At 42.1% G+C, this 70,599-nt stretch overlaps 4 protein-coding genes and 1 pseudogene across 6 annotated transcripts in view; 1 reads left to right on the top strand and 4 right to left on the bottom strand.

Moving 5' to 3' along the window:
• The window catches only part of LOC107975988 (BET1 homolog), a 7,318-nt gene extending 472 nt beyond the window's left edge, over positions 1–6,846 (bottom strand). Inside the window, exon 1 of the mRNA XM_054655306.2 lies at positions 1–6,846. This exon is cut by the window's left edge and continues 472 nt beyond it. Coding sequence (XP_054511281.1) covers positions 4,195–4,539 — 345 coding nt within the window. The 5' untranslated portion in view covers positions 4,540–6,846 and the 3' untranslated portion in view covers positions 1–4,194.
• Positions 5,135–7,865, top strand: LOC107975662 (GTPase IMAP family member 5-like; annotated as a pseudogene).
• Positions 7,866–10,747: 2,882 nt separating this feature from the next.
• Positions 10,748–17,209, bottom strand: GIMAP5 (GTPase, IMAP family member 5). Of its 3 annotated transcripts, XM_054655305.2 has the most exons (4): positions 16,622–16,988; positions 13,696–13,776; positions 13,407–13,455; positions 10,748–12,147 (listed from the first exon to the last, which is right to left on the bottom strand). In XM_054655305.2, the coding sequence occupies exons 3-4, from the start codon at positions 13,447–13,449 to the stop codon at positions 11,267–11,269; spliced, it is 924 nt and encodes a 307-aa protein (XP_054511280.1). In that variant the 5' UTR covers positions 13,450–13,455; positions 13,696–13,776; positions 16,622–16,988; the 3' UTR covers positions 10,748–11,266. The 3 variants fall into 3 exon arrangements, with proteins under 3 accessions (XP_054511280.1, XP_009452825.2, XP_016801447.2); XM_009454550.4 differs by lacking the exon at positions 13,696–13,776 and having other exon boundaries at positions 16,622–17,209; XM_016945958.3 differs by lacking the exons at positions 13,696–13,776; positions 16,622–16,988 and adding an exon at positions 13,831–16,615.
• A 15,906-nt stretch (positions 17,210–33,115) lies between these two features.
• Positions 33,116–39,031, bottom strand: GIMAP1 (GTPase, IMAP family member 1). Its single transcript, XM_009454548.5, has 3 exons — positions 37,579–39,031; positions 35,195–35,243; positions 33,116–34,237 (listed from the first exon to the last, which is right to left on the bottom strand). The coding sequence occupies exons 2-3, from the start codon at positions 35,235–35,237 to the stop codon at positions 33,360–33,362; spliced, it is 921 nt and encodes a 306-aa protein (XP_009452823.1). The 5' UTR covers positions 35,238–35,243; positions 37,579–39,031; the 3' UTR covers positions 33,116–33,359.
• A 22,646-nt stretch (positions 39,032–61,677) lies between these two features.
• Positions 61,678–69,802, bottom strand: GIMAP2 (GTPase, IMAP family member 2). Its single transcript, XM_016958418.4, has 3 exons — positions 69,497–69,802; positions 68,201–68,236; positions 61,678–63,004 (listed from the first exon to the last, which is right to left on the bottom strand). The coding sequence occupies exons 2-3, from the start codon at positions 68,226–68,228 to the stop codon at positions 62,019–62,021; spliced, it is 1,014 nt and encodes a 337-aa protein (XP_016813907.1). The 5' UTR covers positions 68,229–68,236; positions 69,497–69,802; the 3' UTR covers positions 61,678–62,018.
• Between the last annotated feature and the right edge of the window lie 797 nt (positions 69,803–70,599).

Genomic DNA, 70,599 nt, shown 5'->3' with positions numbered 1-70,599 from the left:
AGAGATGATGCTCTCCCAGTTTGAGGCATGAGCTGCTCCCGTTCCTTCCCTCCTTCCTTCCTTCCTTCCTTCCTTCCTTCCTTCCTTCCTTCCTTCCTTCCTTCCTTCCCTCCTTCTTCCTTCCTTCCTTTCTTTTTCTTTCTTTCTTTTTGAGACAGGGTCTCACTCTGTCACACAGGCTGGAGTGCAGTGACACAATCATGACTCACTGCAACTTTGGCCTCCTGGGTTCAAGTGATCCTCCTACATCAGCCTCCTTAGTCGCTGAGACTATAGGCATGAACCACTGTGCCAGGCTAATTTTTTTTTTTTTTTTTTTGGTAGAGATGGGGTTTTACCATGTGGCCAGGGCTGGTCTTGAACTCCTGGGCTCAGGTGATCCTCCAGTCTCGGCCTCCCTCCTAAAGTGCTGGGAGTACAGGCATTAGCCACTGTGCCTGGACAGGTTAAACTGGTCCAACCATATTCCATGTGTGAGGCATTTAATACCATTTTAAAATGAATTAATGGAAGGATTGATGGATATAAGATGAGTGAGGTGAGTTGATGGCCAGCCCAGAATAGGCATTTTTTTTTTTTTTTTTTTTTTGGAGGGGAGCAATGATAGTGCTGTCCAGAGGGCTGGTGTGGCACTTGGGTGGGGTTCTCTGTAGTGGTGGTTTGGGCTAGAGGGACAGCACTGTGACTGGAGAGGAAAAACTCCTCAATAAAATAATTGAGGCAAATGAGAATAATCCTGATGTTTCTGAGAAGCACCCTTTTCACTTTTCTTTCTGTTCAGGCTGGATTCCGAGACAGCAGCAATTTCAGGTTCTCCTTCTCGGAGGAAATGGCCCGCCACCAATCTCTTGGCCAAACACAGCACGTGAATAGCTTTGCTGCACATATTCCCGGAGGGCTGATCCCTCTCAGCACAGGGGCAGCCACAGATTCAGGCCCTACAGGCACTCAGTTTGCCCTGAAACACCTGAAAAAGCTGCCTTCTCCCTTTAATATCCTTTCACCCCCTCAATCTTGGGTGCAGACTTGGCCTCATGTCACTGCTGCTTTAGGAAACCCTGGAAATCTTAGTTTCCCGGTAGTTAAAAGGGGTAGATGGTATTACAAGACCGCCAAGTTCGCCAGGTCCCTGGCCTCCCCCAGTGTAGGAATATCCGCTTCCAAGTCCACCTACCCCTCTGCAGCTCTTTCAGCATCGCCTTATCTTCCCCTCACACACCTCTCCAGGCACCTACCAGTGCCACCTGTTTTCCTCTGATGCTCAGGAGCACCCCCTTACCGGCTCCTGTGGAGACCACCGTTCAAGACAATCCAGGGGCAGCACATGAGAAAACAGAGTGTCTTGAGTTCCAAACCATCAGCATTGCAGCAAGATGGAGTGAAAAAATGGTTGGTTTTCCCATTTGCCTTCCCCCTCATGCAATCACATCTTTAAAAAATGTCCACCCCAATATCATTCTTGAAAAGAAAAGAATCATCCTTGGAAAGATGAGTTTTTTTTTTTTTTTTTTTGAGACAGAGTCTCACTGTGTCACCCAGGCTGGAGTGCAGTGGTGCAATCTCGGCTCACTGCAAACTCCGCCTTCTGGGTTCAAGCGATTCTCCCACCTCAGCCTCCTGAGTAGCTGGGATTACAGGCATGCGCCACCATACCTGGGTAATTTTTGTATTTTTAGTAGAGAAAGGGTTTCACCATGTTGGCCAGGCTGGTCTCGATCTCCTGTCTTCAGGTGATCCACCCACCTCGGCCTCCCAAAATGCTGGGATTACAGGCATGAGCCACTGCGCCCGGCCAAAAAGATGAGATTTATGTTCAGGTTTGCTCTTTCTCTGAGTATCAGTAGCAATAATCAGTTTTGACTATTGGCCAGGTTTCTCCAGGGAAACAGAATATATCTATTAAGAGATATATATCTATTAAGAGATTTATATCTAGAAATTGGCTCATGTGATTTCGGGGTCTGGTATGTCCAAAATCTGTAGTACAGGTGGGCAGGCTGGACACTCAGCCAGGAGTAGACACTGCAGTCTTGAGGTGGAATTCCTTTTCTGGGAAATCGGTTATTGTCTTCAGACTTTCAACTGCCTAGATGATTTCCCTCTATGTTATGGAAGGTAATTGTTACTTCACATTAACCACATCTGCAAAATACCCTCACAGCAACACCTGGATTAGTGTTTGGTTAGATCATTGGGTACTATGGCCTTGCTAAGTGACACATAAGAATGACCATCACACTCAGTTTGAAGGGCCCTCTCACGGATTGCAGGATGACAGAAAGTGCTTTGGTTTCTATCCAAAACGTCAGCACTTGCTTGGGTGTAAAAGCAAGGCTTGAGTTGTGTCATCAGAGCTGTGGGTGGATAACTCTTATTTGAATTGTGCGTACTGTGGGACAGACTTTGCAACCAGATTAGATTAGCTTCCATGGGACCTGGCTAAAGAACAGAGAGATTCCAGGAGGCAGTACTGGTGCTAAAAATACCCTCGGAGCCACTTACAAAGAAATTACTAAATAGTTACCTCATAGAAAGTGAGTTTTGACATTTAGTACTTACATGAAAATGATTCCAAAATTATTTATTTATTAATTTATTTTCCCTGCTAAAGTAATCACTGGCCAATTTAACTGTGTCTCCGTTGGGGGGCAGGGAGCTAGATACCATCTTATGTAGCATGATCCCAAGGAACATTAGAAAATCCATTTATTCCAAAAACTTTTTTCTTTATAAAAATATTTTATTTGAAAATTTATTTTTGGATCCTATAAACGGGTAAATTCCAAAATAGTAGTAATACAGAGTTTTTAACAATATTTTAATGTTCCTTTTTACTCGAGTCTGCCTTTGTGTTTTTCTTTCCATAAACAAATACACTGGATTAAAGCAACAATACTCTTATATTCAAGTTCAGTGCTTGAGTTTCTTGAATACTATTTCCATTTAGAGTTTAGTAATTACTTAACTTCACATTATTCTGTCACAAATGATAATATATATATAGTCCTACCGATATAGTAAAAATCATAAAACTATTATAAGCCAAGTCAACAGAATTTATAAAGTTAATATAAAACAATAACTATACGGATACACATGTGCATTGGTCCCTATTAGAACTATGCCAACATAACAAGCATTACTTAAAGAATGAGTTCTTTGGGCAGAGAGAAGTGATGGGTCACTATCATCAAAAATTATTAGGAAGATTATAGGTAAAAAGAAATCAGTCTATGATTTTAACTAAATAAAGGAGGAAACAGGAGTACATCATCACAGTTGATGCAGTTAGGAAAATTCAGTTACCATTCTATCACAGACTGGTTGACTACTTCTAGAACTACAGTCAGGCTCTTCAGGCATTCTGTTATTCTCTCACTGGAAGTTTCCTTACATGGGACATAAACCTACATTTATGATAACAACAGAACATGACAATGCTATTTAATCTGACAGTTAGCAAACAATAGAAAAACAACTTGGAAATTGGTGGAGCCACACAATCTCATTGCCCCTGAAGATAGGGGGCAAAATGAGTCATCAAGAAACCGTATTCAATCAACCCAAAAGCTGATCAATGATAGACTGGATAAAGAAAACGTGGTACATATACCCCATGGAATACTATGCAGTCATAACAAGCAATTAGATCGTGTCCTTTGCAGGTATATGGATGAAGCTGGAAGCCATTATCTTCAGCAAACTAATGCAGGAACAGAAAACCAAACACCACATGTTCTCACTTGTAAGTGGGAGCTGAACAATGAGAACACACAGACACAGGGAGGGGACTAACACACACTGGGGCCTGTCAGGGGAGGGTGGGGTGGGGGGAGGGAGAGCATCAAGAAGAATAGCTAATTCATGCCGGGCTATTAAGTGGCATGGTGATGGGTTGATAGGCTCAGCAAACCACCACGGCACACATTTACTCATGTAACTAACCTGCACATCCTGCACATGTACCTCAGAACTTAAAATAAAAAGAAAAATAAAAAACAGACAATATTCAAAGAGCACTGTATTATCTAATGTGATTTATAAAACAAGCAACATGCAGCAATTTTCAATGGAAAATGCCATAGTGTTTGAAAACTAGGAATGTTTTGGTGCCGATTTTTACCAAAGTTGTACGCCAAGCCATTAAGTTGGAACAAATTCCAAATTCACAATTACTTGCATCACCTCAGTTTACTAATCCAATAAATAACAAAAAAAGACAAATAAATGAAACAGCATTGTAGAGCACAGCAGCTTTGTTTGGCTCCTTATGGATAAAATCTCCAGTTTGCCCACAGTTTTACCTAGAAATCCAGTTGTAGAATCAAATTGTGAATCCATTGCAGCTAATAATTTATTTTGGGTTTTAACTTCATGGCCTATTTCAATGGAAAAAGATTTTATAGCAGTTACTTTGCTTCTCAGACTTTCAGTGAGTGTCTCATTTTCTTCTTCACAGGCACTATACCCATTATTAGCATAGCCATCATTCCCGGAGTTGTCAGGAGGTATTCCTTCACCCAGGCCTGCATGCTTCATTGTGCTAGAGGAGAGAGGGAAAAGGTGGGCGCGGGAGGGTTGGGTGGGTAGGAAAGAGCTAGGGGTGACCCGGACCACATCTTCAGTACCAACGCCCCGTGGAACACCAACTTCTTCCCCTAAAGCACCATGACATCAGTCCAAAAAGTATTTTTTCAATTGACCTGGCATAGGCTCTGCAATTCTGCAATTAGAGACTCACTTTTTAGCATTAATGCCTTGAGCCTGTTACAAGGCAACTCACTGAAACTTTGCACACAGCAAGGTCCTCATGTTGCTCTGGAATGGGTTGTATGGGTTTTTCATAGTAGCGAAGCCTGAGAAGTTATTCTTCTGTGGGGCCTGGGTGGATTTTCTACCCGAGCACTGGACGTAGGAGGTAGAAGGAAAGGTATGGAGGGAACAATGCAAGGAGGTGAGGGGGCTTGATAAGAAGTGCCCCTGGGGTAGTGAGGTCCGAGTCTGTTTGAGGTAGGAATAGGGAAGCACCAATCCTCCTCTGTAGCATAAGGCATTGATCTGAGCCCAACAAATCAGTTCTTCTCTCCAATTACTGGATGTACACTCCCCTACTCCCCACCCCTAACCTGGACCCATGACAATCTCCTACTCTTGGGGTAAACAACCCATCCTGGTGTGTCTGGGACTTTCCCAGTTCAGCACTGAAAGACCTTCAATCAGGGAATCCTCTCAGACCTGGGCCAACCAGGATGGTTGGTCACCCTTTGTACCACCATCACCATGGAAACGTAGGGGAGAATTTCTTTTGTGAGTTTATTGAAGGTGGATGCTTTGCCGGGCACACTGTAGTTTGGGTACCAGCCCTGAGACCCTAAAAGTGGACAAGAACCCATGACAGCCAGATGTTCAGTTGGAAATAACTGCTGACTTTCTTGATCTGGGTGGACAGCATCCATCAGCCTTCCCTGCCTTCCATTCACTGCCTCCCATTAGCTAAATACAGGTGCTGGGAAACGTAGGCATGTGGCGCATTTTGGAGCTGTCTGTATGTTAAATACAGGTGCTGGGAAACGCAGGCATGTGGTGCACTTTTGGGCTGCCTGTATGTTAAATACAGGTGCTGGGAAACGCAGGCATGTGGTGCACTTTTGGGCTGCCTGTATGTTAAATACAGGTGCTGGGAAATGCAAGCATGTGGTGCATTTTGGGGCTGTCTGTATGTTCTTCAGCAGGAAATCCAGGCTACTGCTGAGAATATCTGAAGTCAGCAGACCTGGTGTTAGTCTCAGCTCATCCCTTAAGTAATGTGTGACCTCAGCAGGGTTTTCTTTTCTTGCCCCAATTTCCTCATCTGTAAAATGTGATGCTTTGTGTTGGATATCACATCCGCCTCCAGTGTGAACAATCCATGTATGGTTTCCCCTCTAGGACAAAATAGAACGGCTTCGAATGGGTGGAGAAGGTGCCTTCTGCACAGGCAAGGGAACTGCACTTGGTGAAGTTCTTATAAAGATCAAGGGTTGTAGACTCAGAACTGGGGGGCAAACTTCCCACCTGGCAGTGAAAGGCACAAGACTATATTCACCCACAACAAGGAAAACACATTTCCCCCCCAGAAATACAGCATATTAAGCTGTTAGCTGCCATCTACTTTTCAGTGAGGACAAGATTTTCCAAATAAAACTGTGATCGTGAAAAATCAAGATCAGCCAGGGATGGGAGAGGAAGAAAACATGAGATGGACCTTGCAGTGGCCGAGGAAACGGCCTCCTGCCGGCCCCAGCCCAGGCCCTCAGGGTGGGAAGTGCATCGAGGGAAGGCCAGAAAGGGGCAGAGCTCAGCAGTCCCAAAGGGAAAGAGCCCTGGAGCTCTGGCCAGCTGGGTAATCCCACAAACACTGTGTGAGTCCCTCTATTCTCTGTACTTGGGGTCAGGTGATGGGAGCGGGGCTATGGGGTCCTCACTGACCCAGGGTGCCAGTGCCTCTGGATGCCTTTGCCTTCTGTCTTTTGGCACCTCCTCCTCAGAATGCAGTTTTTATACCCTCACTCTTCACCCGCTCTCACAGGCTGAGAAGAAGGCAGGTTGGCTCCAGGATCACTGCTGCTGCTGATCCTCCTGGTGGGCAAAACAGGCTGTGGGAAAAGCACCACAGGGAACAGCATCCTTGGCCAGCCTGTGTTTGAGTGCAAGCTGGGGGCCCAGTCAGTAGCCAGGACATGCCAGGTGGAGACAGGAACATGGAATGGGAGGAAAGTCCTGGTGGTCGACATGCTCTCCATCTTTGAGTCCAAGGTCCAGACTCAAGAGCTGTACAAGAACATCGGGGACTGCTACCTGCTCTCTGCCCTCGGGCCCCATGTGCTGCTTCTGGTGATCCAGCTGGGCGTTTCACTGCTCAGGACACAGTGGCCATCAGGAAGGTGAAGGAGGTTTTTGGGGCAGGGTCATGAGACATGTGGTCATCCTCTTCACCCACAAAGGGGACTTAGGGAGCCAGGCCCTGGATGACTATGTAGCAAACATGGACAACCTCAGCCTGAAGGACCTGCAGGAATGTGAGAGAAGGTACTGTGCCTTCAACAACCCGGCTGCCGGGGAGGAGCAGAGGCAGCAGCAGGCAGAGCTCCTGGCTGTGATCGAGAGGCTGGGGAGGGAGCGAGAGGGCTCCTTCTACAGCAATGACCTCTTCCTGGATGCCCAGCTGCTCCAGAGAGGCAGGGCTGGGGCCTGCCAAGAAGACTACAGGCAGTACCTGGCCAAGGTGGAACAGTAGGTGGAGAAGCAGAGGTGAGAGCTGAGGGAGGACGAGAGTAACTGGCCATGCAAGGTGCTCCTCAGCGTCAAACACCAGATGCTTTCTTAGGTTGTCATGTCTGCCTTTTTATTACGTGTGGTTTGATTGTTCTTACCATTTTAATGAACTTTTGTATCACTTGTGGACACTGAGCATTTTAGGTGATTTCTACAGGCTGCCTTTTTTCTTTCCCAGAGTTGCCATCTCTGTTGATGTGTGTACAGCACTTTGCTTGCTTTTTACAGAATTTCACTCCCAATTTATCTTCCTTGCATCAGACATATCATCAATTTTCCATCCAGTGCTTTTAGATAAATAAAATATTGGCTGGGTGTGGTGGCTCACTCCTGTAATCCTAGCACTTTGGGAGGCCAAAGTGGGTGGATCACTTGAGGTCAGGAGTTCAAGACCAACCTGGCCAACATGGTGAAACCCTGTCTCTACTAAAAATACAAAAATTAGCTGGAAAATCAGTTGAACCATGAGGTGGAGTTTGTAGTGAGCCGAGATCGAGCCACTGCACTCCAGCCTGGGCAACAGAGATTCTGTTTCAAAAAAAGAAAAAAAAAAAAAAAAGAAAAAAAAAAGAAAAAAAGAAAGAAAAACGAGTTCTTTTTTATTTTTTTTTTTAAATTGTGAGTGTAAATCATAAACTGGCTGGGTACAGCTATGGAATATTTGGGGGCTTGCAGGAAGAAAGGTGCTTGGCTACGATGCTCTGAGAATGTCTCACCCTGGGCCCTGCTTTCTGCATTCCTGATGTCCAGGGGAGAAATGTGCTATGTGAAAAGCTGCTGGCAGAATTCCTTACTTTATTCATAGATATGCTCAGATTTATTTGCAGGCTGAAAAGGTGATGCCCTGCCCCCACCTCAGAGAGCAAGGATGGTGAGATCCATCTGCTGAACCAAGCAGGGGACCCTGCAGGTATGGAGAAGGCTGGAGGAGAAGGGGCTGGACTTGAAGGAAAGAGAGCAAGGGGTTGCCGTGGCCGGCTGGGGCCTGCCTTGGGGAAAGCAAGGAGAGCAGCTGGGAAATGCAGGACCTGGGATGTCCTGGAGTAGGAGTTTTAAGGGCCAGAGAGCAGAAAACCTGGGCTCAGCAGACTATATGGTAGATGTCCCAGCTACTTATCTCACCTTTGCCGCATAGACAAAGGCCACTATGGATAAGATTGTAAGTGGTGTGCAAGGCTGTGTCCCCTAGAACTTCGTGAGCACTGAATTCTGAATTTCATGCAGTTTTCATGTGTGAAGATGAAATGTTATTTTTCTTCTGATTTCTTCAACCATTTGGAAATGTAAACACCCTTCTTAGCTCACAGCTGTACAAAACAGGTGGTGAGCCAGATTTGGGCCAAGGGCTGTCATTTGTTTCACTGATTTCCCATTGTTGACTGGGCTGAACTGCAATGAGATATCTCTAACCCGAAACTCAGTACCATCCAGGACAGTGACGTGTGATGTCCATGGGAATTTGAGGAAAGGGTGATATTCCCCATCTCAAGCAGCAAAGAGAAGAAGGCAGACATGGGGCTCAAGTATGGGCAGATCGGGAATTCAGTGGAAACAGGTAATCAGATGAAGAGGAAGTCCCTGGGTCCCTCCACCACACCTTCTTCTTTGTGTTCGGTAAGGGAGACTGCAGCCATCCCGGACAGCCCATGGCTGGATGGGCAAGTGACTACTCTGGGGTGAGTCTGAGGTGCTCAGCTGTGATGCCCCTTAGCAGCATCCTCCAGCACTGCTGCTGGCAATGAAGCTCTATGTCTGGCTCCATGGCACTGACTCCTGCATCGTCTGGCACAGAACTGATTCCAAACATGTGCAGGGAGTATGTTGTGTGCCAGCTCCCCAAACCCTGGGAACCCTGAGTTCTCAGACTGAGGACCACCTCCTCAATTCAGTGTTCCCAAACTGCTCCAACTGAGCTTGACTTACTTAATTCAGTCCAGCTTCACAGACATTTATGATGTGAGTACTGAGGGTCAGGGTCAATGCCTGGCACCAGGAGTGTAAGATAAAAAATAACAGGCTTCTACTCCCCAGGAGGGGTAGTGGGGTCGAGGGATGAAAGCACATAAAAGTGGGGCTGTAGGAGAAGGTTTCTTTTGGAAGCAATGTCAGCAAGAAGGAGACCACGGCAGGCTCTGCAGCAGCTTCCTAGACGGGGTGATGCTAAGCTGACTGGGAACATCCTTGCCTCTTGGGGAAGTCACTGGAGGCTGAGGGACACGTGATTAAGGAAGGGGATGGGAGTCAGCACACGGGAGGAGGGGTGCACGGGGGGCTGGGGCTGGGTGGGGATGGGGGGTCTGGGCCTCATTCTTAGGATTCAAGGGTGCCTTCTGGAATCCTCCCTGGAGGCTTCTGAGCAGGTTGGTGTGTCTTGGGAAAATCAGGTGGCAGCTGGGTTGTATAAGTATAAGCCTGGGGACAGGGATAACATTCGGAGGAAATCAGCACCTGCACTCCAGCAGTAGCAGTGGGGATGGACAGGACAGATTCAGGAGAGGTGAGGAGGTGTCCTGCGGTGTGGTCTCTGATGGCAACATTGGGAGGGAACTCACCTCTGTCCTGGATGGCTCTTTGAAATGTGGTTCCCTTCACTGCAGCAGCCCTGCAGAGGAGGAGTGGGCCGAGCCAAGGGAGACAAAGACTGCATATAAGTGTGGTGACCTTGAAGCCTCTGGAAACTGGTCCAGTACATGTTGTCTGGGCTCTCCCTCCCTCCAGGGAGGCACTCTTGATTGACATAGCCATGATCTTAAGAAAGCATTACAGAGCGGCGCTGCCAGAGTAGCTTCCTTCCAGTGTGGGGATGGTCCATTCCTGGGTCGCCCAGTCCACACTCCCTCTACTAACAAGGAATCGCTTTCATGGTGAGCACGATTGCCTGGTACCCAGTCAACAACCTGTCCCCCACCCCAACCGTGTGGACATTGACTTCCAAAGAAATAGAGCTGGAGAGTTGATCCAAGGACATTTTACAGTGGAGAAGGAGAAAGAGTTTGGTTAACCTTTCTCATGTGTGAACATTTGCCAAAGTGATTCCTTGCAGAGCATTGAAATGTGAGCTGTGTTTCTTTTGGGCCCCTGGCCAAACTGAGAAGAAAGCACAGAGAAAACCCTGCGTACAGGGCACCCCATTTCCTTGACCCTCTCCCACTGCCATTCGTCAATGCAATCCATCCATCTGAAAGTGTTTTGCTTTACTCAGAGTTCAGGGAATGTCCACTATGTGGCAGGCACTTCAGTAGGAGCAGGAGGTTCTTCCTAATTTTAAGAACAAGAAAAGCCAACCCTGTTCCTTTATTCTAGATGCCACTTGCTCAAAGGAAGCATGTGGACTGGGAAGTTCCAACAGATTTAAAGGATAAAAAGGAATGTGGAGAAATTTTTATTACTTTGAATGTTTTAGAATGCAGGTAGAAGAGACCCGGAGCTCAAATAGCTTAAATAAGTAGGAAATTTATTGGCTAATACAACTGGAAATGCGGAGATAGGGCAGGCTGCAGGGCTGGTGGCTCAGGGCTCAGGTGGCCCCAACTCTCTGTGCTGCTCTGAGGCACTGCCTTCAATCTCAGGTTGGCAGCACAAAGCTGCTGAGAGTCCCAGTGTCACGCCCAGACCCCACAATGCCAGGGAGGAAGACAGGTTCTATCTAAGGAGAGATCTTCCATCCCCACCTCTGCGGACTTTTACTCACTTCTCAGGGACCTGCATGGGATCTCAGGCCCGTTCCTGAAGCAGTCGTTGGCAGACAGAGTGGAATAGTGTTTACAGCAGGCAGGCAGCCTTGGAGTGGAGGCACACAGCTCCAAGTCTATCAGGAAGAAGGGGAAATGGGAGCTGCACAGACAGCAAGCAGCATGCTCCACAGACCACGAGGATCTGAGTCTGAATTGGTGATTATTAGAACAATGACTCCATGGGGTGATACATTAGAAGTGCTCCAGGGTCCAGAGATTTAAATGTAATGAAAGATGAACAGAAAAATAATGAAAAAAAGTATGCTGCACAACAATAGAAAAACAAAAATCTCATAATGCAAAAGCATCAAGTGTTTGACTCTGAGGAGCGCCTTGTATGCCCAGTTACTCTCGTTCTCCCTCAGCTCTTGCTTGTGCTTCTCCACCTGCCATTCCACTTTGGCCTGGTACTGCCTGTAGTCTTCCCGGCAGGCCCCAGCTCCAGTTCTTTGGAGCAGCTGGGCATCCAAGAAGAGGTCATTGCTGTGGAAGGAGCCCTCTCGCTCCCTCCCCAGCCTCTCAATCACAGCCAGGAGCTCTGCCTGCTGCTGCCTCTGCTCCTCCACAGAGCCCCAGTTGTTGAAGGCACAGTACCTTCTCTCACACTCCCGCACCAGGTCTTTCAGGCTGCAGTTGTCCGTGTTTGCTACATAGTCATCCAGGGCCTGGCCCCCTAAGTCCTCTTTGTGGGTGAAGAGGATGACCACATGTCTCATGGCCCCTGCCCCAAAGACCTCTTTCACCTTCCTGATGGCCACTTTGTCCTGAGCAGTGAAACGCCCCAGCTGGATCACCAGAAGCAGGACGTGGGGCCCCGGGGCAGAGAGCAGGTAGCAGTCCCCGATGTTCTTGTACAGCTCTTGGGTATCAGCCTGTGACTCAAAGATGGAGGGCGTGTCAACCACCAGGACTTTCCTCCCGTTCCATGTTCCTGTTTTCACCTGGCACGTCCTGGTCACTGACTGGGCCCTCAGCTTGGACTCAAACACGGGCTGGCCAAGGATGCTGTTCCCTGTGGCACTTTTCCCGCAGCCTGTTTTGCCCACTAGGATAATCCTCAATGCCGGTGGTGTTGCAGACAAGTTATCTTCTGATCTACCTGTAGAAAACGAAGTTTTGTATCTTACTAAGTTAATGATTCTTAAGACTGTTAGGTCATTGTTCATGGTTATCTCATGAAAGCTATGAACGTCCTCCCCAGAATGACAGACATATTTATGTGTACATAAAAGTGTGCATACAACTATAGGTGAATCTTGCATGTAGAAAGCCCCATTGGAAGCCCATGCTTGGATCCACAGCCAGGAGTTAGAACTGTTGCATTAAGGGAATGCTTTAAGCACTTCATCTGGATTGTGGCAAATAGAGCTTTCCTGAAAGAAAATGGTCCTTGTGTTTTCCCCTGCGTGGTGTTTAGGCCAGCTCCATGGAGAATTATTAGAAGGAGGCAGGGGATAAGTAGTTACAAGTGAGAAAATCCAATTACTTCTCTTTCACCCACACATTTCCAGGCACACTTGTATAGACACACTCCACACATTCATCCCAGTCTTGAGGGTCAAGGAGGTCTCCACTGGCAGATCTATAGTGACCCACTGCCGGGGGTCAGCTGCCTGTCCCTGGGTCTGTGCCCTCTGGATAGGGAGTGAAATGTTTGAAATTAAGATGACATAGGTTGTAGTTAATGTTAGGGCAGCGTCTGGGAGATGACCCTAGGGTGGATGGCTCAAAAAGGTGGAAGATAAGCTCAATAGAAGCATGTGTGTTGAAAAGCTCATCTATGTGGCTGATTGAAGCACACAAAATTATAGCAGAAGTGGTGTTGGAGAGGGTGACACTGGGGCAGGAGCGAAAATCTTCAAGGCACGAAGAGGGGAGAACCTGTGGATTTCTAGAGCCCAAATGAATTCGAAGTGCATTTTAGGCTCTTAAAAATCTATTATTTTATTTCTCCCACTCTGGGTTAGTTCTTCCTTTTCTTAAGTTATTTTGTGGTGTTTTGTAGCAAGCACAATGACTAAATCCCTATGGGGACCTTTTTTTTTTTGAGCTGGCAGCAGACAAAGAAAGATAAAACATATTCACCATTTGCTTCCAGACCCTTCAACCTATGACTTGGTTTCCTTTCCACATTTCCCACATACCTGATGCAGGGAGAGCATCACACTATGGTGTGTGTGTGTGTGTCTGTGTGTGTGTGTGATGGTTTGATCACACACACACGATGATAGTTGCCTTTATCTTCTTCATTTAAAATGAATGGGTTTCTGCCACTGTGTTTTAGGTGGGGGTAGATGGGGAGAGAATTGTGATTCTCCCAAGTGTCTGGGGCTCTTGAGAACTTCAAGACTTTCTTACCTTCAGCCATAGTTCCATATTTGCCCTTCTGGAATCCTCCCATTCTCTCCTGGAATAAAAACAGGAAAAGGATAAAAAGCAGATGTACATTTGGGAGCTGGTAGAGCCTGAGGGCACCTCAATTCAGACATCTAAGAATAATCATTCTCAAATGAGCCACTTCCATCCCTAATTTTCTAACTCATACTTTACTTTGAAACATCTGTAAATAACTTTAAACAAAGCAGGTGATGTTAGATGTTAGGTTATGCTGAAATAGTGCATGATTGCTTCCCTCCCCTCAACTTACAGAAAATCAGGAAATATTTTGAAGCAAATCAGTTGATTATCTCCCCCAACCAGAAAGGCATGAAATGGAGAAAGCATTCTTCTATGGAACAAAGAGTAGGCATTAAAAAAAATGAAATTAAAGTAACAAACTTACCAGAATAGAGAAAACAAAAATTGCCTTGCTGTAAATAAGATTGGTTTATTTGAAGTAGTGGAAACTTCCAGTCCCAGAAAGTCTTTGTGTCAAATGGACATTCCAGCGGCGGAGAGGAAATTACAAGGTACTGTCCAGTGGGAGGATGGAAGTGGGGATCAGGGACACGAAGAACTGACATGAGAGGAAATGGTATAGGGGGACCGGTATGACCGCCTTCCCACCCTGACGGTTGGTGGAGAGGAGGTAGTGAGGTGACTGAAGAGAAAGAATCAACTTCAGGCCGAATTCAAGAACAACTCATTTCCTGCTCCGGGTTTCCAGCATTGTGCAACAGTATTGGGGATGTACATTTTCCAGGTGACTGGTTATTGCCAAATATGACTCCCAGGGAGTCGAGTTAACTCCTATTTGCACCACCCATTTATAAGAAGTCCCCAAATCTTCACAGGCACTTGGTAATATTACACTTTTAATTTCCTGTCATCCTTATGGGCATAAATAAGGATGTCTTAATTGGCTTAAACTTACATTTTACTGATTATCATTAAATTAAAAACAGTTTTCATGTTTTATTTGCTATTTCGGTTATTTATAAACTTCAATTTTTAATAACTTCTGTGATTTCTGTCTTTTCCACATTTTTCTGTTCATTCAGTGGATTTTCTTGGCCTTCTTTAGGTCGAGAAATCTATTTTTATATTATCAGAATGTATTAAGACAGCTTCCTGCCTCCCTCCCTTTCCCTTCTTTCTTTTCTTCCTCCTTTCCTCTTTACCCTCCCCTCCCTCCTTTCTTTCTTTTTCTTAAGCCCAGAGAAGAACATTTTCCTCTCTCCCACACCCTGTTCTCGTCTCTGGTAAATTATGCTTCTGGCTTTTGCTAAAATAGCACCAGTTCCCTGACATCCTCTCTACTTTAGATGACGTTTTCTGAGGTTTGGAATCAACATAATGATGTGGTAAGGGTCAAGATGACAGTGGTAATGATATTGATTATGAACATCATAATTGCAATAAGCCTCTGTGAATATATTTATAATTTTCAAAGTTATTTCATCCTTCTTATTTTAATTGCTCTCTCAAATTCCCTGTGATGTGATCAAAACTGATCTTAAAATTTCTATTAAAATGCAAGGAAACTGAGCATTAAATGACCTGCCAAAGGTCACATATTTACAATGGAGCTAGCATCAGGAAATGGCTCCTTTTGCTGTGTATTGTCCTTGATTCCACAGGCGGAAAAAGAGACTTTTCCAAAAAAGTCAACAAACCTCTTGGAACGTGTACAATGCTGCCACTCCCTGGTCAGGAGACAAATTAATTGGACAGCTAGAAGCCTACCCTAAAACCAACACACAGAATTTTATTGCAAAATCTTGAGTGCATTTCTTATAAAAGGTTATTCAAAAATAAAATTGCTGGTGGCAGGAGTTTCTCTGAATTGAGGTCTTTTCTTTTAAAACAGCCAATTGCCTGTCACAAAAGCCAGTCAAACTATGTTATGTTAGCCAATGAGCAGCAACAATAGCTCTCCCAATCCAAGCTTTCTGAGTGGATCAGGCTGCATTGAGGAATATCTTTTTTGGCAGATATTCACAAATAACAAAGTGTTCACAGGTGAGTCAGAAAGGATACTGATGGCAATGCTAAAATGAGTCATGGAGATTATAAAAGAACTGAATAGAGCGTGGTGGACACACCGTAGGCTTGAAGGAATGTGATACGTGTTGGTCTACAGGGCAGACAAAAGTGGAGGAATTGAGAATGAAGACAGGCGTCTTCTCCAAAGGAAAAATTTTACTAATCGTCCCACAAAAGAGACCAAAGTTCATGAGAGATTGGAAGGCAGTGCGCAAGCAAGACAGTAGCAGCCTCTGGCAAGCTGGTGGGAGGGTCTGGCTCAGGGAAAAGGGTGAAGCAAATTAACAAAATGCACATTCCGATTTGAAAATTGCATGAACCTGATTTTACCATGAGAAGAGCTTATTTTAGCAAATTACAAGAAAGCAGCCTCTTCCATACTATTTTAGAAAAGATCAAACCACTTCTTGTCTTCCTTGTTCATAAGTATTTCCTTCACCCATCTGCCCCAGCCCATGTATTTCCAGGTACTGGAATCATGTGTTTTGCGGTTTGGTGTGCATCCGGCAGGGTGTCATAGGAAAAATGTGGGGCATCTGGGGGAGCATGGGGTAGTTTTCAGAAGTTGAAAGTCACAAGACAAGGTCCACTCAGGGGTCTTGTTTGGAACATGAGGCTCCTGGGGTGGGAAAATATCCCACATTTGCCCTGGGGAGCCCTAAGAATCCATCCTCAGCTCCCAGGCTTGTCTGAGACATGGTACGTGTCTGGCTGGTCTGGGACAGGAGAAATTAGGAGGGTAAAATTGAGAAGAATGCCCCGGCATGCTAGGGGAGATGGGGGAAAGCCTATCACCCTCTGGGAGCTTCAGTTCTCCCATCTGTCCCACTGATGAGAGGATCAGTTCAGCCTTACAACCTGAGAGTTTCATGGAGATCGACTTGGCTAAGTAATGGGCAATGGGGCAGCAAAGCCCGCTGTCCTGGGACTGGGCTGTGAGTGCAGGCACAGATTCTTCAGGCTGTGCTCCACCAGCTGTGCACCTGCTGATGCCCGCAACACTCATCACCATTGCCCCGTTTTACTGACCAGCGAACCCAGAAGTGAGGGGATCTGTGTAAGGTCATGTCAGAAATGAACAGCTGTGACCAAACTGTGATCCTTTCAATTCCCAAAGTCTCTGTGAGCATAAACCCAGTTCTCCTTACCAGAAACGGCTGTTGTGCCCTGTCCTCCAGGGTGGCAGTCACTGAGGCTCTGGCCGGCTGGTCCTCTCTCAGGAAGGTGAAGTGGCAGCAGAGAGAGCCCTGCTCTGCGTCTGTGTGCGGGGATGCTGTTCACAGGGCTGAGGGAGGTTGAGCAGACGCAGTTAAGGAGGAGCCATGTGCTGGGGCTGAAAGCTCCGTGACTCAGCTGCACAAAAAGAAAAGTAGAGATTATGGAATGTGTCCCCCACACCTCTGCGGACTAGGACACCCTGGTGTTGGCTGGAAACTGATTGGGAACAAGACCCTGAAAACCAGCCGAATGCAGCGATGTGCTGCTTCCTTAACGGGTCACTTCCTGTCATGAGCCTGCCCTGGGACAGTGTGCCCCATCCCATTTCCTTTTTTTTTTTTGTTTTTTTTGACTGTTTCAAGCAAGCAGTATTTGGAAGAAGGAGATATGAAGGGAATTACAGACTCTCCCACTTCCAAGTTCAGAAAAGGCCCCTAGTGACTGGAAAGTTCTGGGCAGCAGCTGCTGCCCTCAGCACCCATCACCGGGGCACCTGCTCCTCCCAGCACTCTTGGGCCCCTTCTCACAGGCTCTGCTTCTGGAAAGTTTCTGCTAACCAGGATCAGAAAGGCACTCTGGTCCACAGAGGACCAGAACAAGCCCTTGCAGGGTTTGACTCTGGGCTCGTGACTGACCCTGGTAAGCTGTCTGGCACGTGATGGAGCCCACCCTGTGGGGACATTGTGGAGTCTACGTGTCAGTTTATCTGGTAAGGGTTGAAAGCAGGGTGATAGAACCTCTATTTTTGAATTGATTGCCATTTAAGGCTAGAGCAGTGGACATAAACCTGATTGCCATTTAAGGTTAGGGTAGTGGACATAAACCTGATTGCCATTTAAGGTTAGGGCAGTGGACATAAAGCAATTATGCGATGGAGAACACAGTGGGACTTAGGCGGAGGGCCGTCATGGCCCAGAGAATCCCCATATCCTTCTCTGTTGACATTTGAAGTGGGGCTTACAGTCATATGGTAACAATTGTCTAAGACTTGATGGGAAAACAATTTTAAACAATCTCCTGCCACCCCAGAAAACCTCTCCACAGAGGCAGAAGAGAAAGAAAACAATTTTATTATTGAATGTCCATTGAACCAGAATGTGATCTGGATCCCAGACAATTCAGGAAGAGATTGCAAAGACGGAGAGGGATGCCACCTGGTTATACAGCCAGGCAGGTGCCACCCATTACACACGTGTTTTCAAGTTAAACCATAACTAGTCCTCAAGTAAGAGGACTTGACAGCACCCTTTGTCATGCATAGTTCATCCTAAATTCACTCAGTAATAATCTGTGTTAGCTAATTGTCTTTCCAGAGGAAAAGTAAACTTCTCACATCCTCTATGGCAAGAGGAAGATTTGCAACTCAGAAAGGTGCTGGCAGATGTCAGGCTCCTACCTAAGTTAGGCTCCTAAATTAGGCCCCTATTTTCACACAGAGACTGGGAGGTGGGGACGCTACCTTCCTTGATGTTTGCATTTCAAAGGGATGGCTTCCAGATGCTCTACAGACAGCCCTGGGCTGTCAAACAGCGTTTAAAAAGATTTGCATTACAAAGGGTAGAGAAAGATTTCACACTTACAAGGTTTCTAAAGAAAATGCTCTAAGAAGGGAGGGGTAATTCTTTTCCACTTTATTTTTTCCCCAGAAAAGAGAATTAATGTTTTCTCCTTATTTTTGATTTTTATTCGCCCTTACACTTTTAAATTCTTCAAGGACTTTCAACCTAGTCAGCACTCATAATTTATGTGAATTGAGCAGAGCAGGGCAGAAAGTGGGCTGTAATCTGACCAGGATTTCACCCTTGCTAGATAGGGACCAGGTACTCCCCCAGCACCTGGCTGGAATCTCTCAAAAACTTGACCAACAGAGTTCACATCAAAATCTTATAAACAGTGAGGGGCACCGAAGCTAACCATTCCCATCAATGTAGCAAATTCACTGAATTCTGGCGACATCTTCAAACTCCTTCTCTTCTTTCCTTTTGGTTTGAACTATTTGCAAACATTATTTTTATCCACTGAACTGAGTGCTCTGGCACCCCAGCTAAGGACTGATTTTCTGCTTTGAGTTCTGTTCTCTAAGTCTTATCTCTTCTCTAGCAGTTCCCAGGCTCCTCTTATGGCTCAAAGAGACCCCAGGGAGTCAATGATGAAATGTGTTAACTGGTCTCTATCAGTTTTCTGGGTGAGATCGTGGGCTTTTTAGAGGCCAGGGACTGTCTTTAGGTCAGTATCTTGCTAGAAATTAGCCCTAGAAAGTGCTCAAAAATACTTACTGAGTAAATGAGTAAAACATACAACTTAAATGCTCTAACTCTTCCCTCATGTCCCCTTTTGTAGTTACATTTAGTGCTAGAAGAATAATCTTAGGTAGCTACTTTCAGAAAGTAGGGTTGTAGAAATTCGTATATATCCAGATATGAAAGGATTTCCAAAACTAGACTCTTTGTGCCTTTTTCCACACCCTCTCTATTCCTCTGTTCAGATTTGCAAAACAAACAAACCCCCAGGAAACCTGGGATACCGAGGAAGTGGCCATTTTCCCTACCCTTCTGTTTGACACCAAATTCAATCCCTTTTCAGCCTGGACAGAGACAGTTCTCTACCAAACCTGACATAGTACAAAATATGATGAATCATTACTGAAAGCATGTCTCTATCCATCCCCAGCCACCTCTGCTATCCCTGCTTTCTCTCTGTGATGCTCCCTGGTGCACAGAACTGAGCACGCTGAGTTGCAACTCATGTGCTCTAGTTATGCGATGAAGTTTCTGGAGTTCTGAGCGCAGTAGCCATCTCAGAGTAGATACCTGTAGGCTGCCCTGAGAATCAGCTTTATTAAGCTGAGGAGATGCTAAAGCTCCATCTCGGAGACATTTTGGGAAGCCACCTTCCCTACCAACTTGGAGTGATTCAAGGACCCCTGGGTTCATGCCTTGGACCTTCTGTTTGAAATGGGAGACAGACAATTATTGCCTTCTGATGAAGGAGGAAAGGAGAAACAGGGAAAGAGGAGGCATGGCATTTACCACTTTCTCCTGAGCCACTGGGCTGAGGTCCTAGGTGACCAACTGCCTAACTTGCCCTGAATTTGACTGGATTTAGTACTACAAGGCCCACGTCCTGGGAAACCCCTTAGTTCCAGTCAAACTGAGCCTGTTGGTCACCACAAGGTCTCCTAACACTTAGTCATGTTTGCTGTCTTTCACCGTCTGGCCTCTGTCTCTTCATCCATCATCTCACCCTATTCCATGAAGGTCTCCTATGAACATGACTAGTGGGAAATGTGGAAATGAAACCCCAAGTCAGGGTTGGGGGGCGCTGAAGCCAAATGCTGAAGTGTGATTTCTCTTCCTTGTCGGTAGTCACTCTAAAAAAAGTTCTTTCTTGGAACTTTTTTTTAGAACATTGTGTTCTTATGAAAATCAAAGAGCAGGTAAAAGATGCTGAAAAAAAGTATTAAAATGCAGGCATTTCTATATTATCAACATTATTATTTCCTTTGTGTCTGGACAAGGTCATGGCTACTCTTTTCAGGGCTGAGAGGGGCCAGGTCAGGGGTGCCTCTAATTGAGGGTGAGGAAAGGAGCCTCCTGGATAAGGGTGCTCTACAAAGACCACAACTGCTGAAGAGGCTTCACGGTGGGGGCGGAGATCATCTAGGGGTGAATCCAGGAGGTAGAGTTGAGGATTCAGAAACATCCAGGTCAATTAAAGGGGCCACTATTTGAGCCCACAGTTGACATAAAACATGGAGGAAGGATTAACGATGCCATGAAGTACACTCTAAGTATCTAAATATTGCATCTTTTGAAGCAAATTTACCCTATTCTCCTGAGCCTTTGCACCACACCAGCCCTAATGGGTGGTAAGTCCAGACAGCACCTATGGGAAGCAGACAAAAAGCCATCCTTGTAAGGAATCTGAAATCTTATTAGAGAGACAAGGCTTATGCAAATGAAAGACAATGAGTAAGGGTCCCAAATGAATGTTTTGGACAAGTGTATTTCATACACCCCATTATAGAGCATTAAAACATGAAATAGAGTAGAATAGAAACTGTAGAAATTAATCACACAAAATATGAGTGTATGTAAGCTCTGGGAAGCAGTATAAAACTGAGGGTCATGGTAAAAAATACATGAAAGCACAGTTTTAGACAATGTATCAAGCAGGATTTTGGGAAGAAAAGGGGTCAAAACGGACCAACCCCAAGGAGAAAGCCCTGAGGTGTGGAGTAGAACTTGGACATGTGATCAAGGTTGACTGGAGGTGGAGAAGGGGCCCTTTGAAGCGGTTATTTTAAAGGAAGCAGAGAGTATGTAGGTGTCAGGGCAGGACAGTGCCTAGAGCAGGTTTAAGAGCTTGTTGTCATGACCTCTGGAGTTGTCTGGGTAGCTGATGTCTAGTTGTCTAATTCCATAGCATTGCATCTAGAGTAGAACCTTCACCCATTTAGTTAGCCCAAAAGGCCAAGAGGGAGGAGCAGGACTGAATGCATGCCTTGACGCTCTCCTCTAGTTGTTTATTAGATGGGTTAGATGAGGTCCAGATGGGATGACAAGGTCCCTGAAGATTTCCTGGCTGGCATCATGGAGGACAGCTCCTGTTGCATCTGGAGTGGGGTGGACCCTCCTGAAAGCCTAATGAGACCCTCCCCTACCCTGACATTATCACCTGCAACTAACTGAATGTCTCCGGGTGAGCGTCTTGGGATCCACAAGCTGATATCTTCCTGTCACGAATAATGTTTCTGAGCTTGCTGAGGTGTACCCTCACCAGGCTGATTTCCTTTTGAGTCATTACATTGGAAATTCTCGGCCCTTGAGCTGTCAATCAATTATAGGTTTGTTGAGATATTTTCCCCCTCACCCCTCCGAGGGGAGACAAAGAGCCCCCCAAAACCCCAAGGTGGCTCAAGGCCTGAGATCAGTTGCATCTGAGGTTGAGAGCAGCCTCTTCTGTTTACACACTATGCTGTGACAAATGTTACCATGTGGACATCGACATGAAAAAGTTGGGAAGCTCTACTTTTGATGAAAAAAGTATAATATACAAAGTTCTGCTGTCTGGGTCTTGCTTTCCTTCTGTCTGAAATTACTGTTGACATTTGACATCATGGGGTATCAGAGTTACCAACAGGCACATCTGTAGGACTGGCCCAGGCTTCTTGGGGTGCACATTGTCTTTTAACATATCCCACCCCAAGATCTCTGGTTCCTCCTCTCCTGAAGCTATCAGACCTTACACACAGTCAGGAGATTCCGTCAGATTCTGCCCCAGGCAGTGCTCCCAAGCTGCCCCACGGTCTCTGTCAAGGCCAGGTTTTCCCAGACCCAGGACATGGGGTTCCTGGCCTGGGGATGCTTCTGTATCCTGGGAGCCTAAGCAAGGACCACAGTGGCTGCCTATTTGCTTTTTCAGAGAAGGGAAAACACAGCAAGAGCAATGATAAAAAGTGGAGGCAAAGCTGAACGTGTGAAGGCAGTTGATTTGCACAAGAAGCGTTAGAAACAGTTCAGTGACAACATTAGAAGTCATACCTCCTGTGGCTTTTCTATGAAAACTACAGCCTGTGCTGCCATAAGCCTCATGGAGACTTGCATGCACACGTCTGCCATTTGAGTTTAACCCAGTGAATAACTGAGTTGTGTGGAAGGGAAAGGAAAAAGGCACAGGCACAGAAGGTGAGAGCTAGAAGAATCTTGGGGATCATGTAAACTAGTCCTTTCCTCCCCCATATTACAGATAAGGAGACTGCAGTCTAGAGAAACGGTTTTCAGAAGACCACATTAGTTAATTTTAGTATATGGCGTGAGATATAAATCAAGTTTTTTTTGCAAATATATGTCCAGTTTTTCATTCCATCAACTTATCTTGCAGGGAATATCCTTTTTTATTAAATTACTTTGGTACCCTTTCAAAAATTAATTGATCATATATATATGTCTATTTCTGAACTGTATTCTGTTCCATTGATCTTTATGTCTGATTTTCACCAGTACCTCACTGTTATGATGATGGCAGCTATATATAAATCTTGTGATCAGGAAGTGGAAATTCTCTTTTTCTTAAAATGGTTTTGGTTTTTAAATACAAATTTTAGAATCAGCTTGAAAAATATATAAGAAAATCCTTCCAGATTTTGATTGTGATTGCATGACTCTACAGATTCATTTGGAAATAATTGATATCTGAATAATATTGAATCTTCTGATTCATGGACATGGCATAATATTGTTCCAGTTATTTAGGTCTTGTTTGATTTTCCTCATCAATGTTTTGTAGTTTTCAGTGTAAAAACCTTAGATTAATCCCAATATTTTATAATTTTAATGGTACTATAAAAGGTATTGATGATTTAATTTCAGTTTCCAGTCATTCATTACAAGTATGCAAGAATATAATTGATTTTTGTTTGTTGACCTTATATTTTCTGACCTTGTTAGTTTATTAATTCTAGAATTTTTTCTTGATTGAGATTTTCATCATAGAAAATTATGTCATCTGCAAATAAAAACAGTTTTTATTCTGTTCTTTCCAATCTGTGTGCTTTTAATTTCTTTTCTTCACCTCCTTTCACTGGCAGGGTCTCTATCAAAACATTAAATTGGAGTGGCAATGAAGGACATTCTGGCCTTTTCCTGAACTTAAGGGAATGTATCCAGTCTTGTACCTTCCATATTCTTACGGATTTTCTGTCTACATGTTTTATTGATTACTGAGAAAGAAGGTTTAAAGTATCCAAGTATAATTTTGGATTTGTCTATGTATCTTTTTGGTTTCTTTAGTTTTGCTTCATGTATTTTGAAGCTCTGTTTTTAGGTGCAAATATTCTAAGGATTCTTATATTTTTCTGATACATTAACACATTTATCATCATGTAATGTCCATCTTTATCCTTGACAATATTCCTTGCTCTGTGGACTACGGATCTATATTATATTAATGTAGATTCTCCAGCTTTCTTTTGATGAGTGTTTTCATGATGTTTATTTCCTCATTCTTTTACTTTTAAGCCATCTCTATGACTGTGATAGGCAGAATTCTAAGGTGGGCTCCAAGATTCCCATAAACTAGTATACATGCCCTGGATAATCTCTTCCTCTTTAGTGTGGGAAGACCTGTGAATAGAATGAATGACATTCCTATGATTGGTTTACATGGTAGAAGTGAAGGGATTTTGCAAATTTAATTAAAGTCTCTAATCAGCTAGTTTTGCATTAGTTAAAGGGGAGATTATTCTGGGTAGGTCTCACCTAATTAAAAGAAGCCTTAAAAGCAAGAGATACTTCCAGCTTTTAAGAAAGCAAACATTCATGCTTTAAACTGCCTGTGAATATATGGAGAGGGGCAGCCTCTAGGATCTACCCACAACAACAGTCTTTCAACCACAAACAACTGAATTCTGCCAACAACCCGAATGAAGTTGGAAAAGGACCCTGAGCTCCAAATGGCAGCATGGGTAAGACTTCCATTTCAGCTTCACAAAACCCTGAGTAGAGGATCCATCTAAGCCATGTCTGGATTCCTGTGCTAGGCTGTTTTTGCATTGCTATAGAGAAATACTGAGACTGAGTAATTTATAAAGAAAATACATTTATTTTGGCTCACAGTTTGCAGGCTGTGCAGGAAGCACAGTGCTGGCATCTGCTTCTGGTGAGGGCCTCAGGAGGCTTCCAATCATTGTGGAAGACAAAGGGGAGCCTGCACGTCACACGATGAGAGTAACAGCAAAGTGTGGGGGAGGTGCTACACACTTCCAAATAACCAGGTCTCACTCACTGCAGTGAGGACAGCACCAATCCTTCTATGAAGGATCCACTCCCATGACCCAAACACTTCCCACCAGGTCCTGCCTCTAACATTAGAGATTACATTTCAACATGAGAAATGAGGGGCCAAACATTCCAAAAATATCAACTCTTGATCCACAGAAACTGTGAGATAATAATTGTGTGTTGTTGTAAGTTGTCACATTTGTGGTAATTTGTTATGCAGCAATAGATAACCAATTCAGTCATTATATTTAAAGTGCATTTTTTTGTAGATAGCATATGGTTGAATCTTATGGTTTTCTTGTGGTTTTAACCAATCTAAATGGATTTTAGATCATTTATCACAATCTACCTATAAAAATTTCAGGCCACTTCACATATATTTTAAGAAAGTTACAATAGTGTATTTGCAATTCGTCCTTCCCATTTTTATATTATTGTTGTAAACTTTTACATATTTTATAACTTCCCTAATACACTATTACTATTTTTGTTAGAGCTATAAAATGTAAAAGAAATTTCTTTTATATTTGTATTTATTTTTTCCATTTCTAGGGCTTTTCATTTCTTTGTGTAGATTCAAATTTCTATCTGGTGTCATATTCATTCCTTCTGCCTGAAAAACTTCTTTTAACATTTCTTATAGTGAAGATAAGTTGATAATTAATTGTTCCAGCTTTTGTTAGATTCTTTATTTCACCATCATATTAGAAAGATTTTTGCTGGCTATAACATTCTGGGTAGTTTTTTGTATTTCAGTATTATAAAGATGCTATTCAATTGTGTTCTGAATTGTAGTTTCTGACAAAAAAATCAGCTGTAATTCTAATATTTATTCTTCTCATATAATGTCCTTTCCCCCTAGTTATATTTAAGACTTCCTCTTTATCATTGGTTCTCAACAGTTTAAGTATAAAATGTCTAGATTTTCTGTTTTGCTTTGTTATATGTTTACCCTGCTTGGAGCTCTCTGTTTCTTGGATTTGTAGTTTGGTGTCCTTCAATACTTTTAGAAAAGTCTTAACCATTTCCTTTTCAAATATTTCTTCTATCCATTCTCCCTTTTTGACAGGTATGTTAAACTGCTTGATATAATTTCATAACTCCTAGATATTGTTTTCCCCTCATTTGTTTTTCTCCTTTTGCTCAGTTTGAACAATTTCTATTAACTTATTTTCAATTTCACTGATTCCTTCCTCAACTGTGTCAAGTCTACTGATGTAACCCTTAAGGAATACTTCATTTCTCATAGAATGTTTTTAATTTCTAACATTTACATTTGACTCTTATAGTTTCCATCTCTCTGTTGAAATGCCTAAAATTTTATTACATGTTGTCTACATTTTTCACTTCGTCCTTTAGCATAGTAATCATAATTATTTTAAAGTCCCTGTCCCACTTCTGGATTATTTCTGAGTCTGGTTCTGTGGATTGTTTTGTCCTTTTATTATGGATTATTATACTTTTGCTTTTCTGAATACATTATAACTTTATTAAATTGTAAATATGCACAGTAGGAAAGTAGATTGGGATAAATAGTATTTATACCTAGAATGGTTATGCCTCTTCTTCTGTCAGGCTGCTAGTGTTCAGTTGAGTCAATCTAATTAAGAGTTGAACTGGGTTGGGGTTGTTGCTATGGTTACCTTCAGTGCATCTTAGGTTTTTAATTTGTTTAGTGTTGCCTTGTGCTTAGGTGGGGACTGAAATGCCACAGGGCTTTACCTGGTGTTCCTGTTCCATTCACCCTCAGATTTCAGTTATCTCTGCATAACTCCACTTCATAGAGGGTGGTTCCAGGCTTTGACACTTCCCTGTAGTAGACTGGATTGCTTGTTAATCACCCAGTATTTTTTTAGATATATGGCAAGGGCAGGGAAGTGTTCTTTGTTGTTCTTACATAGCTTCAGTCTTAGGCATGCCCTATGTGCCTGGGCTTTGGGCACTGGGCTTTCTCAGTGATCCTGACCTTCTTCCTAATGGCAGCTGTATTCGTGAGGGTTCTCCAAAAATAGAGAACCCATTGTGTGTGCGTGCGTGCGTGTGTGTGTGTGTAGTTGGTCTGCATGATTATGGAGGCTGAGAGCCCCATAATATGCTGTCTGTGGGCTGGAGAACTAGGAAAGCTGATGGTGTAATCCAATCTAAGTTTGAAGGCCTGAGAACCAGGGAAGCTGATGATGTAACTCTCCCAGTTTGAGGCCAAAGGTCCAAGAACCAGGTGTGTGTGTGGGAGGTTGTTGGTGTAAGTCCAAGAGTTCAAAGGCTTGAGAACCAGGAGCTCCATTGTTTGAAGGCAGGAGAAGATGGATGTCCCAGCTCGAGAGGAGAGAATGAATTGCCCTTTGCTGCCTTTTTGTTCTATTTGGAACTTCAACAGACTAGACGATGTCTGCCCATATTGGTGATGGCAGAACTTCTTTACTCGTTTGAATCTACGGATTCAAATGCTAATCTCTTCTGGAAACACCTTCACAAACACACACAGAAATAATATCTTACTAGCTATCTAGGCATCCTTTAGTTCAATCAAGCTGACACATAAAATTAACTATCACAGAATCCAGGGTGTTCTTTGTATATGTGTAATAGAAGTCTTGTGCAGAACAGGTTTTTTTTTTTTTGCCTCTTTTTAGAAGTCAGTTGTCAGTCCAATTTTCACTCTTTTATAATATGTCTTTTTTCTGCTTTAAGTTTATTGGTTTAATTGAATTAGTGGATTGATATATTTTATCTGTTCTGGAAAATTATGTTTTCAGATATTGTCTTAACTCCTGTTTTTCTATTCCTTTTTTCTTTTTGCCTTATCTCTGTGAACCTATGTTTTTCTATTCTTTCAGAATGATGATTAATATGTTAAATCTTCTCACTCTTTTCTCTATATTTCTTACCCTCTCTCCACGTTGCCTATCTATTTGGTATCTCTGGGCTGCATTCCGTATTTTCTTCTATCCTGATTCTCTCTTCAGCACTGTTTAATCCATTAAATCTGTCCACTGAGTTGTTAATTTCAGTTATATAAGTTCAGGTTTGTGAAGGAGGAAACACCAAAATTGGATTGGATGTACAAAAAATTTAATGGAGGCAGAAGCATGTAGAGGGAAGGATAGATTTCAGACCATAATGGTTTGACACCTGTGAAGGGAGAGTGGAAAGAAAGAAGGTTTGGTTAGGAAGAGTCGTGGGCAGTGCAGTTCCAGGAAAGATTCAGAGAGCCAAGAGAGAGTCTTTGAGCCAAGCCACCAGTTAGAGGAAGCTCATGTCTTTCCAGGAGGAGCCTGAGTACCCTCACCATGCCAATGTGCTAGCTCACTGGCTGGGAGCAGTCTGCAGGTGGCATGCCTTTGGCACAAACATGGTGGTGGGTCCAGAGGGACAGAAGCAGAGCCATTTACCAATCATACTCTCCAGAGCTGGTGACATGGGTGGCATGTTTTATGGCTGCCACATTCCGTTTGTCAATTCTAATAGTTTTATTTGGTATGTTTGCAAATGTATCATGTCAGTTTTATATTTTCCTATTTTCTGAAGACATTTTAAAGATTGCTTAAAAATTGTCTTAGATATTGTAAGTATACTTATTTTACACCCATATCTGATCATTATAGTATCTCAAGTTTTTGCTTATTTGTTTCTGTTACTTTTTGTTTGGTTTTCTCATTGCATCATGTTTCTTTTGGTGTTTGGTTTTCTCTGAGTGCTAGACATTACATTTAAAAAGAAGTGTTCAAGGGAAAATTTAAGGCCCAAAATATTAGTATCATCCTCCAGGTAGAATTCCTTTTTAATGCCAAATCTTGAGACACTATTGGAGAAAGACCGCTTTAATCAAGTCTAAGGACACTCACACTACCAGTCTACAGGAAGGATGATTTACATCTGAGAATTTATCACTTTAGGATCCTTTTTTTCTTTTTTCTTTTTTTTGAGATGGAGTCTCACTCTGTCACCCAGGCTGGAGTGCAATGGCACGATCTCGGCTCACTGCAACCTCTGCCTCCCATGTTCAAGCAATTCTTCTGCCACAGCCTCCCAAGTAGCTGGGATTACAGACATGCACCACCATGCCTGGCTAATTTTTTGTATTTTTAGTAGAGACGTGGTCTTACCAGGTTGGCCAGCCTGGTCTCAAACTCCTGACTTCAGGTGATCCGCCTGCCTCAGCCTCCCAAAGTTCTGGGATTACAGGCGGGCTCCTTTCTAAAAGTAAGGCGAGGATGACATTCTTCACTTTGGATGGATTGTGGATTTTACTTTTATCCTGATTATCCTATAAAATTACCAAATCCCAAATTGTGGCTCCATCTTTAAGCTGTTTCTACTTGACCTGAAAATACCCTAAGGGCAAAAGTGGCTGCTTATCAGGCTTAGGTTTCTGGGTTTTCAATTTTCTTAGGTTTGTTCTAGAAATTCCTCACTCTTTTGTTAGGTCTTTGAAGCTTACTATTTAATTTATTTTATCCAGAGTGTTAACACTATTCTCTATGGGAGTATTGTACTAATTATCTAGCCACCTTTACCATAAGATCTATGTTCCATTGATTTTTTTTTTTTTTTGAGATGGAGTCTTGTCCTGTCACCCAGACTGGAGTGCAGCAGCACGATCTTGGCTCACTGCAACCTCCGCCTCCCGGGCTCAAGTGATTCTCCTGCCTCAGCCTCCTGAGTAGCTGGGACTACAGGCTTGCACCACCACACCCGGCTCATTTTTTTTTTCTTTTTTGGTATTTTTAGTAGAGATGGGGTTTCACCATGTTGGCCAGGATGGTCTCGATCTCCTGACCTCATTATCCACCCACCTTGGCCTCCCAAAGTGCTGGGATTACAGGCGTGAGCCAATGCACCCGGCCTCCATTGATCTTATTGATTCTGAGTAACCCTAACTGAGCATCAGAGACAATCTTGATCTAGGTCTTCATGTGCAAGCTGTTATAGAGGGACCTACAGAGAATATTAGTTATCTCCTTTAACACAAGAAAGAATCAGTGGCTTTCCAAGAAGAAGGCCTTCTCTGCCTACTGGAGACAAATTCTGGTAATTCAGGCTTAAAACTTGGAGTTGATCCTTCTGCAGAACTGGAAGTCAGAAAGTCTTTCTTTCCTTTTTATTTCTTGAGATTGAGATGTCTATCCTTGGTGTGTGTGTGTGTGTGTGTGTGTGTGTGTGTGCGTTTGCATGCATGCAAGTGTGTGTGTTTAATTTTTGAGTGGTGGTATGCAATTCTCTTCAGTGTTCATCATGATACATTCTGCTAGCATGTAGTAGAAAAGATAGTCTAGGAGTCTTCAGACGTATGAAGTCAAGAGGATATGCACAATATAACACCATTTTGAAAGTAAAAAAAAGTCCAAGTGCCTAAACTTAGTGGTATGTAAAGAGAATTATGAGGAGGGAAAGAAAATATAAAAATATGAGAAGAATTAGGCAAAGAATGTGATTGAAAGTATAAAAATAAGACTCAAACCAATAATTATAACTAAACATCCAGTATATGGAGTGATAACTTCTTAAAGAAATAAAGAGGAGGGGACAAATTTGTAAGCATCTCAATAAAGTATTTTATTGGTAGAATAAGCAAGAACCGAATCTAGTTGCCTAAGAAGAGGCCAACATTGCCACTGTTAGATTAAGAATCATGGGGGAAAAATGAGTGTTGAGCCATAGTCTAGCTATAGCTTCCCCAAGAATTTACAGAAATTCTCTTCTGGGGTACTGAATCCATAGGTGAATCTCTGGAAGGAGCACTGGTATTTGTTAGGGCTACTGTGCGGGCTGGAACTGAATATTGATTGTGTAAGAATATGTAAGAATGTACTCTGCCTGAAATCTTTTGCTCTAAAAGTTCATCATGGCCAACACTAGCTTTCAGAAATAAGCCAGATACAAGTCTTTTTGTGTAGAACAAAAGCTGATCCAGGTACCAGGGCATAGAAATATGAACAGAAACATTATCAGCACAGGACTCATACATTTTTATCTTCCAAGAGATAAAAGGAGAGGAGAGGAAGGGGGACAATTGAAATGGATATATATTCATACAGTTTTTGAGGTATTGGACAGTATTTTTACTGTGTCTGGTTAAAATTAGCAAGCAAGTTTTTCCAACAGGAGGCAGTGCTGTTTTATGCTGTAATTTAAGTATAAAATTGATTTGTGCTATCAAATCACTCAAATTACATAAGTGAGGTCACAAGGCCTAACCTTGAGCTATGGGGGAAAAAGCAACCTTTAAGCCACAGCCTAAAAAAAGACTTTACCGAAGGGAATGGTGAATGCCAACTGTTCTGTAGTAGGAGAAAAGGATAAAATAAGCTGAAAGGGGTGGAAATACAGTAATTTGGGGGACCCTGTGCTTGAAGGGAAGTAAATTTCCTTAGGGCAGGAGAATATCATTAATACAATGGCATGCTTGCACGAAAGAATTTTCTGTTATCTATGGTAGAAAATTTAGAAAATGGTCAAAAGTCTGGTAGCTAGAAATCTAATATTAAAAAGGTACAGGAAAGTCAACTTTACAATTCATTTTCCAAACATTTGTTGATCCCACTTTCTATGCCAGGCACTGGGTTGTATAACGGGGATACAAAGATGAAAAAAAAAAAGGATCATAATCAAAGTATCTGAAAAAGAAAACCACTAAAGAAATGTTATTGAATGTAAAGGAAAACTGTAACTTCTTTAATAATACATTATTCAAATTCAAAGATGATAGCACATTTTGAGATTCAGATTGGTAATATATCTTTGATTACACTTTGCAAATGTATTTGACAATTAACCATATACTACTACTTTTTATTACTGAGGTAGGAGGCAGGACTAGACTCTGGAGGTGGGGATTGGGCTCCAGACCACACTGAAGACAAGCTGAAAGGGAAGAGGTGAAAGAGTCTCTCCATAAAACACACTCACCAGTGCCACGTCAGGTTACCATTGCTAAGGCAACAGCTGGAAGTTTTGGCTCCTTTCCATAGCAACAATCCCACGACCTGGAAGTTACGACCTTTTTTCTAGAAATTTTGGCATAATCCACCCCTAAATTTGCATATAGTTGAAAGTGGGTATAAATATGATTGCAGTACTGCTTCCGAGCTGCTACTCTGGGCACACTGCCTATGGGGAGCCCTGCTCCACAAAGCAGCTTTGTTGCTGCTGTACATTAAACCACTTTGATAAAAGTTGTTGTCTAACACCAGCAGCAGCACTGGCTCGTGCGCAAGTGGCCGTGGACGACCACGCTGTGCCCTCCCTGCTGTCCCCTCTGGTCATCAAAGGATCCTTCCCTGGCTCGAGGCCCCTGCATGGGCCCAGAAAGGCTGCTGAGGAAGCGAAAGGCAGGAATTAAACATGGGTTTTTCTTGAGCCACGCTTCAAAAAGTCCAACTCCCTGCAGCGGTCACCAAGGCCCTCAGGACCCCTCACCACAGCCTGCCCGAAGCCCGCAACCCACCTGGAACCTCCTGCAGTCCTTAGCCTGACCTAGCAATTGTGCGCATGCTTGCAGACCCCTTCTTCCCAACGTGTGCTGGGGAAGACCCTAGGGCGCCTGCGCACACTCCCTCCTCCTCTTCCTCTTGAATAGAGCTAATGTGAATACCTGCTTCCCATGTCTCCATGACCTCACTAGAGGCTGGCTGATTTAAAGACAATGAGTTCCCTTAAAGGGTTCTCATTATGCTCAGAAATAGAAATAAGGAAATCCTATTGTTTGATTCGCACAACCAGTCAGCGGCACATTTTCTAATCACGTGGCATTCGAGAACCTTCCTGGACAGGCCCACCCCGAAAAAACCGGATGCTTTCGCCTCACAGCATAGGATGCTCAGGTGTCTGCAGTCTCAGCCTATGCACCTGGCGCTCTGTCTCTTCTCCATAACCAGAGAGGAGCTCGAGATACAGACTGTGTGTGTGTGTGTGTGTGTGTGTGTGTGTGATAAAAATATGAATAACCATATAGAAGATATTATATGTTATTTTCCCAATATCCTACTCTTTTTCTTTTTCTTTTTCTTTTTTTTGAGACAGATTCTTGCTTTGTTACCCAGCCTGGAGTGCAGTGGCACGATCTCGGCTCACTGCATCAAGTGATTCTCCCGCCTCAGCCTCCTGAATGGCTGGGATTACAGGCGAGTGCTATCATGCCTGGCTAATTTTTGTATTTTTAGTAGAGATGGGGTTTCGCCATGTTGGTCAGGCTGGTCTCGAACTCCTGACCTCAGGTGATCCACCTGCCTCGACCTCCCAAAGTGTTGGGATTACAGGCGTGAGCCACCTCGCCCGGCCCTTACTTCATTTTGGAATGCCATGAACCATAATATGTTCTAGAAAAGTGGAAACTGTTATTTTCCACTTTGTAACAGTACAGTTACATTCATCTTTTTGGTAGTAAATCATTGTACTATAAACTGATGTCTCAGAAGTAACATTCACGTGTGTAACCCCCACATTTCTTTTACTGATGCTAAAAGTCTACAAGGATCACAAAGGAACCTATCTACCCATGTATAAGAACTAGAAAATTATCAAGGAGGGGCAGTCTACATTTTTTTAAAAGCTCGAAAATAATGGCACTTGTTTTCCCTGTGCCATGCGTTTGTCCCCACTACAAGCTACTTGACATTAGACTACCAAAACTACCAAAGGAAGTTATTGTTAGACGAATTTATTTTAAAACTCTGCATACACATCATTTAAAATGAGTTAAAAACTTAAAAAGTGAACTCTGAGCCTTGGCAAAGTTGCAAAGATGATGCAGCATTCAAAGTTTTCTGTGTCATTAAAACTATGCCTGAAACTACAGGATTCCTTCCGTTGGAATGAAGTTTTCCCTTCAGCTCCAAGAATTCAGCCTCTCTTAACCAAGTTGCCTTCAGTTTTAGGACCTGCGCTGTTAGTCAGGCCCGACCTCCGCAGCGGCCTCCGACCACCGCCTGTGGAGCAGCACCCAGAACAGGAGCGCGCCCCCCAGCAGCAGGGCCAGGCCCAGCCTCCAGCTCCTGGGGGACTTCAGCCACTTCCACAGCCGGGCCGACAGCCAGGCGCCCCATGGCCTCCTCCGCACCCTGGCTGCCACGCGCTCCGCCACCCGCCGGAGCCGCTCCTCAGGGCCTGCCCAGCGCAGCACCTGCGCCAGCTCATACACCTCGTTGGAGTAATGGGCGCCCTTGTGCTCCCGCACCAGGCCCTCCACCATCTCCAGCAGCTGCTCCACCTGGGCTTCCTGCTCCCGGCCGGTGGCCCGGTTATCAAAGGCACAGACCCGGCCCCCGCACTCGGCCACCAGCTCGCGCAAGGCCCGGTTCTCTGTGTTGCTCACGTAATCGTGCAGGGAGCCCCCGGCCAGGTCCTCCTTCCTGGTGAAGACGATGACCATCCACTTTAGGACGTCCTCCCCAAACATGTCCCTCACCTGCCTCACCGCCTGCTGGTCCTGGGCGGTGAACCGACCCAACTGGGTCACCAGGAGCAGCGCGTGGGGTCCGGGGGCCGAGAGCAGGTAGCAGTGACCTCTCTCCTCACAGCCAGGATCTGTCTTGGACACTTGGGAGCTGAAAATGTCCGCAGTGTCCACGACTTCCACGTGGCACTTGTCCCACCTGCGGCTGCCCGTGGTGCAAGCCCTGGTCACAGACGTGGCCCCCAGCCTGGAGAAGAACCGTCTCTGGCCCAGGATGCTGTTCCCAGTGGCGCTCTTCCCGGCCCCTGTTCTCCCAACAAGAATGAGCCTCCGCGTGGACTCCTGCCGGGACTGAGTGTTCTCTTCTAAACCTGTGAGACCAAGTGTTATAATCTTACTTAAGTTTAACCAACTTCCCCTTGGGAACTGGAATCTTCTTGCCTTTAGCATAAGTGGTTAAGAATAGAGATTTGAACGCCTGGGCGTTCATTTCCACCTTTTCCTTTTGTATTTGGGTTGTCTGCCTGCACCAGTAGATGCTCCAACTACAGTTGATTATCATAGAAATGCTTCTTTATCAGTCCAGCCCAATAGTTCATCTGACATTTCTGGTCATCCACACACATGCAGACATATTTATTTCATATTTGAAAATTTCGATGGACTCTGAAATATTCTCCCAGAGACCATCCCCAGAGACAGGCAGTGGGGGCAATACTGCCTGGTAGTGAAGAGCTGTGTGGAGTCCCAGATACCCTGGTTTGAATCACAGCCCCACCACGTGCTGGTTGTGTAACCTTGGGGAAGTTGCATAATCTAAGTATTAAGCCTCTTTGGCAAAAGTGGGAGCGATAATAGAGGCCTGTTTCTCAGAGGCTTGTTGAGGGGGTGAGATAAGCCCTCTTTCCTTCTTCTCTCCTTCTCTCCCTCTTTCTCTCCTTCCTCTCTTATCTCTCTCTTAAACTGGCTGCCTAAAAAGAATATATGTTTTAACCCTCTATCCTTGTTCTCTAAACATTCTACCTCACAAATCATGTTCACTGTAGTGCATGATTTAATCCCCTCTGCACTTCTTCTGTGGTGATCGGAGTAGGTTTATTATCCTTATTTTATACCGTGGAACCAAGGGAGCAGGCTAGTCACAGAACTTAACTTCTCACAGCAGAGATCCAGCTAAAATGCAAATCTCAGGGCTGGTGCTGTTTCATCCCAGAGTTGAGACACCTCTGGAACTTATCTCTGTTCAGTCTTGAGGAAGCCCCATTCTCCTTATTACCCTAAGTTCAAGCCTAGGGGGGCAAGTATGAGGTGTAGAGATTTGGTCTTACCATAGACATTTTCTTCATCTGTCGCCATCTTCCTTCCTCCCATGCTTACCTGGAAGAGTCCCAAACACAATTTGTTAATTCATTTATTTATTCCTCAAATAGGCATAACCACCTACAGGGTGTCAGGCAAAGTCCAAAGAGCTGGTGACAGCACAGTGAAAAGACATGGTTTTTGCTTGCAAGGATCTAAAAATCTAGGTGTATGTCCTGGCAGAAGGGCACGTGGCTAGAGAGAAGACAGGTAAATTTCGTCAAATATAATACATTGTGCTAATCCTTCTTTAAGTAAGGATTATATCGGAACTTGAGAGAATGGCCTTGGAAGGGCCAACACCCTGCCCTTGAGTTGGTAGGATGCTGTGAGAACATTGCGTGAGGCTGGATTTGTCTTTTCAGGAACTCCAAAAGCAAAAAGCAGAGGGTTGGTTATAACATTTACTCAATGCCAATGGGCTTTAGGTATTACTTTTCCCCGGGTGATTCTATATCACTGACATAAGCTAGAGATATCAGGGGATTCAGCAGCTGGGGGAAGATTAGGTAAACCCTCAGAACCAGAAAATGTGCCCAGTGACTTAGGCACCCACCTTCAAGTGGCTGACCTGGGAAGAAAGAAGAAAATTGGGATTTTTCTTTTGGAAATTGAACAGATCTCCCAAGTAGATCTGGAGGTCCCCTAACTCTGTTTTCTTAAAATCAAATAATTTGGTTTGTCTAGAGATGTCTAAATACGATATCTGTGCTGGAGAGACTTGAACACTTCCCTTCAACTCCTGAAGTTGCTTCCCCTCCAAATCTGATTATGCTGAAATCTAACATTGTGTAATACAGCTAAACCCTCTGTGATCCAGTTTGCCTAATCACACAAGCTCCTGAACACAAATTCACTTCTCCCTGCATCTATGTCTCCAGCCTCATTCCCAGACAATACCCCACTCGGTCAGCTACTTCACAATCAGCAGATTTCAGGGCCTTTCCAACCCACTTGGCTTCCCCTCCTAGGACTATTGATCCTCCCCAACCATCTGTCTGTGCCTCACCATCCATGTCAAACTTGTTGTGTCTTGCACCCTGGTCACTTGGATACCTGTGTTCTCTCCCATTGGCACCACACATGAAGGAAGGGCAGAGAGAGAGGCTGGCTGAGTAACTTGTCTTTGATTGAAGGACTTGGAGAACAGATTTGCCTCATATTAAATCTAGAGCTGTTTCTGTTTCTGCAGGAACTCTACTGGCCCTCCCCAAAGCCTTCAATAAAATTCACTCCATGGGCCTTATGTGATTAATTATTTTGCGTGTAGGAATGAACAGATGATCATAAATGACATCAAAGCAGAAATGAAGAAACAGTTGCAAGATTCAGAGAAAAGAATTTAGATGAAGCAAAATGTCCTTGTCAACCAAGAAAATGAGAATTTCTTTTTCCAGTGCTGCAGAATTCTGGATAGGCCTTTGGAATTTTCCATAGTTTGGAAGAGGGGTTGAAATGATTTTAAATAGTTTTTTTTTAAAGGAAAGTAAGACCCAGCTGAACTCTGAGGTGACAAATGGCCCTTAATCATTGAGGAATGTACACTTATAGAATCCTATATTCCTAACACTTTAAGAGACCGCAAAGTTTATTGAGTTCTTCACCGCTCAAATGTGCTGCTTCTCAGAATTACTTGAATGTTCTTTAAAAATGTACATCTCTTGGATCCATCCTCAGAGATTCTGATTCATGAATTAAATGTTTCTGATGTCCACAGCTCAGAACTTGGACATCAGTCATTTTTGCAACCCCCTTTATTGTACAGATGGGAATTTGAGGTGTCCCCGTGGCTGGAGCAGGAGAAGCTTGAATTAAGGGGGCAGATGTTTAAGGGGCCATGCAGGGAAAGGGGTTGAAGACCAAGATATTAATCTCAGATATCTCCTCAGGGGCCCCTTCTGTGGACAGTGAGGAGGAGAGTTCAAATGTACCCAGTCTTGTCATGTCGTAACTCACTCCGAGGTTAGATGGCTTATGGGGCCATAGAAATATCTTTTGCCTTTGCTCAATAGGGAGCTTGAGGAATGTTTAATGCCTTTCAAACTGTATTTTATTCCTGGAGGTGGTTCCAGCACACTCTTTTCTTACTTTGTTAAGGGAATGTGGGAGGAGACAGGTTTCACTCCCCACCAAGAACGTGTGTGCTCCAGAGCTGGAGAAGATGATCCTAAAATTTCCTCTGAACTTTGCCTACTTAAAAACCTGGAAGTATGTCCTTGACTGTTCCAGATCTTGCTCGCCTGCATGATGCCTTGTAGAATGCAAGTGTTCAGGCAGAAAACACTCTAGGAATCATGTTCTTTCTGGTTCTCAGAGCACCCCCAGCCCCCGCCACTCCCAGGCTCAGGCTCACCTTTCCTGGTGACAGGCTCTGAAGTTGGCCACAAGAAGCCCCAACCTGCTGCTTTCCCTTCGGCTGTGAGTGCAGAAGGCTGTTTCCTCTCGGCACACGGAGGAAATCACTCAGACTTCAGAAATCAGGAAGCTCAGGGTGGGCCCCATGGTTATGGTTTAAAGAGACAGAAACATTTCCCATTGAGCTGTGGGTTGGCAATACTTCTCCTACCGACTCTACTTTCTGCTGTGACTGAGGTTATGTGTCTCCAGCAGGGCCTCATGATGTCAAATATCTTGCCATGCTCTAAGAAGGGAGGGATGTTGTAGTCCCTGAGGCCTGACTGTACTTCTAAAATTGATTACTGAGCTAATCTTCACTTGCCTTTGCCCTATAGGGACGTTTCCCCATATAAAATAGGCCCAGAGAGTCTCCTGCCCCGGAACAAATAACATAATAGCTGTTCTCATCATCTGTCCATTAATTAGACATTCATGTGGCCAGTGCCAGCCCCAGATCCAGTCTGCCAGAAAAACCTGAAGGCAAAGTCTTATCATTCTCTGAGAGAGGAGGGCTTTCCCAGCTATTGAAGGACTTGAGGGTGAACTGGTATGTTGAGGATGAACACCTTCGCACTATCTTCAATTTAGCCTTATTAGGAGGCTTTAGTCTAGTCGTCTATGTTGGTATCACCAGTTCTAGTTATTCTATCTTCTCTCAAGAGCATCATGAGGTCAGCAAAAAAGCGAATCACTGGGTGGTGAGAAGGCTTCAGAGGAGCAGGCTGCATATCTGGTTAGGTCATTAACCAGCTATAGGACCTCACCTAACTCATTTAAACTTTCTGGAGTTGGCTTTCTGGAGTATATGGGGAAGACAATAACCCGAGTCTTACCCTACTGGATAGGATCTGCTTTTTAACCTCTTTCATGCCAGACCACTTTTTTTCTGGTAGGGAAGAGACCCAGCTTTTACTGTTTCCCATCTTTTTGGGGGCACAGAGTCTCCTGGATATCTGACATGTCCACTGTTTCCATTCATCATTGCTGAAACAGGGAGCCTGTCATTCTCCCAGTAGACCAGCAGGGCTGGGGCTATTGTGAGGCAGGTGGGGCATCTAGAGCACACAGCTTAAGGAGGCACTCACTCTCAGGTCACCCAAGTGCAGATCTTGTAGGTGGGTGACCCTGGGAGTGAGTGTTTTCTTAAGAGTGAGGTGCCTAGGGCTTCTCACTAGCCTCATCCTAGCCCAAGCCACATAGATCAGCTTTGAATAAGTCTTTGATACTTGACGTGTACCTTTCATAAAGACGCTTTCAGAGCCTCTTCAACAGCTCCGGGCCATTTATTGTTTCCATGCATGTGTATGATGTCTTACTTCAGCCACTCATAACTCTCTGTCAGAGGGTTTATCTGACTACAAAAGTATGTGTAGGTAATGCATGCAGCAGCCTGAAGTTGTCAGAGCTGATATCCTAGGAGCAGATTTCAATCAATGTCAGTTAGGACTTATGGATAAACACCACAACTTATCAAGTTGTCCACCACGTGAGACAACTCTGTGATGTACTGCATACAAATTGCTGAGTCCCCAGCAGGACTGAGACCCAGTTGTCTGCAGTGGGAACATCCTCATCACCATATACAGTGGTAATGTGCTCATTAATGAACTTGCATTGGCTACTATCCCTTCCCGTCCCACATTTCCACTTTCCTACTGGTGCTTTCTAGGATCTTCTTCCTATTGAAAAGTAACCGTTTCTGTCTTTATTTTCCTCTACATTTCTATTAGCTCTTGATTATGTCTCACTGTCTCTGGGCTTTGTTGCCTATTATTATTCATAGATACTTACTATCAGTTGTGGAAACCCAGGTGAAGCTCAGACCCTGACTACACTTGAGTCTCAGAATTATATCTAGAACTCCGGCTTCCTTTTGTACCCTGTATTAATGCTTCCTTCCTCTCTTTCCAGTCTTTGCATGTTCATTGTTTTCTTCCGTATCCTTATAAATGCAGTGAAGAAAATGTATTAGTCCGTCCTCACGCTGCTTTAAAGAAATACCTGAGATTGGGTAATTTATAAAGAAAAGAGATTTAATTGGCTCACGGTTCCACAGGCTGTACAGGGAGCATGATGCTGGCATCTCCTTGGCTTCTGGGGAGGCCTCAGGAAACTTACAATCATGGCAGAAGCCAGAGGGGAAGCACACACATCTCATGGCTGGAGTAGGAGCAAGAGAGAATGGGAAGGAGCTGCATACTTAAAAATTTTTATTTAATGTACTTTACGTTCTGGGATACATGTGCAGAACATGCAGGTTTGTTACATAGGCATACATTTGCCATGGTGGTCTGCTGCACCCATCAACCTGTCATCTAGGTTTTAAGGTATTTGTCCTAATGCTCTCCCTCCACTTGCCTCCCCACCCCCCGACAGGCCCCCATGTGTGATGTTCCCCTCCCTGTGTCCATGTGTTCTCATTGTTCAACTCCCACTTATGAGTGAGAACATGCAGTGTTCGGTTTTCTGTTCCTGTGTTAGTTTCCTGAGAATGATGGTTTCCAGCTTCATCCATGTCCCTACAAAGGACATGAACTCATCCTTTTTATGGCTGCATAGTATTCCATGGTGTATATGGGCCACACTTTCTTTATCCAGTCTATCACCGATGGGCATTTGGGTTGGTTCCAAGTCTTTGCTATTGTGAACAGTGCTGTAATAAACATATATGTGCATGTGTCTTTATAGCAGAATAATTTATAATCCTTTGGGTATATACCCAGTAATGGGATTGCTGGGTCAAATGGTATTTCTGGTTGTAGATCCTTGAGGAATTGCCACACTGTCTTCCACAATGGTTGAACTACTTTACACTCCCACCAACAGTGTAAAAGCATTCCTATTTCTCCACATCCTCTCCAGCATCTGTTTCCTGACTTTTTAATGATCGCCACTCTAACTGGTGTGAGACGGTATCTCATTGTGGTTTTGATTTGCATTTCTCTAATGACCAGTGATGATGAGGTTTTTTTTATATGTTTGTCACATAAATGTCTTCTTTTGAGAAGTGTCTGTTCATATCCTTCACCCAATTTTTGATAGGGTTGTTTGTTTTTTTTTCTTGTAAATTTGTTTAAGTTCTTTGTAGATTCTGGATATTAGACTTTGTCACATGGATAGATTGCAAAAATTTTCTCCCATTCTGTAGGGTGTCTGTTCACTCTGATAATAGTTTCTTTTGCTGTGCAGAAGCTCTTTAGTTTAATTAGATCCCATTTGCCAGTTTTGGCTTTTCTTGCAATTGCTTTTGGTGTTTTAGTCATGAAGTCTTTACCATGCCTATGTCTTGAAGGGTATTGCCTAGGTTTTCTTCTACGGTTTTTATGGCTTTAGGTTCAACATTTAAGTCTTTAATCCATCTTGAGTTATTTTTTGTATAAGGTGTAAGGTGTGAGGAAGGGGTCCAGTTTCAGTTTTCTGCATATGGCTAGCCAGTTTTCCCAGTGCCACTTGTTAAATAGGGAATCCTTTCCCCATTGCTTGTTTTGGTCAGATTTGTTGGAGATCAGATGGTTGTATATGTGTAGTGTTATTTCTGAGGCCTCTGTTTTGTTCCATTGGTCTATATATCTGTTTTGGTACCAGTACCATGCTGTTTTGGTTACTGTAGCCTTGTAGTATAGTTTGAAGTCAGGTAGCGTGATGCCACCTGCTTTGATCTTGATCTTTTTGCTTAGGATTGTCTTGGCTATACAGTCTCTTTTTTGGTTCTATATGAAATTTAAAGTAGTTTTTTCTTGTTCTGTGAAGAAAGTCAATGGTAGCTTGATGGGAATAGCATTGAATCTATGAATTACTTTGGGCAGTATGGCCATTTTCACGATGTTGATTCTTCCTATCCATGAGCATGGAATGTTTTTCCATTTGTTTATGTCCTCTCTTATTTCCTTGAGCAGTGGTTTATAGTTCTCCTTGAAGAGGTTGTTCACATCCCTTGTAAGTTGTATTCCTAGGTATTTAATATACTTTGTAGCAATTGTGAATGGGAATTCACTCATGATTTGGCTGTTTGTCTGTTATTGGTGTATAGGAATGCTTGTGATTTTTGCACATTGATTTTGTATCCTGAGACTTTGCTGAAGTTACTCATGAGCTTAAGGAGTTTTAGGGCTGAGACAATGGGGTTTTCTAAATATACAATCATGTCACCTGCAAACAGAGACAATTTGACTTCCTCGCTTCCTATTTGTATATCCTTTGTTTCTTTCTCTTGCCTGATTGCCTTGGCCAGAGCTTCCAATACTATGTTGAGTAGGAGTGGTGAGAGAGGGCATCTTTGTCTTGTGCCAGTTTTCAAAGGGAGTGCTTCCAGCTTTTGCACAGTCAGTATGATATTGGCTATAGGTTTGTCATAAATAGCTCATTATTATTATTATTTTGTTTATTATTATTATACTTTAAGTTTTAGGGTGCATGTGCACAATGTGCAGGTTAGTTACATATGTATACATGTGCCATGCTGGTGCGCTGCACCCACTAACTCGTCATCTAGCATTAGGTATATCTCCCAATGCTATCTCTCCCCACTCCCCCCACCCCACAACAGTCCCCAGAGTGTGATGTTCCCCTTCCTGTGTCCATGTGTTCTCATTGTTCAATTCCCACCTATGAGTGAGAATATGCGGTGTTTGGTTTTTTGTTCTTGCGATAGTTTACTGAAAATGATGATTTCCAATTTCATCCATGTCCCTACAAAGGACATGAACTCATCATTTTTTATGGCTGCATAGTATTCCATGGTGTATATGTGCCACATTTTCTTAATCCAGTCTATTGTTGTTGGACATTTGGGTTGGTTACAAGTCTTTGCTATTGTGAATAATGCCGCAATAAACATACGTGTACATGTGTCTTTATAGCAGAATGATTTATAGTCCTTTGGGTATATACCCAGTAATGGGATGGCTGGGTCAAATGGTATTTCTAGTTCTAGATCCCTGAGGAATCGCCACACTGACTTCCACAATGGTTGAACTAGTTTACAGTCCCACCAACAGTGTAAAAGTGTTCCTATTTCTCCACATCCTCTCCAGCACCTGTTGTTTCCTGACTTTTTAATGATCGCCATTCTAACTGGTGTGAGATGGTATCTCATTGTGGTTTTGATTTGCATTTGTCTGATGGCCAGTGATGGTGAGCGTTTTTTCATGTGTTTTTTGGCTGCATAAATGTCTTCTTTTGAGAAGTGTCTGTTCATGTCCTTTGCCCACTTTTTGATGAGGTTGTTTTTTTTTCTTGTAAATTTGTTTGAGTTCATTGTAGATTCTGAATATTAGCCCTTTGTCAGATAAGTAGGTTGCGAAAATTTTCTCCCATTTTGTAGGTTGCCTGTTCACTCTGATGGTAGTTTCTTTTGCTGTGCAGAAGCTCTTTAGTTTAAGTAGATCCCATTTGTCAATTTTGGCTTTTGTTGCCATTGCTTTTGGTGTTTTAGACATGAAGTCCTTGCCCATGCCTATTTCCTGAATGGTATTGCCTATGTTTTCTTTTAGGGTTTTTATGGTTTTAGGTCTAACATTTAAGTCTTTAATCCATCTTGAATTGATTTTTGTATAAGGTGTAAGGAAGGGATCCAGTTTCAGCTTTCTACATATGGCTAGCCAGTTTTCCCAGCACCATTTATTAAATAGGGAATCCTTTCCCCATTGCTTGTTTTTCTCAGATTTGTCAAAGATCAGATGGTTGTAGATATGCGGCGTTATTTCTGAGGGCTCTGTTCTGTTCCATTGATCTATATCTCTGTTTTGGTACCGGTACCATGCTGTTTTGGTTACTGTAGCCTTGTAGTATAGTTTGAAGTCAGGTAGTGTGATGCCTCCAGCTTTGTTCTTTTGGCTTAGGATTGACTTGGCAATGTGGGCTGTTTTTCGGTTCCATATGACCTTTGAAGTAGTTTTTTCCAATTCTGTGAAGAGAGTCATTGGTAGCTTGATGGGGATGGCATTGAATCTGTAAATTACCTTGGGCAGTATGGCCATTTTCACGATATTGAGTCTTCCCATCCATGAGCATGGAATGTTCTTCCATTTCTTTGTATCCTCTTTTATTTCATTGAGCAGTGGTTTGTAGTTCTCCTTGAAGAGGTCCTTCACATCCCTTGTAAGTTGGGTCCTAGGTATTTTATTCTCTTGGAAGCAATTGTGAATGGGAGTTCACTCATGATTTGGCAATCTGTTTGTCTGTTGTTGGTGTATAAGAATGCTTGTGATTTTTGTACATTGATTTTGTATCCTGAGACTTTGCTGAAGTTGCTTATCAGCTTAAGGAGATTTTGGGCTGAGACAATGGGGATTTCTAGATATACAATCATGTCGTCTGCAAACAGGGACAATTTGACTTCCTCTTTTCCTAATTGAGTACCCTTTATTTCCTTCTCCTGCCTAATTGCCCTGGCCAGAACTTCCAACACTATGTTGAATAGGAGTGGTGAGAGAGGGCATCCCTGTCTTGTGCCAGTTTTCAAAGGGAATGCTTCCAGTTTTTGTCCATTCAGTATGATATTGGCTGTGGGTTTGTCATAGATAGCTCTTATTATTTTGAAATACGTCCCATCAATACGTAATTTATTGAGAGTTTTTTAGCATGAAGGTTGTTGAATTTTGTCAAAGGCCTTTTCTGCATCTATTGAGATAACCATGTGGTTTTTGTCTTTGGTTCTGTTTATATGCTGGATTACATTTATTGATTTGCATATATTGAACCAGCCTTGCATCCCAGGGATGAAGCCCACTTGATCATGGTGGATAAGCTTTTTGATGTGCTGCTGGATTTGGTTTGCCAGTATTTTATTGAGGATTTTTGCATCAATGTTCACCAAGGATATTGGTCTAAAATTCTCTTTTTTGGTTGTGTCTCTGCCAGGCTTTGGTATCAGGATGATGCTGGCCTCATAAAATGAGTTAGGGAGGATTCCCTCTTTTTCTGTTGATTGGAATAGTTTCAGAAGGAATGGTACCAGTTCCTCCTTGTACCTCTGGTAGAATTCGGCTGTGAATCCATCTGGTCCTGGACTCTTTTTGGTTGGTAAGCTATTGATTATTGCCACAATTTCAGAGCCTGTTATTGGTCTATTCAGAGATTCAACTTCTTCCTGGTTTAGTCTTGGGAGAGTGTATGTGTTGAGGAATTTATCCATTTCTTCTAGATTTTCTAGTTTATTTGCGTAGAGATGTTTGTAGTATTCTCTGATGGTAGTTTGTGTTTCTGCGGGATCGGTGGTGATATCCCCTTTATCATTTTTTATTGCGTCTATTTGATTCTTCTCTCTTTTTTTATTAGTCTTGATAGCGGTTTATCAATTTTGTTGATCCTTTCAAAAAACCAGCTCCTGGATTCACTAATTTTTTGAAGGGTTTTTTGTGTCTCTATTTCCTTCAGTTCCACTCTGATTTTAGTTATTTCTTGCCTTCTGCTAGCTTTTGAATGTGTTTGCTCTTGCTTTTATAGTTCTTTTAATTGTGATGTTAGGGTGTCAATTTTGGATCTTTCCTGCTTTCTCTTGTGGGCATTTAGTGCTATAAATTTCCCTCTACACATTGCTTTGAATGCGTCCTAGAGATTCTGGTATGTTGTGTCTTTGTTCTCGTTGGTTTCAAAGAATATCTTTATTTCTGCCTTCATTTCGTTATGTACCCAGTAGTCATTCAGGATCAGGTTGTTCAGTTTCCATGTAGTTGAGCAGTTTTGAATGAGATTCTTAATCCTGAGTTCTAGTTTGATTGCACTGTGGTCTGAGAGATAGTTTGTTATAATTTCTGTTCTTTTACATTTGCTGAGGAGGGCTTTACTTCCAACTATGTGGTCAATTTTGGAATAGGTGTGGTGTGGTGCTGAAAAAAATGTATATTTTGTTGATTTGGGGTGGAGTGTTCTGTAGATGTCTATTAGGTCCGCTTGGTGCAGAGCTGAGTTCAATTCCTGGGTATCCTTGTTGACTTTCTGTCTCATTGAATTGTCTAATGTTGACAGTGGGGTGTTAAAGTCTCCCACTATTAATGTGTGGGAGTCTAAGTCTCTTTGTAGGTCACTCAGGAGTTGCTTTATGAATCTGGGTGCTCCTGTATTTGGTGCATATATATTTAGGATAGTTAGCTCTTCTTGTTGAATTGATCCCTTTACCATTATGTAATGGCCTTCTTTGTCTCTTTTGATCTTTGTTGGTTTAAAGTCTGTTTTATCAGAGACTAGGATTGCAACCCCTGCCTTTTTTTGTTTTCCATTTGCTTGGTAGATCTTCCTCCATCCTTTTATTTTGAGCCTATGTGTGTCTCTGCACGTGAGATGGGTTTCCTGAATACAGCACACTGATGGGTCTTGACTCTTTATCCAATTTGCCAGTCTGTGTCTTTTAATTGGAGAATTTAGTCCATTTTCATTTATAGTTAATATTGTTATGTGTGAATTTGATCCTGTCATTATGATGTTAGCTGGTTATTTTGCTCCTTAGTTCATGCAGTTTCTTCCTAGTCTTGATGGTCTTTACATTTTGGCATGAGTTTGCAGTGGCTGGTACCAGTTGTTCCTTTCCATGTCTAGTGCTTCCTTCAGGAGCTCTTTTAGGGCAGGCCTGGTGGTGACAAAATTCATCAGCATTTGCTTGTCTGTAAAGTATTTTATTTCTCCTTCACTTATGAAGCTTATTTTGGCTGGATATGAAATTCTGGGTTGAAAATTCTTTTCTTTAAGAATGTTGAATATTGGCCCCCACTCTCTTCTGGCTTATAGAGTTTTGGTGAGAGATCTGCTGTTAGTCTGATGGGCTTCCCTTTGAGGGTAACCTGACCGTTCTCTCTGGCTGACCTTAACATTTTTTCCTTCCTTTCAACTTTGGTGAATCTGACAATTATGTGTCTTGGAGTTGCTCTTCTCGAGGAGTATCTTTGTGGCATTCTCTGTATTTCCTGAATCTGAATGTTGGCCTGCCTTGCTAGATTGGGGAAGTTCTCCTGGATAATATCCTGCAGAGTGTTTTCCAACTTGGTTCCGTTCTCCCCATCACTTTCAGGTACACCAGTCAGATGTAGATTTGGTCTTTTCACATAGTCCTATATTTCTTGGAGGCTTTGCACATTTCTTTTTATTCTTTTTTCTCTAAACTTCCCTTCTCGCTTCATTTCATTCATTTCATCTTCCATTGCTGACACCCTTTCTTCCAGTTGATCGCATTGGCTCCTGAGGCTTCTGCATTCTTCACGTAGTTCTCGAGCCTTGGTTTTCAGCTCCATCAGCTCCTTTAAGCACTTCTCTGTGTGGGTTATTCTAGTTATACATTCTTCTAAACTTTTTTCAAAGTTTTCAACTTCTCTGCCTTCGGTTTGAATGTCCTCCCGTAGCTCAGAGTAATGTGATCGTCTGAAGCCTTCTTCTCTCAGCTCGTCAAAGTCATTCTCCGTCCAGCTTTGTTCCATTGCTGGTGAGGAACTGCATTCCTTTGGAGGAGGAGAGGTGCTCTGCTTTTTAGAGTTTCCAGTTTTTCTGCTCTGTTTTTTCCCCATCTTTGTGGTTTTATCTACTTTTGGTCTTTGATGATGGTGATGTACAGATGGGTTTTTGGTGTGGATGTCCTTTCTGTTTGTTAGTTTTCCTTCTAACAGACAGGACCCTTAGCTGCAGGTCTGTTGGAGTACCCGGCCATGTGAGGTGTCAGTCTGCCCCTGCTGGGGGGTGCCTCCCAGTTAGGCTGCTCGGGGGTCAGGGGTCAGGGACCCACTTGAGGAGGCAGTCTGCCAGTTCTCAGATCTCCAGCTGCATGCTGGGAGAACCACTGCTCTCTTCAAAGCTGTCAGACAGGGACATTTAAGTCTGCAGAGGTTACTGCTGTCTTTTTGTTTGTCTGTGCCCTGCCCCCAGAGGTAGAGCCTACAGAGGCAGGCAGGCCTCCTAGAGCTGTGGTGGGCTCCACCCAGTTGGAGCTTCCGGGCTGCTTTGTTTACCTAAGCAAGCCTGGGCAATGGTGGGCGCCCCTTCCCCAGCCTTGCTGCCGCCTTGCAGTTTGATCTCAGTCTGCTGTGCTAGCAATCAGCGAGACTCCGTGGGCGTAGGACCCTCCGAGCCATGCGCGGGATATAATCTCCTGGTGTGCTGTTTTTTAAGCCTGTTGGAAAAGCACAGTATTTGGGTGGGAGTGACCTGATTTTCCAGGTGCCATCTGTCACCCCTTTCTTTGACTAGGAAAGGGAACTCCCTGACCCCTTGCACTTCCTGAGTGAGGCAATGCCTCGCCCTGCTTTGGCTCACGCACGGTGCACGCGCCCACTGACCTGCACCCACTGTCTGGCACTCCCTAGTGAGATGAACCCGGTACCTCAGATGGAAATGCAGAAATCACCCATCTTCTGCGTCGCTCATACTGGGAGCTGTAGACCAGAGCTGTTCCTATTCAGCCATCTTAGCTCCTCCCCACCTTTCCTGACTTTTTAATGTTTGCCATTCTAACTGGCGTGAGATGGTATCTCATTGTGGTTTTGATTTGCATTTCTCTAATGACCAGTGATGATGAGCTTTTTTGCATATGTTTGTTGACTGCATAAATGTCTTTTTTTGAAAAGTGTCTGTTCATATCCTTTGCCCACTTTTTGATGGGGTTGTTTGTTTTTTTCTTGTAAATTTATTTAAGTTCTTTGTAGATTCTGGATATTAGCCCTTTGTCAGATGGATAGATTGCAAAATTTTTCTCCCATTCTGTAGGTTGTCTGTTCACTCTGAAAATAGTTTCTTTTGCTATGCAGACACTGTTTAGTTTAATTAGATCCCATTTGTCAATTTTAGCTTTTGTTGCCATTGCTTTTGGTGTTTTAGTCATGAAGTCTTTGCCCATGCCTACGTCCTGAATGATATTGCCTAGGTTTTCTTCTAGGGTTTTTATGGTTTTAGGTCTTAGGTTTAAGTCTTTAATCCATCTTGAGTTAATTTTTGTATGAGGTGTAAGGAAGTGGTCCAATTTCAGTTTTCTGCATATGGCTAGTCAGTTTTCCCATCACCATTTATTAAATAGTGAATCCTTTCCCCATTTCTTGTTTTTGTCAGGGTTGTCAAAGATCAGATAGTTGTAGATGTGTGGTGTTATTTCTGAGGCCTCTGTTCTGTTCCACTGGTCTATTTATCTGTTTTGGTACGAGTACCATGCTGTTTAGGTTACTGTAGCCTTGTAGTATAGTTTGAAGTCAGGTAGCATGATGCCTCCAGTTTGTTCTTTTTGCTTAGTGTGAAAATGGCCATACTGCCCAAAGTAATTTATAGATTCAATGCTATCCATATCTATTTGTTGTCTTTATAGTAATTTGACGTGTAAAGTTAGGTTGCTTATTTGAGATTGCTCTTCTTTTTTTTCTAGTTTTATTTTGGGTTAAGGGGGTATATGTACAGGTTTGTTACATGAGTACAGTGTGTGTCACTGAGGCTTGGTGTATGAATGATCTCATCATCAAGGTAGTGAGCGCAGTACCCAATAGGTAGCCTTCCAACCTCTCCCCCTTCCCACCCTCCCCACTCAAGTAATCCCCAGTGTCTATTGTTCCCATTTTTGTGTCCATGTGTATTCAATGTTTAGCTCCCATTATAAGTGAGAACACATGGTATTTGGTTGTCTGTTCCTGTGTTAGTTTGCTTAAGATAATGGTCTTCAGATGCTTCCACATTGCTATAAATTTCGTTCTTGGAACTCCTTTTGCTGTATCCTGTAACTTTTGATAAATTATATTTTCATTTTTACTTCTCTCAAGATAGTTTTAAAATTTCTTTGATTTCTTCTTTTACCCAGTGATTATTCAAGAGTGTGTTAGTTTTCATGTATTCATGAAATTTCCCATTTTTATTGCTTTTATTGATTTCTAGCTTCATTCTATTGTGGTTGGATAGTATATCTGGAATGATTTCAATCTTCTTAAATTTGTTAAGATTTGCTTTGTGACCTGAAATGTGATCTATTCTGGAGAATGTTCCATGTATGAATGAGAAGAATATATATTCTTCTCCTGTTGGATAAAAAGTTCTGTATAAGTCTATTAGGTCCATTTGCCCTATAGTGTAGTTCAGTTCCATTGTCTCTTTGTTGATTTTATGTCTGATGTCCTATTCACTATTGAAAGTAGGATATTGAAGTCTTCTACTATTATTGTATTGCTGTCAACCTCTCCTTTTCAATCTGTCAATATTTGCTTTATATACTTAGATGCTCTGATATCGGACACATTTATATTTAGTATTGTTATATGTTTCTGTTAAATTGACTCTTTTACCATTATGTAATGATCTTTTTTGTATCTAAAAACAGTTTTTTTTTAACCGAAACTCTGCTTTATCTTATATAAGCAGAGCCATTCCTGCTCTCCTTTGGTTACTGTTTATATGAAATATCCTTTCTCATCCCTTTCCCTTCAGCCTCTGTGTGTCCTTAAATCTAAAGTGAGCTTCTTGTTGACAGCAGAGAGTTTGATTTTGATTTTTTTATCCATTTAGTGACTCTATATCATTTTATTGGGAAGTTTAGTTCATTTGTTTAAAATAATTATTGATAAGGAGGGATTTATTATTACCATTTGATAACTGTTTTCTCTTTGTCTTACAGCCCTTTTGTCCCTATTTTTATCTCTTGCTCTGTTTCATTTTTAATTAATTGGTTTTGATTTCTTTATGTTTTTCTTTTGTGTAACTTCTATAGGTGTTTTCTTTGTGGCTACCAAGGAGCTTACATAAAATGTCTTATAGTTGTAACAGTCTATTTTGAGCTGATAATAACTTCATTTGCATACAATAACTGCTTTGATCCCTCTTCCCTCCACATTATATTCTGTTGATGTAACAATGTACATCTATTTGTATTACGTGTCTATTAATATCATTTAGTTATAGACATTTTTAATGTTTTTTCCTTTTAGCTTTTATAGTAGAATTAAAAGTGATTTACCACCTCCATTATAGTAATACAATATTCTATTTTTGTCTATATTTACCTTTACCAGTGAGCTTCATTCCTTCTTATGCACGTGTGTTGCTGTTTAGTACTCTTTTAATTAAACTTGAAGAGCTCTCTTTAGCATTTCTTGTAAGGTAGGTCTAGCAGTAATAAACTCCCCGAGCTTTTGTTTTTCTGAGAAAGTCTTAATCTCTTTTTCATTTTTTAAGGTTAGATTTGCTTGACACAGTATTCTTGATTGGCAGTTCCCCACTCCCAGCACTCTGAGTATATCATTCCATGCACTTCTTGCCTGCAAGGTTACTGCTGAAAAATCTACTAATAGTCTTATGAAGATTCCCTTGTATGTAGTAGGTTGCTTTTCTCTTTCTGATTGCAAAATTCTCTGTCTTTAACTTCTGACAATTTAATTATAATGGGTCTTTTTGGATTCACTTTATTTAGTATCCTTTGGGCTTCCTGGATCTGGATTTCTATTTACTCCCCCAGGCTTGGGATGTTTTTAGCTGTTATCTCTTGGAATATATTAGGTTGGTGCAAGAATAATTGCGGTTTTTTTGCAGATGTATTGCAAAAACTGCAATTACTCTTTTACCAACTTAATACTTTCTTTCACTTTCTTTTTTCTCTTCTTTTGGGTCTCTAATAATGTATACATTGGTCGGCTTTATGTGTCCCATAAGTCCCTTAAGGTATCTTCACTCTTTCATTCTTATTTCTTTTTGCTCCTCTGATTGGATGATTTCCAATGGCCTGTCTTCAAGTTCACTGATGCTTTCTTCTGCTTGGTTTAGTCTGCTGCTGAACTTCTCTGTTGAATTTTTCAGTTCAGGCATTGTATTCTTCGGCTGTATCACTTCTGTTTGGTATGTTTAAATATTTTCTATCTGTGTGTTGAAAGTCTCACTTTGTTCATGCCTTTCTCTCCTGACCTCAGTGAATATTTTTAAGACCATTATTTTGAATTCCCTGCTGGGTAAATGACTTGTCACTATTTTATTAAGTTGACTTCTGGAGTTTTATCTTTTTTTGTTTTGTTTTGTTTTTGTTTTGTTGTTGTTGTTGTTTGAAACGTATTTTCCTGTTTCTTCATTTTCCTTGATTCTGTGTTGGTTTCTGTGCATTAGATAAAACAGCTACCTCTCCAGTCTTGTGTAGGAATAAACCACACAAATCAATATGGCCAGTGATTCTGGGTGCCTCCCAAATCTTTGTGCTTGTCCAAACCATTGCCTGTGTTCTTCATGGGCCCCAGAAGATTAATGTGTTCCATATCCCATTAGTGCCCTGAGACAATTCAAAAAGAAGTGAATACTTTGAGAAGAAGCTGGAAAATTTATGGTGCTAGATGTGTGGTCCAGTTTTTTTTTTTATCTCTTCAGGGATAAGCTTGGAACTGAAGTGTATTTGCCCTTGTTCTGGAATAAGGCATGGAGACTATCTGTGTCAGATTCCTGCACTCTCATTCAGACTGTACACTCTTTCAACCCTTTGGTCTGCTCTTTGTTTCCCTCAGGGGCCTAATGAATATTGATTCCCATTGGCTGTCAGAGACAGGTGAGTCAGATGGAGGCTTGGTACTATCTCTAGAGCAAGCTGAGAAGAGGATTTGTGGGAAGTGCCTATAGTTCCCTTCAGGCTCCCAGAGAAGTACTTATTGCCTGCCCCATCAGCTCCCAGATGCAGGCTAATTAAAGGCTTGACCCTAGGAAGCAGCAGTGAAAGTTAAGATGTTAGGTTTGCAGTTGAACCCCTTCCAGGGAGAAACTGGAAACTGGGTGTTTTGCCTTCTTGTTCTGTGCCGAGCCAGGGGAAGTAGCCACTACAGGTGCTCCTATTCCCATTTAAAATCAAATCAATTCTTTGTTCTCTGTGGTCTGGGGGGACTTGTAAATGCCAAATCATGTCAGTTCCCAGAGATAAGTGATTTAGGAGCTAGTCTCTCAAGTGGGAGCTGTACAAGTTGGGGTGCTCAATGTGTAGACAAGCCCCTTCCAGGCAGAAGCTGGAGGCTTGGTTTTACTGCTGGAGTAATCTGGGAGGGGAAAGATTGCTAATTAGCTGCATTTAAAATAGATTATTTTGGATTGTCTGGGTACCCCCAGTGTAATCACAATGGCCCTTAAAAGTGGAGAGAGATGCGGAAAAGAAGTTCATAGTGATTTGATGTGAGAAGGACTCAATCCATTGTCATTGGCTTTGAAGGTGGAACTGGGCCATAAGCCAAGGAATGCAGGTGATCTCTAGAAGCTGCAAAAGGCAAGGAAATTGATTCTCCAGTACAGCCTCCAGAAAAGAACTCATCCTCACCAACAACTTGAGACTCATGTTGAACCTCTAAGTTCCAAAACTGTAAGATAATAAATTTTTGTTGTTTTAAGCTACTAAATTTATGGTAACAGCAGCAACAGGAAACTAAGCATATTGGACTTGAAAATGTGTATTCTGCTGTTATTAAGTGGAATGTTCTATAAGTGTCAATTAGGTCAAATTGGTTGACAATGTTGGCACACTGAATAATGCCCCCAAAGATATCCATGTCTTATTGCCCAGGACATACCTGTGGATGTTACTTTATATGTCAAAAAGGGACATTGCAGATGTAATCGAGTTAAGGATCTTGAGATAAAGAGATTATTTTTGATTGTCCAGATGGACTCTAAATATAAATTTTAAGAGAAGCAGAGGGAAGGCACAGAAAAAGAGGGCAATGTGAGGACTGAAGCAAGATGCTGTGCTGCTGGCTTTGAAGATGAAGGGAGGGGCCATGAGCAGCTCTAAAAGCTGCAAAAGGCAAAAAAAATTTCCCTTAGAGATTTTGGAGAAGTAGGGCACTACCATCACCTTGATTTCAGCCCCATGAAACTGATTTTGGACTGTTGATTTCCAGAACTGTGAGAGAATAAATGGGTTGTATTAAGACATGAAGCTTGTAGGAATTTCTTGCAGCAGCCATAGGAAACTAATACAATGGTGTTCAAATCTTCTCTATCTTTACTGATTTTTTTTGTCTACTTGTACTATTATTATTATTTTTCCATACCTATCTTCTATACTATTAATTATTGAGAGGGGCATTAAAATCTCTGGCCATATTTGTGAGTTTTTCTTTTTATTACTGCAATTCTGTCAATTTTTGCTTCATGTGTTTTGGAATTCTGTTATTACACACATGAAAGTTTCAGATTGTTATGTCCTCTTGATGAATTGATGGCTTTATCATTGTAGAATGTCCTTCTTCATTCCTGATAACATTTTTTCCTTTGAAGTCTACTTTGTCTGATATTAATATTGTCATTCCAAGTATCTTTTGATTAGTGTCATTATAGAATATCTTTTTTCATCCTTTTCTGCTTAAGCCAGCTGTCTTTATATTTAGTGCAAGATTCATGTAGGCAAAATATAGATAAGCTTTGCTTTTTAAATCCACTCTGACAATCACTGCCTTTTAACTGAGGATATTCAGACCATGTACTCTAATATTTAGATTATTGACTTCTTTAGATTTAAATCTATCATCTTACTATTTTTAAAATTTGTTGCATTTGTTCTTTGTTTCCCTTTTTACTGCCTTCATTTATATTAATTGAACTTTTAAAAAATTCCATTTTTCCTCTCTCTGTTGGCTTATTATCTATAACTCTTTGTTTTGTTATTTTATTGGTTGACTTAGAGTTTATAGTATAGAGCTTTCGCTTACCTCAGTTCACCTTGAAGTGATATCATATCACTTTACATAGAGCATAAACATTTTATAATAGTATCTTTTCATTTTTCCTCTCCTGATTTTTTGTCCTATTGTTCTCACAGGTTTTACTTTTGCATATATTGCAAAACTCAATCTATATTGTTATTATTTTTGTTTAAGCAGTCAATTATATTTTAAAGGTATTTAATTAATAAGAAAAATACCCTATATATTTACTCACGTGGTTACCATTTTTGATGATCTTAATTCCTTTGAAAAGATCAGTATTTTTCTCTGATATCATTCTCCTTTTTTAACTTTTTTTTTTTTTTTTGTAGTTCAGGTCTGCTGGCAACAAACTGAGCTACTGAATGTCTGGAAAAGCTTTTATTTTGCCTTCATTTTTGAAAGGTAATTTTGAAAAATAATTTTAATTTGACAGTTTTTCTTCTAATACAGTCATGTGTCACATAATGATGTTTTGGTCAACAACAGACCACATATGCGATGTTGGTCCCATAAGAGTATAGCACCCTATTTTTACTGTATTTTTTTTCTGTGTTTAGTATGTTTAGATACACAAATACTTACCAGTGTGTTACAGTTGCCTACAGTATTCACTACAGTAGCATGCTCTACAGGTTTGTAGTCTAGGAGCAATAGGCCATATCATACAGCCTAGGTGTGTAGTAGGCTGTACCATTTAGGTTTGTGTAAGTACACTCTACAGTGTTCACAGAATGATGAAGTAGCTTAATGGTGCACTTCTCAGAATTTATCCCCATTGTTAAGTGACACATGATTGTACTTTGTAAATGTTGTTTCACTGTCTTCTCTGTCACATTAATTCTTCAGAAAAATCTGTTGTCATCCTTACCTTTGTTTCTCTGGACATAACATATGTTTTTTTTCCTCTGGCTGCTTTAAGAATTGTCCCTTTATCATTCATTTTGATCAACCTGATTATAATGTTTCTTCGTGTGGATGTTTTATTTGCTTGGGGTTCATTGAACTTCTTGGGTTCTTGTGCTTACAGTTTTCATAAAATTTGGAAAATTTTTGGCCGTTATTGATTCCAATATTTTTTCCGTCCTGACCCCCTTTTATTTTTAGTGAATCCAGTTACATATACATTCCACTTGAGGTTGTCCCAGAGCTCACTGAAGCTCTGTTCTTTGAAAGTGACTATTCTTTTTTTCTTTTGTGTTTTCTATGTTGGGACATTTCTATTGCTGTGTCTTCAAGTTCATTAATCTCTCTTTTCTAAATTTTTAGGTTCAGGGGTAAATATGCAGGTTTGTTATATAGGTAAACTTGTGTCACAAGGGTTTGTTGTACAGATTGTTTTGTCACTCAGATACTAAGCCTAGTACCCAATAGTTGTTTTTTCTGTTCCTTTTCCTCCATCCATCCTGCACCCTCAAATAGGCCCCAGTGTCTGTTGTTCTCCTCTTTGTGTCCATATGTTCTTATCATTTAGCTCCCACATGAGAACATGTACTATTTGGTTTTCTGTTTCTGCATTAGTATGCTAAGGATAATGGCCTCCAGTTCCATTCATGTTCCTGCAAAGGACATGATCTCATTCTTTTTTATGGCTGTGTAGTATTCCATAGTGTATATGTACATTTTCTTTATCCAGTCTAGCATTGATGGGCATTTAGGTTGATTCCATGTTTTTGCTATTGTGAATAGTGCTGCAATGAACATACATATGCATGTGTGTCTTTATGATAGAATAATTTATATTCCTTTGAGGATATACCCAGTAATGGGATTGCTGGGTTGAATGGTAGTTCTGTTTTTAGATCTTTGAGGAATTGCCACACTGCTTTCCACAATGGTTGAACTAATTTACACTCTCACCAACAGCGTATCAGTGTTCCCTTTTCTCAGCAACCTTGCCAGCATTTGTTATTTTTTGACTTTTTAGTAATAGCCATTTGGACTGATATGCGATAGTATCTCATTGTAGTTTATTTTGTATTTCTCTAATTATCAGTGATATTGAGCTTTTTTAAAATATGCTTGCTGGCCACATGTATGTCTTGTTTTGAAAAGTGGCTATTCATGTCCTTTGCCCACTTTTTAATGGGGTTGCTTTTTTTTCTTATAAATTTGCTTGAGTTTCTTACAGATGCTGGATATTAAACCTTTGTCAGGTGCATAATTTGTAAAAATTTTCTCCCATTCTGTAGGTTGTCTGTTTACTCTGTTGATAGTTTCTTTTGCTGTGCAGAAGCTCTTTAATTGGATTCTATTTGTCAGTTTTTGCTTTTGCTGCAATTGCCTTTGGCATCTTCATTATGAAATTTTTGCCAGTTCGTATGCCCAGAATAATATTGTCTAGGTTGTTTTCCAGGGTTTATATAGTTTTTGGGTTTTACATTTAAGTCTTTAATTCATCTTGAGTTGATTTTTGTATATGGTATAAGGAAGGGGTTCAGCTTCAATCTTCTGCATATGGCTAGCCTGGTTAGCCAGTTATCCCAGCACCATTTATTGAATAGGGAGTCCTTTCCCCATTGTTTATTTTTGGCAGATGGTTGTAGTTGTGTGGCCTTATTTTTGGCCTCTCTATTCTGTTCCATTGGTTATATGTCTGTTTTTGTACCAGTACTATGCTATTTTGCTTACTGTAGCTCTGTAGTATAGTTTGAAGTTAGGTAGCATGATGCCTCCAGCTTTGTTCTTTTTGCTTAGGATCACCTTGGCTATTAAGGCTGTTTTGATTCCATATGAATTTTAAAATAGTTTTTTTTCTAGTTCTGTGAAGAATGTCATTGGTAGTTTGATACGAATAAGATTGAATTTATAAATTACATTGGGCAGTATGGTCATTTTAATGATATTGATTCTTCTTATTCATGAGCATAGAATGTTTTTTCATTTGTTTGTGTCATCTCTGACTTCTTTAAGCAGTGTTTTGTAGTTCTCATTATAGAGATCTTTCGCCTCCCTAGTTAACTGTGTTCCTAAATATTTATTCTTTTTGAGGCAGTTGTGAATGAGATTGCATTCCTGATTTAGCTTTCGGCTTGACTGTTGTTGTTATATAGGAATGCTAGTGACTTTTGTACATTGATTTTGTATCCTGAGGCTTTGCTGAAGTTCTTTATCAGCCGAAGGAGCTTTTGGGCTGAGACTATGGGATTTTTTAGATATAGGCTCATGTTGTCTGCAAACAAGGATAGTGTAAATTTCTCTCTTCCCATTTGGAAGAGAGAAACAAACTCTCTTTTGTTACTCTCTTTTATTTCTCTCTCTCATCTGATTGCTCTGGCCAGGACTTTCAATACTATGTTGAATGGAAGTGGTGAAAGAGGACATCCTTGTCTTGTGTCAGTTTTCACGGGGAATACTTTCAGGTTTTGTCCATTCAGTATAATGTTGGCTGTGGGTTTGTCATAGATAGCTCTTATTATTTTGAAGGTATGTTTCTTCAATACCTGGTTTATTGAGAGTTTTTAACATGAAGGGATTTTTGAATTTGATTGAAAGCCTTTTCTGCATCTATTTAGATTATCATAAGTTCACTAATCTTTTCTTTTTCAGCCTAATATTTTGCTAACCCTATTCAATGTACTTCTTATATCTTTTATGGTAGTTTTTATCTCTAGAGGTTAAATTTGGATCTTTTTAATGTCTTCCACCTTACTACTTAACTGTTTTAACATATAGCACACAGTTGTAATAACTGTGTTAATGTTTTTGGCTGATAATTCTAACACTTTTGTCAGTCTGGGCTGGTATTTATTCATTGATTTATCTCTTCATATTTTCTTGCTAATTTTCATGTTTGGTAATTTTTTATTGGATGCCAGACATCTGGTTTTGACCTTCTTATGTGCTGAATATTTTCATACTTCTGTAAATATTCTTGAGCTTTCTTCTGGGATGCATTTAAGTTACTTGGAAACAGTTTGATCCTTCAGGTCTTGCTTTTAATATTTGGTAGGCATACTTGATAAGTTTTCAGTCTAGAACCAATTATTTCCCACTAGTGAGGCAAGGCTCTTCTGGGAAATCTACCCAATGCCCCACAAATCACAGGCTTTTTTAGTTTTTATGGTCCGTGGTGAGTGCAGGACACTGTTTCCTCTAATCTTGTTGACTGGTTCTTTTTGTCACCTCAGAGGGCTTCACCACATGCATGTGGTGATCAGTATTCAATTGAAGACTCAAGGGGGACTCTCTGCAGGTGTCTGGATTTCTCTCCGTATAGCTCTCTCCTCTCTCAGACTCTGTTATATGAACTCTTAGCCACCTTTGTATCTCCAGAATCCCAACTCTATCTTCTCAAATCAGGGAGTCTGCCAGGCTCCACCTGGTTTCCATAAATGTTAGTTTTTTAATGCTGCATAACAAATTACCACGAACTTAGCAACTTAAAACAGCATAGATTTATTATCTCAAGATTAGTGTGGGCAAGGAGTGTAGACATAGCTTAACTGTATGTTCTCTGCTTTAGGGTTTCACCAGCCTGTAATGCTAGCTTAAGTCTAATCAGAGGCTTGACGGGAAAGATCTGAACCCTCAGGATGTTGACAGAATTTGTTTCTTTGTGGCTGTGACCAAGGATTTTGACTTTTTCCTGTATGTTGGCTAGAGGCCACCTGCAGTTCTCTGCCATGTTAGCCCTGTTCATAGGCAATTCACAAAATGGAAATTTGCTCCTTGAAGGCCGGGAGGAGAGGAAAAGCAAGTCTTTGTGCAGCTATATAAATCACTGGAGTGACATTCTGTCACCTATGCCATGTTCTATTGGCTAGAAGTAGGTCTCAGATCCCACCCACAATCAAGGGGAGGAGTTCTACAAAGGTGTGAACACCAGGGGCTAGGAATCATTTGAAGTCAACATAGGGTCTGTCTGTTATACCCTCTCTGTGTTGTGACCTGAAAACTCTCTCAAGACAGGAGGCTGGGAAAATTGAAACTCTTGTCTTGTTTTCCAATTCTCAGTGATTACTCTCTTTTGTTACCTGATTTTCAGTGTCTTCAACACTGTCACTTTATATCATTTGTCCATTTTTTTATTGTTTCACATGGGGCAGGAAGGGGATATCTGGTCCTTGTTATGCTATTTTGATCTGACAAGGAAGTCTGAACTCTGTTTTTTAAATTCAGTTTTTCTGTCTGTTGTCAGGATATGGAAGTGTTGTAGCTTTTAAAAAGTTGATATTATATTGAGATTCATTGCTCTACTTTTATTAACTTTAATTATCTATCTAAAATTATTATTTTTCTCTCTCATCAGTACTCATACCTTTTATTTTTATTTCTTTTTTTGAAGTTATTAGATAGATAAGACCTGTGGTAAAATGCTAAATAGAAGCAGTGATAGTCTGCATCTTTTGTTGCTCCAAATTTTAATACAAATCCCTGCAATGTTTGAGAGAAACTCTCTTTTTTCTTTTTTTTTTTTTAATTGTACTTTAAGTTTTAGAGTACATGTGCACATTGTGCAGGTTAGTTACATATGTATACATGTGCCATGCTGGTGCGCTGCACCCACTAACTCGTCATCTAGCATTAGGTATATCTCCCAATGCTATCCCTCCCCCTCCCCCCTCCCCACCACAGTCCCCAGAGTGTGATATTCCCCTTCCTGTGTCCATGTGATCTCATTGTTCAATTCCCACCTATGAGTGAGAATATGTGGTGTTTTTTTTTGTTCTTGCGATAGTTTACTGAGAATGATGATTTCCAATTTCATCCATGGCAACAAAAGCCAAAATTGACAAATGGGATCTAATTAAACTAAAGAGCTTCTGCACAGCAAAAGAAACTACCATCAGAGTGAACAGGCAACCTACAACATGGGAGAAAATTTTCGCAACCTACTCATCTGACAAAGGGCTAATATCCAGAATCTACAATGAACTCAAACAAATTTACAAGAAAAAAACAAACAACCCCATCAAAAAGTGGGCGAAGGACATGAACAGACACTTCTCAAAAGAAGACATTTATGCAGCCAAAAGACACATGAAAAAATGCTCATCATCACTGGCCATCAGAGAAATGCAAATCAAAACCACTATGAGATATCATCTCACACCAGTTAGAATGGCAATCATTAAAAAGTCAGGAAACAACAGGTGCTGGAGAGGATGTGGAGAAATAGGAACACTTTTACACTGTTGGTGGGACTGTAAACTAGTTCAACCATTGTGGAAGTCAGTGTGGCGATTCCTCAGGGATCTAGAACTAGAAATCCCATTTGACCCAGCCATCCCATTACTGGGTATATACCCAAATGACTATAAATCATGCTGCTATAAAGACACATGCACACGTATGTTTATTGCGGCATTATTCACAATAGCAAAGACTTGGAACCAACCCAAATGTCCAACAATGATAGACTGGATTAAGAAAATGTGGCACATATACACCATGGAATACTATGCAGCCATAAAAAATGATGAGTTCATGTCCTTTGTAGGGACATGGATGAAATTGGAAACTCTCTTTTTTCATCTGTCCACTTTTAGATGTTTTCCAGTATCTTTACATAGATTTAAAATTTTAAAAGTTTTTATAACTGCTACCCATGGAGGAGTTTATGTAATGAATACACTTCTCCATCACTAATAGGAGTATTCATCATTAACTTAAAAAAATCAATTATAATTTGATTTATTAAAATTTCATGAGTTTTTTCAAATACAGCTCATCATCTTTGGTAGTTTTTTGTTCCTTTTTAATTTGGGCTGTATGTGTATGATATTCTAAGAAATATTTTATAGCTACTTAGTACACTGTAACTAGTACTGTGATATTAAAGTTTCTGAGTCTACTTCTGTTGGGTTTTTTAATCTTTTTGATCTTGTTCATAGGGACATGATTTGGGTTCACTTTACTGAATTAATTCCATCTGAATACTCAAGTAAATTGGAGATGTTTTCCTCTAGAGAAGATTTGTGTTTGCTTCTACTGGCTGTCAAGAATTCAACTAATTTTGGATAACTTTAGTCTCCTGGAAGGTCCTAAATTAATACAGAACACTCCAAATCAGCTCTCCAATTTTACTGACAGCCCAAGATTGATTTCTTCATCTTAGGATTGGTACCGGCATTTGTCTATCGGTCATCTCTGCCTTCCTTGTTCATGTATTCCTCATGGGCCTCAACTCCAGTTTGTGCTCCTCATTTAAAAAAAAATATTGTTTGCTCCACCTTTGGAATTTTCTTTATTTTTCTGGTGAACTCATCAATTATAAAAATTCTGTTTCTTTTAATAAATGTAGCCTCTATTTGCATCTAGCAAGATGATGCTTCAGAATATCCAGTCCAATTTGCTATCTTTTCTGACATTTGTCTTTACCTATGTTTCAGTGATAAATCTGAAGGACGTCAGGGCTAAAATCTGGCTAAAATGAGTCGTGTCCACTTACCATTTTCTAAGGAGAAAACTATAGAAGAGAATTAACAACATATGATCAAAGGAACTTTACAGTTTATGTAATATTATTTTATTGCCATTTTCATTATATTCAGTAGAAATAGTAGTACTAGAAAGAAGAAAATGAGATTTTAGGAACATAAAACTGGCTTTAGATATTTGAAAATGAGAGGAATTTTATGTTTACAGATTTCAAAAGGCTTTGATATTATATTTCAATGCAAACAGTAACTTATCGTATGATTTGGTTCATTAATAATTGGAGTGATGTTAAGATTTAAACATTTCATAGAATCTCAAATATGACTTCAGGTACCACATTTTACAGGGAAATTACTGTGATTCACCCACTAAATGATAGTGAGTAAATAATAACTGGGATCTGTAACTATAACCTAGGGGTCTTGCGTTCTAGTCTAATAACTGTTCTCAAAAATATCATTAACTTTTTGGGTATAATAAACAGCAAACTGCAGAATAAATTGCACATACTAAAGAGTAAGCAACAAAACAAATTGCACATGCTGTGCAGTATGCAAAGCCACAGAATTATCAATCTGAGAAACAACTGAATACAAAATAAAACACACAGTTGTGTTTTGATTAGGGCTCTTTTTAGGCAATTTGCTTCAGCCAAGGCTGTGTAACTTCTTTGAGTTTCCATGTACTTTATAAGGCTCTGTTTGAATTCTTTTACTCTTTCATCTGATCCCACAGGTCCACATTTAGACCTCTGTATTAGGCTGTACAGCCCATTGGTATAGTGATCACCATTTTTCTCCATCAACAGATCCTCAATACAGTCCATTAGTTCCTTCACTTGGTCATCCTGATTGCTCCCTTCAGCACGGTTATTAAAGGCACAGATTCGCCCACCACATGCTGCCACCAGCTTGCTTAGGGCTTTGTTATCTGAGTCGCGCATGTAATCCGTCAGGGAGCCACCATTGAGGTCTTCCTTGTGGGTAAAGAGCACAATTGTGTGTCCCATGGCATCCTCTCCAAAGATCTCCTTCACCCTCTGTGCAGCCTGCTGGTCCTGTGAGGTATAGCGGCCCAGCTGAGTCACCAGGAGCAGCACATGGGGTCCTGGTGCAGAGAGCAAGTAGCACCTCTGCACCTCTTTGTACAGAGCTTCACAGTGGTCCTTCCAAGAAAACATATCTGGTGTGTCAATAATGGCAATCTCTCTATTTCCCCAGCTTCCCTGACTTTTGCTGCAAGTCTTAGTCAAGGTCTGGGAACCCAGCTTCGATTCAAATGCTTGCTTCCTGAGGATGCTGTTCCCTGCAGCACTTTTGCCAGTTCCTGTTTTGCCCACCAGGATGATTCTCAGCTCAGATCTGCTGGCACATTGGCCCTTTGCATGTGGTCCTGTGAGGAGCAAGTTTACTGTGTTATCGCTACACTGATCACGGCAGTGGAATATTTTTTTTTCTTTTCATTTCTTTTTCTTTTTTTTTGAGACGGAGTCTCGCTCTGTCGCCCAGGCTGGAGTGCAATGGCATGATCTCGGGTCACTGCAAGCTCCACCTCCCGGGTTCACACCATTCTCCTGCCTCAGCCTCCCAGTAGCTGGGACTACAGAGGCCCGCCACCGCATCCGGCTAATTTTTTCTTTTTTTTGGTAGTTTTAGTAGAGACAGGGTTTCACCGTGGTCTCGATCTCCTGACATCGTGATCCGCCCGCCTCGGCCTCCCAAAGTGCTGGGATTACTGGCGTGAGCCACCGGGCCCAGCCGGTAGTGGAATATTTTTAATGATAAGGAGGTATTCCCCGTTATGTAAAAAGATACTCGCACATCTATTTCACGAGAAATGAAAGCTAACTTGATTGCTCTAGGACTGCAGGGTACTGCCATGTTGGAGCCTAGGAAAACATCCTGGGGGATGAGATGGATTTAGAGACATTTCTCATCATGTAATGGTTGCCTGAATCACTCAGTCCTGGATCTCTAGAAGAAAAGTTTTCTGGAGATCAGAGATGCGTAGGCAAGGCCATGGGTTCCATCTCAATGTGGGCCAAGTGACCTGGCTCTGTTTCAAGGCCAGAGGTTGCTACTTTGACCTTGGCTGGGCAGAGTGGGGTCATGACTACCAGGGAAGTGGCTGGACCAGCAAAATATTAGAATGAGCAGTGTAAAATTATTTTTATTAGTGAAGAAACAACGGATATCTTATAAAGGATATCATAATTTTGCTTAGAAAGCATGGCATAATTTTGGTATAAAATAGTCACAGAATATGGTAAACTTTCCTCTCTCCTTCCCCATTTCCCTTCAACGTGGGTAAGGTTCTGGGGAGAGGAGTGAATGGGGACAGAGGTATGAAGGAGCTTGAGGCTTTAGGGAAAAAATGTGTTTCAGACACATAAAAGGGGAAGGCATAGGAACCATGGTGCCATTTCGCTGGTCCACATGGCAGTGATAAGAATGACTTGTCTAGGGCAGGTTCATGGAAGAACCAAGATGCAGCTTTGTAGCGGAGAGAGGAGTGATTTAACTTGCAAGGCAAGGGTGACTCTGGCTCTTGAGGGTTAACACCTTGATTCCTTTACTGTAAGGGAGGAACATTTGACCTATATGAGTGAAACGGAATACCATGATAACAGGAGAATCTTTCTGGAGGGAATATCCAAACAAACTAAGACTCTCCTGCTAAGCTCATTGCCTTTTGGGGTTTAGCTGTTCCTTACTCTCATGTTGCAGAGAGAAAGTTGGAGAAGGAAAGTCTACATTGACCACAGAATATCAGAGCTTAGAAGGAACTTAGACTGTACAAAGAAAATGAGCTTTCTGAGAGGCAGCATGCAGTGGTGAAGAAAAAAAGAATCTGGAGCTGGATTGCTTAGTTTAGATTGTCTTTCCATTGCTAGTCATATGATCTTGGACAACTGATTAATTTCTCTTCATCTGGAGAAGATGATGGTTTACTCCATGTGGTGGTGTTCTAATGATTAAATAAGTTAATATATGTAAAGAACTTAAAAGAGTGCTGGTGCACTTAAGCACTTGGTGAAAATTAGGCTAGGATTGTTTATAGCAACCTCCTTATAGATGAAGTAACTTGCATGCAGGGGTTAAGTAACTTGGACAAAGTCACCTAAATAGTTAGTGAAATCTACCCTTTATTGAGCACTTTTAATGTGCCAGGATCTGTTCCAAGTGGTTTACCTGCATTACCTAATTTACTCCTCCTAGCAATGATATGATTTAGGGTTAGGTGCTGCAATGCCCACCAGGGGTCTTGTTCTTAGCTGGTTCAAATGACCTCTCGGGCTCACAGGACTGCCATGGGCCTCACTGGGACACTAGTCTACTCAGAAGAATGGAAAACTTCGCTTGCCAGAGGGACAATGTTGGGCCTTCCACCTAGTGGAAGTCTATGCAGCAATTCATGGAACACTGCAAACTGTCACCTAGGGAGGTCCCAGGGCAAGGAGATGGCATCTTGAGCAGTTATAGAAGCCACCTGGACTCACAGGAGCCAATGTCTCTTGTAGCAACTCTGGGGTTTAGCTTCCAGATTCCCTGCAAGGAACATGAGAGTTACAAGAGTCACTGTGCTCAGGGAAGTTCAAAACATAGCTTCCTAGCATGTATTTATAGTTCTTCCAGTATAGATATAATTCACCCATCAAGAGAAGTTTTCAACCATAAGCAAAGTTCCTAATAATGTTAGAGACATTTTACTCTTATTAAATTATTAGAGAATCTGAGCTAAAACATTTAACCGAAGATTAAATTCTCAGGCAGAAAGGGAAAGGGTCTGTCAACCTTTTTACCCATGGGTTCCTTTTATTCACCTTATTTTACACATAAATCTGCAACTTGCCCAATAACTTAGAGCCCATTAAAAGTAACCAGTTTTGTAAATGAAAAAGCTGGCATTTGAACCTGCCCGTTTTCTATGCCTGAAGTATTAGTGCTTTGCCATGCCGCTACGCCAACACTTGTTGCACATATTTAAGTATTTTCTCTTCCAGACAAATTGGCCAAAATTTATGGACATTTAATCTTATTTTCTGTAGGCCAGTGAAATTATGGCCTCACAGTAGACATGCAATGGACACTTCTACTTAAAAGGAAGCAGGCATTACATTACACATTTCTATATTCTGAAAACAGCAGCCAAGCAGCTCCTGATACACCGCGCTGGAGCTTGCTTAGAGGCAGCCAAATTGCACCTTTAACCTTCCTCTCGCCTGTGAAAACAGAAATCAAGGGAGTCATTGAAGAGAAGCGGTGGGAGTCCTGAGTTGCTGGCCTCCTAGGGAGTGCTACCTCATTCTCTCCCATGGGGAGGGTATAGGGAAGAGAACTCCCTGCATCCAAAGCCAAGTGAGAGGGTCTCTAAATCATCCACTCATAAATATTGGGCATGTCACCAAAGTTGAGAGATAGGTAGGTCATTTCCCAGATGGGTGTCTGCTGAATGACAGAAACTGGTAAGCCTATCCAAGTGCAGCAAAGTGAAGAGAATTCTTGAGCAAATTTTTGAGAGGAGTTAGATGTAACCTGAAGTTTGGAGACATGTATAAACATGGAAATTGGTGTCTATTTCCTTTCTGGAGAATTCTAAATTTTGAAGGCTGACTAGAGCCACCTAGGAGACCAGGATAAGGAGTAAGCAGCAATGGCTTAGGGGGTTTCCCATGGACAGAAGGGATCTTACAGAAAATAACTAGGCACAGCTGCCTTGATGAGGCCCTGTCCAAAGGCCTGCCTTGTATGGCAAGCGGAGTGCAATTACAAGAGGAAGCCAGGGGTGCCATGAGGGTGGGAGCAGAGGTCTAGTTGGAGAATTCTGCCAGAGAGGGCACAGCCTCTGGCGGGAAGCGTGCAACTTAGCCCCGTGGCGACTCCACAGTATTCTCGCACAGTGGAGGGTGTCTGCTGTAATGGGGCATGGGATGGCGGTGAGGACTAGCCAGGAGACAACTGCAAGGACAATGGGACTCAAGCACTCCACCTTCTTTCTCCAGTCACCCATCCTCCTGCCTGATGGGGAAGGAGGGACTAGCATGAGGGTTGAGGGGGCAGAGCTGGAAGGGAGAGGAAGACTTTTGGAAGGTCCCAGAGTTCAGGCTGAGGCTGAGGTAGAGGAAGGAGAAACTCAAATTGAATGTAAGTTTGATGGTAGACGGCACCGAACAGTACAGCACCTGATACATGTGTCATAGTGACTTTAATAGACTATTCTTCTAGTCTCTATTAATCAGAAAGGCAACTGCCTGAGATGGCATCAATAAATCAAGATTGTGGCCGGGCGTGGTGGCTCACGCCTGTAATCCCAGCACTTTGGGAGGCTGAGGTGGGCAGATCACTTGAGGTCAGGAATTTGAGATCAGCCTGGCCAACATGGTGAAACCCTGTCTCTACTAAAAATATAAAAATTAGCCAGGCATGATGACACATGCCTGTAATCCCAGCTACTCAGGAGGCTGAGGCAGGAGAATCACTTGAACCTGAGAGGCAGAGGTTGCAGTGAGCTGAGATTGCACCAATGCACTCCAGCCTGGGCCACAGAGCCAGACTCCATTCCCTCCACCCCGCAACCAAAACAAAAGGAAATCAGGATTGCATAATAAGAGTCAGTGGCTGGGAGGAAAAAAAAAATGTTTCTCATTTGGATCTCAGAGTTCAGCTTGATCAATAAACAAGTTCCATACACAATGAAGCCAGAGACCTCCTATTTCTCACAGGTGAGGGTTGAGTGTGAAGGCAACTTTGTAAGGAGGAAGATCTGGGCTCTTCTTGATGTAAGAGACTGAAGACAGGGCTGGCGAGGGGCAGAGAGTGAGGAGGAGGGAGTGGGAAAGGGGAGGTCAAGATACAGAGAGAGAGACGCCCATACCATACAGATAGCAGAAACAGGTGCAAGAAGAGGAGAGAGAGAGAAAGGACAAGGGAAGAGAAGGGAATGATAGAGACAGACAGAAAGACAGAGAGAGACACACACGCACACACAAAGAACCTATGGAAATGTGAGAGAAGGAAGAGAAGACTGAATGGTAGGAGAAGGAGTATTTCAAAGAGATCTGAAAGATTTGTGCATAAGGGAAAAGCCTGGATGCATATTTTGGATCTTGGTGAGTATTTTAACAATTTTCGAGCCAGACTTGGCGGTTCATGCCTGTAATTCCAGCACTTTGGGAGGCTGAGGCGGGTGGATCACAAGGTCAGGAGTTTGAGACCAGCCTGACCAATATGGTGAAACCCCGTCTCTACTAAAAATACAAAAAAAAATTAGCTGGGCGTGGTGGTGTGTGCCTTTAGTCCCAGCTACTTGGGAGGCTGAGGCAGGAGAATCACTTGAACCTGGGAGGTGGAGGTTGCAGTGAGCCGAGATTGAGCCACTGCACTCCGGCCTGGGTGACAGAGAGAGACACCATCTCAAAACAAACAAACAAACAAAACAAAACCCCACAATTTTCAGCTGCTGGTGGTGGTAGCTGTGGGAGTTAGAATAAGATCCTTCACCCTTGTTTATTTTGCCCCAACATCATCAGAAGAGCCAAACACACACACACACACACACACACACACACACGTGAAGTCACTTTCTTACCCCAGTGACTGTGTTCATTTTGGTCCATTGGTGTTCCTGAGAAACAGAGAGACAAGAAACTTATTTTTCAGTTCTAAATCATGAAAAATTCTTATATTTCTTTTCTTTTCTTTTTCTTTCTTTCTTTTTTTTTTTTTTTTTTTGAGACACAGTTTCACTCTGTCACCCAGGCTGGAGTGCAGTGGTGCGATCTCAGCTCACTGCAACCTCCACATCCTGGGTTCAAGTGATTCTCCTGCCTCAACCTCCCGAGTAGCTGGGATTATGGGTGTGCACCACCATGCCCATCTAATTTTTGTAGTTTTAGTAGAGACAGGGTTTCACCATGTTGGCCAGGCTGGTCTCGAACTCCTGACCTCAAATGATCCACCAGCCTCGGCCTCCCAAAGTTCTGGAATTAAAAGCGTGAGCCACCGCGCTAGGCCAAGATCCTTATATTTCTAAACAACCATACTTCATTTGTCTACTCATAAGGGACAAGGTGGGTGGGAAAGGAATGACTTCCTACTTTACAGAGAACTGGAATGCTGAGGGGCTGAGAAGTGGGTTTCATTCGTAAGCCTCACGCCCAGCTCTCTCTCGCTTTCTTCCTCCCGTCCTCTCACAGATCAGCCCGGCTCCCTTCTGTTTTTGTTTTGCCTGCACACTCTTCCCTTCTGTCAGCTTTCTCTGTAGGTGTGCCTTCCCTTACACCTTAGGCTCAGTCCTCCCTTTCCCTCTCTTTCTTTTCCCACCTTGCCTCCTTCCCTCCTCTACTCTCTCCAAATCTCCTCCCTCATGTTGAGTCTTTGCTGAGAGACTCAGCGAATGAAGATTATGACTCTGGGAAACCGTGCAGTCCTTTAAGCCGGAAATACACTTCACTTGATCCATTAATGGCTTGAATTTTTCTCATTCCCCAGCAGCCCCTGGTTATGAAGCCCTTGCAATGTAGGAACTACTATGGAGTGAGAAATATCGGTACGTGTTCATCAGCTAGTTTCTCTTGCTTAAATCTGGCAGGCATAGACCAAGCGTACAAGCACAGAAAACTGAAAGCCACAGATTAATGCCCAAATTCTTCCCAGTTAGCACTTTTTATTGACTTTATACTATGGAAATTCTTTCTTTGCCAGTAATGTGTAAAGTAAATTACATCGGTTTCCTGTAAACTGGCTTCACTTAAGGAAAAGGCAGTCACTCTAAATTGCTTCTCTTAAAATAGGACAAATTTGTTCTAAGAAAAATGAAAATGTTTGTGCATGGCTTGGGACCTAGAAATCAACACTGCAGAACTTTTCGTAAATCTGGGCTTACCTGATTTACTGTTCAAAGAAACAGTTGGCTCCCTGTTCAGTCCTGTTGTCTTATAGCTCAGCTCCAAGAGAAAAAGAAAGTAAAACCGAGACTCCAGTCGGTCTTCTTCCTCTCTTGAATCTTCACTGAGCTTCCTGACTGCTAATGAACCCCACCACGTGCCTGTGTTTGAAATTCTCTTTCATGCCATTATACAAAATAAACAGTTTAAATGGAAAGTTAATCAGTAGTTATTTGCTGTCATGTGGGCCAACTGTCTCTTCTTCTCAAAAGTGAAAAAAGAGTGTTTCGATGATTTCATCTGGACTGGAAAGAAAGGCACGAATGCCAAGGAAGTTGGTGGATTTCAGTCCTTCCCAGCTGGGATATGTCCCAACAGTTAGAAGTTTGTCTAGATGCAAATGGCCCCCTGAGAAGGGCTTAAACCTCATTGACACCAGTAGCAGGGATTGTTCTAAAGCAGATGCCACTGGGAGAGAAGAGGAGCCTCTGATGGGCACTGCCCAGGGGAAGAAGGGCACAGAAAGGGGAACCTGAGAGGGGACGTTTTTGTCTGAGTCTGATTGTAAGGATCATTAACCATCAAAACATTTTTACATAACTCATTCATGGCTTCTAGGATTCTGGGCCTTTCTTCCCTGTCCAGCTCTGTAATTTCAGAGAACCTCCCTGTGGGGAGAAATTGTCTAGGAAATGTCTATAGTAATACTCTGGAGTGTTGGCTGGGTCAAATGGTATTTCTAGTTCAAGATGCCTGAGGAATCGCCACACTGACTTCCACAATGGTTGAACTAGTTTACGGTCCCACCAACAGTGTAAAAGTGTTCCTATTTCTCCACATCCTAGCATTTAAAACATTTCCTTTTGATTGTCTTGGAGTTTCCAGGTTTATCATAGACTCAGTTGCAAATAGTGATAATTTTCCCTCCTTGTTTCCAAAAATATCTTATGTTGCTTTCTCTTGTATAATTACAATTGCTTGCTACCGTTTCAAAAGTGAGTTAATGTGCTTTTATTATTTATTTACCTGTAGGGCACCTAATATCTTATCATTAATATTGATGTTGGTTATTGGCAATTAATTAGTTTATTTTAAAATCAGT

The sequence above is a fragment of the Pan troglodytes genome, chromosome 6 (assembly GCF_028858775.2).
Source record: "Pan troglodytes isolate AG18354 chromosome 6, NHGRI_mPanTro3-v2.0_pri, whole genome shotgun sequence".
NCBI classification, from domain to species: Eukaryota; Metazoa; Chordata; class Mammalia; order Primates; family Hominidae; genus Pan; species Pan troglodytes.
Note: the sequence above shows the minus strand (reverse complement) of the source record. Positions and strands in the feature narration are given on the sequence as shown.

Coding starts and splice junctions, on each gene's coding strand:
- GIMAP5 (XM_009454550.4), bottom strand. CDS start 13,449: ATGGGAGGATTCCAGAAGGGCAAATATGGAACTATGGCTGAAG. Junction 12,148..13,406: donor ATATGGAACTATGGCTGAAG/GTAAGAAAGTCT, acceptor CGTTTTCTACAG/GTAGATCAGAAGATAACTTG.
- GIMAP1 (XM_009454548.5), bottom strand. CDS start 35,237: ATGGGAGGAAGGAAGATGGCGACAGATGAAGAAAATGTCTATG. Junction 34,238..35,194: donor AGATGAAGAAAATGTCTATG/GTAAGACCAAAT, acceptor TTGGTCTCACAG/GTTTAGAAGAGAACACTCAG.
- GIMAP2 (XM_016958418.4), bottom strand. CDS start 68,228: ATGGACCAAAATGAACACAGTCACTGGG. Junction 63,005..68,200: donor AAATGAACACAGTCACTGGG/GTAAGAAAGTGA, acceptor TGCTCCTCACAG/GACCACATGCAAAGGGCCAA.